General features: G+C 38.8%; 2 protein-coding genes and 1 non-coding gene across 3 annotated transcripts; 1 reads left to right on the top strand and 2 right to left on the bottom strand.

The window, feature by feature from the left end:
* Nucleotides 1-29989: 29989 nt before the first annotated feature.
* On the top strand, nucleotides 29990-30097 carry LOC130984740 (small nucleolar RNA R71). The gene has a single exon (XR_009088653.1). It is a non-coding gene; the product is annotated as a small nucleolar RNA R71 (small nucleolar RNA).
* A 15761-nt stretch (nucleotides 30098-45858) lies between these two features.
* On the bottom strand, nucleotides 45859-46347 carry LOC130980774 (uncharacterized). The gene has a single exon (XM_057904420.1). It carries the CDS (start codon nucleotides 46345-46347, stop codon nucleotides 45859-45861), a length of 489 nt encoding a protein of 162 aa, XP_057760403.1.
* A 2364-nt stretch (nucleotides 46348-48711) lies between these two features.
* On the bottom strand, nucleotides 48712-49729 carry LOC130980773 (uncharacterized). The gene is made up of 2 exons (XM_057904419.1): nucleotides 49550-49729; nucleotides 48712-49494 (listed from the first exon to the last, which is right to left on the bottom strand). The coding sequence occupies exons 1-2, from the start codon at nucleotides 49727-49729 to the stop codon at nucleotides 48712-48714; spliced, it is 963 nt and encodes a 320-aa protein (XP_057760402.1).
* Between the last annotated feature and the right edge of the window lie 22360 nt (nucleotides 49730-72089).

Here is a 72089-nt window from a genome sequence, read left to right as displayed (position 1 = left end):
ATGAGTGCTTTGGCTATGGCTAGGAATGGTCTTCCCAGAATGATGGGGTAAATAGGATTCTCATCCATTTCCAGAACAACAAAATCTATGAGAAGATAGTAGCTCCCAACCTTCACCAGCACATTTTCAACCACTCCTATTGCTTGTTTTTGAGTTTTGTCAGCCAATCTGATAATTACATCAGTAGGAGTTAGTTCATTGGTTTAGAGCTTCTTCATAAGGGAGAGAGGCATTAAGATGATGCTTGCTCCCAAGTCACAAAGCCCTTTGTTAATCATTGTTTCTCCTATGGCACAAGAAATGTGGAAACTCCCTGGATCCTCCTTCTTTGTGGGTGGCCCTGGTTGAATGAGAGCACTGCAATCCCTGTTCATCTTTATTGTTTGTCCGCCCTTCAATGGACATTTTCTGGCTAGTAGCTCCTTTATATACTTGATGTAGAAAGGCATTTGCTGGAGGGCTTTAATGAATGGTATATTTACATCAAGAGATGAAAACATATCAATGAACCTTGAATACATTCTCCCTGCTACACCACCTTTAAGCCTGTGGGAAAAAGGTGCATATGGGTTCAATACCTCCTTCTTCTTTAGCTCTTCCTTGGATGTAGGTTGAGTTGTATAGCTTCCTTCCTCCTGGCTTTCCTTTTGATTATTTTGGAGGTGTTCTACTCCATTCATACTCCCCTCATCACTTGTGGTTATCATTTTGCATTCTTCCCATCTCACTTTCTTTGTTTCTCTTCTTGGATTCTTCTCTGTATCACTGGGGAATCCATCAGTGGGTTTGGGAATTTGTTGAGATAGATACCCTACTTGGGACTCCAATCTCTTGATGTTTTCTCCTTGGTTCTTGATATTGGCTCGCACTTCTTCCTTAAATACTTTGTTGTCTTTGACTTCTCTGCATAAGTTTTCAAGTAGAGCCTCAATCTTTGAGAGCCTATCATCTATTAATGATGGTGGGTTGAGATTAGGTGGTTGAGAAGATTGGTTAGATGGATGTTGGTAAGATCTCTGTGAGGTGTGTTGATGAGTTGCATTGTTGTTGGAGTTGAGGTTGTGGCGTCTCTGATTTTGCCCTTGGTCTTGTTGGTTTCCCCATCCAAAGTTAGGGTGATTTCTCCATCCAGAGTTGTAAGTTTTGGAGTATGGATCATGGACTTGTCTAGGTGAGTTTCCAACATAGTTGGCTTGCTCCTAGTCACCTTCTTCTCCTATGTTTACTCCTTCTTGAGCTGACGATGAGGTGATGACTGCTGCAACTTGGTTCTCCTCCACCTTCTTGGTAAGATCTACTAGCTGCTTGGTGATCATCTTATTTTGAGCTAACAATGCATCCATGTGGTTCAGCTCCATTACTCCTCTAGTGTTACTTCTTTCGGAGGCATAGAAGTTGTCATTTTCAGCAACTGTTTCAATGACATCTATGGCTTCTTCAATGGTTTTCTTCTTGTTTAGAGAGCCTCCTGATGAATGATCCACATCCTTCTTTAACTCATAGGAAAGACCTTCATAGAAGATGTGAAGTTGAACCCATTCATTGAACATCTCTGGTGGGCATCTTCTTGTTAGGTCTTTGAACCTCTCCCATGCTTCATAAAGAGTCTCACCATCTTGTTGCCTGAAAATTTGCACCTCAGCTCTCAGCCTGTTGATCCTTTGAGGAGGGTAAAATCTTGTCAAAAACTTGTTCACCACATCTTCCCAATTTGTTAAGCTATCCTTTAGGAAGGATTCAAGCCATTTGGATGCCTTGTCCCTGAGTGAAAAGGGGAACAAGAGCAACCTATAGACATCTGGATGGACTCCATTGGACGTCACAGTGTCACAAATTCTCAGGAAGGTGGTTAGATGTTGATTAGGGTCTTCTTGAGCACTTCCTCCGAATGAACAATTGTTCTGAACAAGAGTGATGAGCTGGGGTTTTAGTTCGAAATTGTTCGCATGTATAGTGGGCTTCTGAATGCTACTTCCACAGTTTCCTAGATTAGGATTGATATAGGAGCCTAGAACTCTCCTTTCTTGCCCAGCACGGTTTGCATGGCCTTCTCTAGCATGGTTGTGAGCTTCTTTTTCATGATTGTTCTCCAAATTCTCTTCTATGTTAGGTTCAAAGTACTCTTCCTCTTCTTCCTCAGCACCAATAATTCTTTTCCCTCTTGCTTCTCTTCTTAGTCTCCAAAGGGTCCTTTCAGGTTCTGAATCGAAGGATGTTGAAACTCCTTCTCTTCTCCCTATCATACAACAGATAGATTGCCCAACAGGAGATAAAATGAGGAAACTATTCTTGTTAGAGTAATTGTTAGTGTGAGTAATGCAATTTATCAAACAGTTAGTGGGTTAGTGAGCAGAATTGTAATTATCAAAGAAAGAAAGAACGAAAAATAAAGAAGGTGAAGGGAGTGAGGAAGAAATTAAAACAAACTAAAAGAAATTGACTGAATCAAATAAACAAAAAGAAAAATGCTCAATCTAGTGATCTTCAAACTTAATTATTGTTGATTCAAAATCAATCCTCGGCAACGGCGCCATAAACTTGATGCATGAAAACTTGTCTCTCAATAAATTTTCCTTCGGCAAGTATACCGAATTGTCGTTAAGTAAAACTCATAATAGAGTGAGGTCGAATCCTACAAGGATTGATTGGTCAAGCAACTTTAGTTAGAAGAATATGCTAGTTGAGCTAAACAGAAATTAGATTGAGAACTTGCAGAAATTTAAATGACTAGAAAGTAAATAACAGAAATTAAAGTGCAGAATCTTAAATGGGGATTTGGGGTAATGAACATGAAAATAAATGGCAGAAAGTAAAGAGAATGGGTAAGATCAGAAATGGGGTAATCATTGGGTTCAGGAGATGTTTCATTCTCGGGATCAGGTTCATTCTCATCTCTTCCTCAATCAATGCATTCATTGATCTCCTTGGCAATCTTAAGTGATTGGATCCTAATTCCTTGGCAATTCAATCTCTCTAAGCTTGAACAATTGTCCAATTCCTTGATTTAATTGCTCATGGGAAGAGATAAAGTGTGGCCACTGATTATACCACATGCATTTCCAAATCAAAGTGTTGGGAGGGTTACATGTTACTATATCCGCCCAAACCCCAATTTGGTCCAACATGAGAAAGCATTTCTAGCATGATCTCATCATCCCTTTTCCAATGCTCAAAGGAGATCAAATTATGGAGAGTTTCTTTTCCAAGACAACTAACCAATTGAATTAAGATCGAAAGCTTTCTAGTAAGATCAAGAGAAAAGAAAGAAGAAGAAAAATGAAAACTATAATTGATCCATTAAATTACAACAGAGATCCCTAACCCAATGAAAGGGGTTTAGTTGTTCATAGCTCTAGAAATGAAAAATGGCAGAAAAGAAAAATCCATGCTAAAAGTGCAGAAAAGTAAATCTATAGAGAGTAGTTCCCAAAAGTGCCAAGCTTCTCTATAGTTCAAAACTACTGATGTGGGCTCTGGATCTTGAGTTGAAGCAGTTCTCATCTTTAGTGGGCCCAGCTTGCAGAGAAATATGAATTAGGCTTGGGTATTTAGTGAGATTAACGTTGAGTGCCATTGTGGGTTCGAGAACGTTAGTGGCATTCACTTTTTCCACTAACGTTCCACCCTTATGTACCAACGTTAACTCCAACATTAGTGGTCTTAACGTGACCACTAACGTTGCCTTCTCAATTTTTGGCCAACGTTATTGGGACTCACTTTTCCCAATAACGTTGGCTTATACCGCTTCGCGAACGTTATTGGGAATCACTTTTCCCATTAACGTTGCTTGGTGCCTTTTGTTCCTACGTTAGAGTTCACGTTAGTGTAGCTAACGTGACTCTTAACGTGGGTGTCTCTCACCTTCGAGAGCGTTAGTGACACTCACCTTTGTCACTAACGCTCCAAATGCCCAAATTCTCTACGTTAGAACTCACGTTAACTAAGTTAACGTGGCTCTTAACGTAGTAGTGATGCCATCTTCCAACATTAGTGACAGAAGTGAGTGTCACTAACGTTGGCTCTTTGATCTCAATTCCACGTTAACTTTCACGTTAATGGTCTTAACGTGAAAGTTAACGTAGGCAATGCTAGTTGGTCCAACGTTAGTGAAAAAAGTGAGTGTCACTAACGTTGGCTTTTGTTTTCCTCTTCTACGTTAGAGTTCACGTTAACTAAGTTAACGTGACTCTTAACGTGGATCATTGCCAAGTTCTCCAACGTTAGTGGTGTTCACTTTTACCACTAACATTGGAGGAAAACGTTATTGGTGTTCATGTTTTCTCTTAACGTTGGAGTTCCCTTTTGCTTCTACGTTAACTACCACGTTAACTTAGTTAACGTGGCATGTAACGTGAGCTATGGATGGCTTCGCAGGCGTTATTGGTGATCACTTTTCTCATTAACGTTGTAAGCTTTTTACCATTCCACGTTAGTGTTCACGTTAACTAGGTTAACGTGAATACTAACGTGGTTCTTCCTTGCTTCCTTTGCCCTGAAATCAAGCAATTAAAGTGCATCAAAGCTCTAGGCAAAGTCATGAGATTATGCATCATCAATTTATCATGAAATGCTAGCAAAATTCTCATGAAATCATGCAAAGTTCACACTAGTTGCTTGAATCAAGGTGTGAGTGTATTTTCATCCAAAACTTGTCTTATTCACTAAGAAAATGCATGAAACTACCCTAAAACAGTAAAGAAAAGGTCAGTGAAACTGGCCTAGATGCCCTGGCATCATGCAGTCATCTTAAAGAGCTTACTAGAGAATTTTAAGTATCCTAGGAGCTTTATGATACCATGCACATTGGAGGGTACTTGTACCAAGACGGCTTTATGTGATCTTGGGGCAGGTATCAACCTAATCCCTGCATCCACTATCAGAAAGCTTGGCTTAACTGAAGAGGTCAAACCAACCCGAATTTGTCTTCAACTTGCTGATGGCTCCATTAAATATCCATCAGGTGTAATTGACGACGTGATTGTCATAGTTGGGCCATTTGCCTTTTCCATTGACTTTGTAGTGCTGAAAATGGAGGAGCACAAGAGTGCAACCCTCATTCTAGGAAGACCTTTCCTAGCAACTGGACAAACTCTCATTGACATCCAAAACGGGAAAGTGACCCTGAGAGTCAATGAGGATGAGTTTAGGCTGAATGTTGTTGAAGCAATGAAGCATCCAGACACATCAAAGGACTGCATGAGAGTTGATATTATTGACTCCCTGGTAAAGGAGATCAGTATGGCTGAGAGTCTCGAATCAGAGCTAGAGGACATCTTTAAAGATGTTCAGCCTGATCTAGAGGTACCAGAGGAAATAAAAGAACTTCTGAAAACTCCTCAGGAAGAGGAGAAACCTCCTAAACCCGAGCTCAAACCATTACCACCATCCCTGAAATATGCGTTTCTAGGAGAAGGTAACACTTATCCTGTAATCATAAGCTTTGCTTTAGAGCCGCAGGAAGAGAAAGCACTAATTTAGGTGCTAAGGACACACAAGACATCTCTTGGGTGGTCCATTAGTGATCTTAAGGGCATTAGCCCAGCCAGATGCAAGCACAAGATCCTACTGTAGGATAATGCCAAGCCAGTGGTTTAACCACAAAGGTGGCTGAATCCAGCCATGAAGGAGGTGGTGCAGAAAGAGGTCACTAAACTACTAGAGGCTGGGATTATTTATCCTATTTCTGATAGCCCCTGGATGAGCCCTGTCCAAGTGTACCCAAAAACGGAGGCATGACAGTGGTTCATAAATAAAAGAATGAACTGGTTCCTACAAGAACAGTTATAGGGTGGCGTATGTGTATTGACTATAGAAGACTCAATACAGCCACCAGAAAGGATCATTTTCCTTTACCATTCATAGACTAGATGTTAGAAAGACTAGCAGGTCATGACTATTACTGCTTTTTGGACGGCTATTCAGGTTATAACCAAATTGCAGTAGATCATCAGGATCAAGAGAAAACAGCATTCACATGTTCATCTGGAGTATTTGCCTACAGAAGGATGCCTTTTGGTCTGTGCAATACACCAACAACCTTTCAGAGATGCATGCTCTCTATCTTCTCTGATATGGAAGAAAATTTCTGGAAGTCTTCATCGATGACTTTTCAGTATTTGGAGACTTATTCAGCTCCTGTCTTGATCATCTAGCACTTGTTCAGAAAAGGTGCCAAGAGACTAACCTGGTTTTAAACTGGAAAAAATGTCACTTTGTGGTGACTGAAGAAATTGTCATTGGGCATAAAATTTCGAACAAAGGAATAGAGGTGGATCAAGCTAAGGTAGAAATAATTGAGAAATTACCACCACCCACCAATGTTAAGGCAATCAGAAGTTTTCTGGGACATGCAGGATTCTACAGGAGGTTTATAAAGGATTTTTCAAAAATCGCAAAACCTCTAAGTAACCTGCTAGCTGCTGATACACCATTTGTCTTTGACACATAGTGTTTGCAGGCCTTTGAGACTCTGAAGGCTAAGCTGGTCACAGTGCCTGTCATTTCTGCACCAGAATGGACATTACCATTTGAACTAATGTTTGATGCCAGTGACCATGCTATTGGTGCAGTATTGGGACAGAGGCATGACAAGCTTCTGCACGTCAATTACTATGCTAGCTGTGTTCTAAATGACGCGCAGAAAAATTACACAACCACAGAAAAGGAATTGCTTGCAGTGGTTTATGCCATTGACAAGTTCAGATCCTATTTGGTAGGATCAAAAGTGATTGTGTACACTGACCATGCTACTCTTAAATATCTACTTACAAAGCAGGATTCAAAACCCAGGCTCATAAGATGGGTGTTGCTTTTGCAAGAGTTTGATATAGAAATAAGAGATAGAAAAGGGATAGAGAACGAAGTATCAGATCACCTGTACCGAATAGAACCAGTAGAACGGGCGTCCTACCCCTCTACTGAGATCTCTGAAACTTTCTCGGATGAGCAACTCTTTGCCATTCAGGAAGTACCGTGGTTTGCAGACATTGCAAACTATAAAGCTGTAAGATTCATACCCAAAGAGTACAACAGGCAGCAAATGAAAAAACTGACCTCTGATGTAAAGTACTATTTGTGGGATGAGCCATATCTCTTTAAGAGATGTGCAGACGGAATAATCTGTAGATTTATGCCTAGAGAAGAAGCACAAAAGATCCTATGATTGTCATGGATCTCAATATTGAGGACATTTCAGAAGTGAGCGAACAGCCACAAAAGTCCTCCAATGTGGCTTCGACTGGCTTAACCCCTATAGAGACTCCCGAGAGTTTGTACGTATCTGTGACAGTTGCCAGAGAGCTGGTAATCTACCTCAAGGTTACTGATGAGCGGATATTTTATACGCTTTTTGAGGGTAATCTCATGTAGTTTTTAGTATGTTTTAGTTAGTTTTTAGGCAAAAATCATATTTCTAGACTTTACTATGAGTTTGTGTGTTTTTTTGTGATTTCAGGTATTTTCTGGTTGAAATTGAGGGAGCTGAGCAAGAATCTGATTCAGGCTGAAAAAGGACTGCTGATGTTGTTAAATTCTGACCTCCCTGCACTCGGAATGGATTTTTTTGAGCTACAAGTGTTTAATTGGCACGCTCTCAATTGGGTTGGAAAGTAGACATCCAGGGCTTTCCCGCAATATATAATAGTCCATACTTTGCTCGAAGATAAATGACGTAAACTGGCATTTAACGCCAGTTCCATGTTGCATTCAGGCGTTGAACGCCAGAAACAGGTTGCAAGTTGGAGTTAAACGCCAGAAATAGGTTACAACCTGATGTTTAACTCTAGAAATAGCTCAGGCACGTGAGAAGCTCAAGTCTCAGCCCTAACACACACCAAGTGGGCCCAAAAGTGGATTTCTGCACTATCTATCTTAGTTTACTCATTTTCTGTAAACCTAGGTTACTAGTTTAGTATTTAAACAACTTTAAGAGACTTATTTTGTATCTCATGACATTTTTAGACCTGAACTTTGTACTCTTTGACGGCATGAGTCTCTAAACTCCATTGTTGGGGGTGAGGAGCTCTGCAGCGTCTCGATGAATTAATGCAATTATTTCTGTTTTCTATTCAAACACGCTTGTTTCTATCTAAGATGTTCATTCGCACCTCACTATGAAGAAGGTGATGATCCGTGACACTCATCACCATCCTCAACCTATGAATGTGTGCCTGACAACCACCTCCATTCTATAATAGATTGAATGAGTATCTCTTAGATTCCTTAATCAGAATCTTTGTGGTATAAGCTAGAACCCATTGGCAGCATCCTTGAGAATCCAGAAAGTCTAAACCTTGTCTGTGGTATTCCAAGTATGATTCAAGGATTGGATGACAGTGACAAGCTTCAAACTCCAAGTGTTGGGCGTAGTTACAGATGCAAAAGGATCAATGGATCCTATTCCGACATGATCAAGAACCAATAGATGATTAGCCGTGCTGTGACAGAGTATTTGGACCATTTTCACTGAGAGGATGGGAAGTAGCCATTGACAACGGTGATGCCCTACATACAGCTTACAATGGAAGGAGCCTTGCATGTTTGAAAGTGAAGAAGCATTATGTTACAGGAATTCAGAAGACAAAGCATCTACAAAACTCCAACATATTCTCCATTACTGCACAATAAGTATTAATTAATCCATGCTCTCTTATTTATTTGCAAGTCAATTGATAACTATAATTGGTATCCTGACTAAGATTAATAAGATAACCATAGTTTTCTTCAAGCCAACAATCTCCGTGGGCTTCGACCCTTACTCACGTAAGGTATTACTTGGACAACCCAGTGCACTTGCTGGTTAGTTGCGCGGATTGCAAAAGTGTGATTGCAATTTCATGCACCATGTTTTTGGCGCAGTTGCCGGGGATTGTTTGAGTTTGAACAACTAAAGGTGAATCTTGTTGCTTAGATTAAGAAAAATTTGTCTTTTTGGTTTAGAGTCACTAGAATTGCATCTTTTATTATTCCTTTTAAAAAATTTTTCAAAAAAAAAAGTTATTTTTCTTTATTAATTTTTAGTTTTTCTTTTAAGTTTGGTGTCAATTGCATGTTTTTAAAAATTTATGCATTTTTCGAAAATTCATGCATGTGTTCTTCATGATCTTCAAATTGTTCTTGTCAATTTTTCTTGTTTGATCTTTGGTCTGTCTTGTTTTGTGTCATTTCTTGTTTTTCTTGTACTTTTTCAAACTTTTAGTTTTCAAAAAAAATTTTATTTATCACGTTAAATTTATAGCTCAGTTGGCTAGAGCGTTGGCTTATGTTCTTGGAAATTGGGTATCTTCTTTTTAAAACTTTTTCAAAAATAATTTTTCTTTGATTAAATCTTGTGCCTAACTTTAAGTTTGGTGTTCTCTTGTTAATTTTCTTTAATTTTCGAAATTTTATTTTGGTTTTCCAAAAATTTTAAGTTTGGTGTTCTTTCTTTTGTTCTTATTGTTCTTGTGAGTCTTCAAGGTGTTCTTGAGTGTTCTTTGTGTTTTGATCTTAAAATTTTTAAGTTTGGTGTCCCTTGGTGTTTTCCCTCCAAAATTTTCGAAAAACAAGGAGTATTAGATCTAAAAATTTTAAGTCTTGTGTCTTTTGTGTGTTTTTCTCTTTCATCACAAAATTCAAAATAAAAAAAATTATCTTTTCCTTTAATTTCTCATAATTTTCGAATTACTTGGGTTGACTTGGACAAAATTTTTCAAATCATATCTTTTTAAAAAATATCCTAACCACTTTCTCTCTCCTCACGTTTACGAAAATCTTCATAAAATATTTTCAAATTTTTTATTTTTTTATTATTTTTTATTTTTCGTCTATTATTTTGGTTTTTATTTTATTCTATTTTATTATTTCAAAAATAATTTTTTTATAATAAAATAAATAAAATAAATCCACATCATCTCCCTTTCTCCATCATGGACCTAAGTGGAAATGAACATCCCAGAAGGACTCTGGGGTCATATGCTAACCCCACTACTGCTTCATACGGGAGTAGTATCTTTATACCCTCCATCGGAGTCAATAGCTTTGAGTTGAACCCTCAGCTCATTATCATGGTGCAGCAAAGAAGAACCTACAGAGTTTCTAGCACAATTTTTATAAATTGCTGACACAGTACATGATAAAGAAGTAGATCAGGATGTCTACAGATTGTTACTATTTTCATTTGCTGTAAAAGACCAAGCTAAAAGGTGGTTAAATAACCAACATAAGGACAACATAAAGACATGGAAACAGTTATTAGAAAAATTCCTGAATCACTATTTTCCTCCAAAACGGATGACACAGCTAAGGCTGAGCATTCAGGGCTTTAAACAAGGAGATAATGAATATCTTTATGATGCCTGGGAGAGATACAGAGAGATGCTAAGAAAATGCCCCTCTAAAATGTTTTCAGAGTGGGTGCAGTTAGACATCTTCTATTTTGGGCTTACAGAGAAAGCTCAGATTTCTCTAGACCACTCAGCTGGTAGATCTATACACATGAGAAAGACAATTGAAGAAGCTCAAGAGCTCATTGATACAGTTGCCAAAAATCAGCATCTGTACCTAAGCAGTGAACCTTCCATGAAAGAAGAGGCTAAAATAGTAACTGCTGAACTCAATCCTGCAGATCAAGCTACTGAATTCAATCAGCAATTAGATTTTCTAACAAAACAGTTAGCCGAATTCAAGGAGATATTGCAAGAAACAAGAATGGCTAATATGAATATGGAAGTCCAGTTGAAGCAAACAGAACAACAGTTATCAAAACAAATAACAGAAGAGTGCCAAGCAGTTCAATTAAGAAGTGGGAAAACATTAAATACCTCACTTCAAGGCTGCAGGAAGCCAAGAAATGAACAAACTGCTACCCAAAATCCCTCTGAGGACAGTCAGAGCCCAGAGAGGAATAATTCTGGCGCTCAAACGCCAGAAAAAGGGTAGAAAGCTGGCATTGAATGCCCAACCCATGCTCAGTCCTGGCGTTCAACGCCAGAAACAGGCAAGGAATTGGAGTTGAACGCCCAAAGGAAGCACAGTTCTGGCGTTCAGATGCCAGAAATAGGTAAGGAATTGGCGTCTAACGCCACTCCAGCTTCCACCCCTGGCATTCAAACGCCAGTGGGAGATCAGACACATACAAGTGCTGATAGCAACCCCTCTAAAAAGGCTTCTCAACCCACATCTGTAGGTAATAAACCTGCAGCAACTAAGGTTGAGGAATACAAAGCAAAAATGCCTTATCCTCAAAAACTCCACCAAGCGGAACAGGATAAGCAATTTGCCCGCTTTGCAGACTATCTCAGGACTCTTGAAATAAAGATTCCATTTGCATAGGCACTTGAGCGAATACCCTCTTATGCTAAGTTCATGAAAGAGATCTTAAGTCATAAGAAGGATTGGAGAGAAACTGAAAAAGTTTACCTCACTGAAGAATGCAGTGCAGTCATTCTGAAAAGCTTACCAGAAAAGCTTAAAGATCTCGGAAGCTTTATGATACCTTGCATATTAGATGGTACTTGTACCAAGCAAGCTCTATGTGATCTCGGGGCAAGTATCAACCTAATACCTGCATCCATTATCAGAAAGCTTGGTTTGACTGAAGAAGTCAAACCAACTCGGATATGTCTCTAACTCGCTGATGGCTCCATTAAATACCCATCAGGCGTGATTGAAGACATAATTGTCAAGGTTGGGCCATTTGCCTTTCCCACTGACTTTGTGGTGCTGGAAATGAAGGAGCACAAGAGTGCAACTCTCATTCTATGAAGACCTTTCCTAGCAACTGGACGAACCCTCATTGACGTCCAAAAAGGGGAAGTGACCCTGAGAGTCAATGAGGACGAGTTTAAGTTGAATGTTGTCAAAGCTATGCAGCATCCAGACACCCCAAATGACTGCATGAGCATTGATATTATTAACTCTTTGGTAAAAGAGGTCAATATGACTGAGAGTCTCGAATCAGAGCTAGAGGATATCTTTAAAGATGCTCAGCCTGATCTGGAGGAACCAAAGAGAATAATAGAACCTCTGAAAATCCCTCAGGAAGAGGACAAACCTCCTAAACCCGAGCTCAAACCATTACCACCATCCCTGAAATATGTATTTCTGGGAGAAGGTGATACCTTTCCTGTAATCATAAGTTCTACCTTAGAACCACAGGAAGAGGAAGCACTAATTCAAGTGCTAAGGACACACAAGACAGCTCTTGGGTGGTCCATCAGTGATCTTAAGGACATTAGCCCAGCCAGATACATGAACAAGATCCTATTGGAGGGTGACGCTAAGCTAGTGGTTCAACCACAGAGGCGGCTGAATCCAGCCATGAAGAAGGTGGTATAGAAGGAGGTCACTAAATTACTAGAGGCTGGGATTATTTATCTCATTTCTGATAGCCCCTGGGTAATCCCTGTCCAAGTCTTCCCTAAGAAAGGTGGCATGACAGTGGTTCATAATAAAAAAAAATGAACTGGTTCCAACAAGAACAGTTACAGGGTGGCGTATGTGTATTGATTATAGAAGGCTCAATACAGCTACCAGAAAGGATCATTTTCCTTTACCATTCATAGACCAGATGCTAGAAAGACTAACAGGTCATGAATACTACTGCTTCCTGGATGGATATTCAGGTTATAATCAAATTGTAGTAGATCCCAAAGATCAAGAGAAAACAGCATTCACATGTCCATCCGGAGTATTTGCATACAGAAGGAGGTCATTTGATCTGTGCAATGCACCTGCAACATTTCAAAGGTGCATGCTCTCTATTTTCTCTGATATGGTGGAAAAATTTTTGGAAGTCTTCATGGATGACTTTTCAGTATTTGGAGACTCATTCAGCTCCTGCCTTGACCATCTAGCACTTGTTTTAAAGAGGTGCCAAGAGACCAACCTGGTTTTAAACTGGGAGAAATGTCACTTTATGGTGACTGAAGGAATTGTCCTTGGGCACAAAATTTCGAACAAGGGAATAGAGGTGGATCAAGCTAAGGTAGAGGTAATTGAAAAATTACCACCACCTGCCAATGTTAAGGCAATCAGAAGCTTTCTAGGGCATGCAGGATTCTATAGGAGGTTTATAAAAGATTTTTCAAAAATCGCCAAACCTCTGAGTAATCTGCTAGCTGTTGTCACGCTATTTATCTTTGATAAGGAGTGTCTGTAGGCGTTTGACACTCTGAAAGCTAAGCTGGTCACAGCACCAATCATCTCTGCACCAGACTGGACATTACCATTTGAACTGATGTGTGATGCCAGTGACCATGCCATTGGTGCAGTGTTGGGACAAAGGCATGACAAGCTTCTGCACGTCATTTACTATGCCAGTCGTGTTTTAAATAACGCACAGAAGAACTACACAACCACAGAAAAAGAGTTACTTGTAGTGGTTTACGCCATTGACAAGTTCAGATCTTATTTAGTAGGATCAAAAGTGATTGTGTACACTGACCATGCTGCTCTTAAATATCTACTCACAAAGCAGGATTCAAAACCCAGACTCATCAAATGGATGTTGCTTTTGCAAGAGTTTGATATAGAAATAAGAGACAGAAAAGGGAAAGAGAACCAAGTTGCAGATCACCTGTCTCGAATAGAACCAGTAGAATGTTCATCCCTCCCTCTTACTGAGATCTGTGAAAACTTTCCAGATGAGCAACTCTTTGCCATATAGGAAATGCCATGGTTTACAGACATTGTAAACTACAAGGCAGTAAGATTCATACCCAAAGAGTACAGTAGGCAGCAATCAAAGAAATTGATCACGGATGCAAAGTACTATCTTTGGGATGAACCATATCTCTTCAAGAGATGTGCAGACGGAGTAATCCGTAGATGTGTGCCTAAAGAAGAAGCACAGAAGATCCTCTGGCACTGCCATGGTTCACAGTATGGAAGACATTTTGGAAGAGAGTGAACAGCCACAAGAGTCCTCCAATGTGGCTTCTACTGGCCTACTCTCTATAAAGACTCCCGAGTGTTTGTACTTAATTATGACAGTTGCCAAAGATCTGGCAATCTGCCTCACAGTTATGCCATGCCTCAACAAGAGATCTTAGAGATTGAGTTGTTTGATGTATGGGGTATTGACTTCATAGGGCCTTTCCCACCATCATACTCAAACACTTATATTCTGGTGGCAGTGGATTATGTATCCAAATAGGTTGAAGCTATTGCAACACCCACTAATGATACTAAGATAGTGTTAAAATTTCTCTAGAAACACATCTTCGGTAGATTTGGTATCCCTAGAGTACTAATCAGTGATGGGGGCACTCATTTCTGCAATAAACAGCTTTACTCTGCTTTGGTTCGGTATGGAGTTAGCCACAGGGTGGCCACTCCATATCATCCACAGAGAAATGGGCAAGTTGAAGTCTCTAATAGAGAACGTAAAAGAATCCTGGAACGGACTGTGATTAACCGTAGAAGGGATTGGGCAAGAAGCTTGGATGATGCTCTGTGGGCATACAGAACAGCATTCAAGACTCCTATAGGAACTTCTCCATACCAGCTTGTGTATGGAAAAGCCTGTCACTTGCCAGTGGAACTAGAACATAAGGCCTATTGGGCAACCAGATTCCTAAACCTTGATACCAAGTTAGCTGGAGAAAAATGATTGCTCCAGTTAAATGAGCTAGAGGAATTCAGACTCAATACTTTCGAAAATGCAAAAATTTACAAAGAGAAAGCAAAAAGATGGCATGATAAGAAACTGTCATCCAGAGTCTTTGAGCCAGGGCAGAAAGTTCTGCTATTTAATTCTAGGCTCAGATTATTCCCCAGGGAATTGAAATCCCGGTGGAGAGATCCATATGTCATTACAAGTGTGTCACCATATGGATACGTGGAGCTTCAGGATAATGATTCTAACAAAAAGTTCATTGTTAATGGACAGAGATTCAAACATTATCTTGAAAGCAATTTTGAGCAAGAATGCTCAAAACTGAGACTTGATTAAAGCTCAGTAATAGTCCAGCTAAAGACAATAAAGAAGCGCTTGCTGGGAGGCAACCCAGCCATTAACAAAGCTTAATTGTTAATTAATTCATTTTTACAGGTTTATGTCAATTATCTTCAAGGTAAAATAGCAATTGCTTGAGTTCACAGAGTTACAGAAGGATTCAGAAGATAAAACAGCAAAAAGGAAGCTCACTGGTGCGAAAAAGCCAGTAAGAGCTGTTTTGGGCGTTGAACGCCCAAAAGAAGCATCTGCTGAGCGTTCAATGCCAGTAAAGATAGCCATCTGGGCGTTAAACGCCAGAAAGAAGCATCTTCTGGGCATTAAACGCCAGAAAGAAGCATCCTCTGGGTGTTTAACGCCAGATTTACAGCGTCCTGGGCGTTCAGAAAAACGCCGAGTGACAAAGGCATTCCTGGCGTTTAACGCCAGCCAGAAGCAACAGCTGGGCGTTAAATGCCCAGGAGAAGCTACAAATGGGCGTTAAACGCCCAAAACATGTAGTGTTTGGGCGTTTAACGCCACGATTGTGGGGAGGAGGTGAATTCGTTTTCAACTCAATTTTCTTTCATTTTTCATGTTTCAATTCATAATTTCTTGCATAAACATGTTACAAACTCTAATCTTCCAACCATCAATTCCAAAAATTTTCAATCCTAATTTCTAAAATCCCTTTTTCAAAAGATATCAAATGTATCTTAATTCATAAACACAAATCCTTTTCAAATCCTCTCCAACTTCTTTTCAAATCTTTTTTTAAAAAAACTCAATTATCTTTTCAAATTCATCTCAAATCTTCTTTTTTAAAATTCAAATTTATCTTTTTCAAATATCTTTCATAACTTTTAAATTTAAATTAAATCTTTTTCCTATCAAACTTATCTTTTACAAATCATATATGCTATCTTATCTTTTTCAATATTTTCGAAAACCCACCTCCTACCCTTTAAATCCACATTCATCCTCCCTCCTCTCATCCACCATTCGAAATTAGCTCTGCTTCTATCCCTCTCTTTTCCTTTCTTTTGCTTGAGGACAAGCAACCCTCTATGTTTGGTGTGTTTATCTGTGATCACTAAGCCATACCCACTAAGATCATGGCTCCTAAGGGGAAGCAAACCACTCCAAGAGGAAAGAAAGAGAATATTCCAAAACCACTTTGGAATCAAGGGAAGTTCTTAACCAAAGAACATTCAGACCTTTACTACAAAATAATGGGTCTAAGATCAGTGATCCCGGAAGTCAAATTCAATCTGAAAGAAGATGAATATCCAGAGATCCAAGAGCAAATTCGAAAAAGGAGCTGGCAAATCCTAGCTAATCCTGAAACAAAGGTGGGAAGAAACATGGTTCAGGAATTCTACTCTAATCTGTGGCAAACAGACAGGCAGAGAATATTTGGAACTGCCCTCTGACCTTGGTCAAAGGAAAGATTGTTCACATCCACCCTGACAAAATCAGGGAGATTTTTAAGCTGCCTCAGCTAAAAGATGACCCAAACTCCTTTAATAGGAGAATAATGAGAACAAATAAGGGCTTGGATAAGATTCTAGAGGACATATGCCTCCCTGGAACCAAGTGGACAACCAGCACCAAGGGCGTCCCAAATCAACTCAAGAGAGAAGATCTCAAACCAGTCGCTAGAGGCTGGCTGGACTTCATTGGGTGTTCTATACTGCCCACTAGCAACCGCTCTGAAGTCACCATTAAAAGAGCAGTGATGATCCATTGCATTATGTTGGGAAGAGAAGTGGAAGTTCATCAGCTGATTTCATGTGAACTTTACATAATTGCAAACAAGAACTCCAAAGATGCCAAATTGGCTTATCCAAGCTTAATCTCTATGCTACGTAAAGATGCTGGGGTAAAGATGGGAGTAACTGAGTATATCTCAGTTGAGCGACCAATCACCAAAATATCAATGGAAAGACAACAAGAGCAGGACGACCCCATCAAGAGGAGAGCACAGGAATTCCTCACGGAGATCCTTCAAATTGAACACTGGGAGCATCTTAAAGCATCTGATGCCAAGTTGCACGAAGCTATGGACCAAATAAATGAAGAATAGAATAATCAAAATAGCATGCTGATGAGCGGATAATTTATACGCTTTTTGGCATTACTTTTAGTATGTTTTTAGTTTGTTTTAGTTAGTTCTTATTATATTTTTATTAGTTTTTAGTTAAAATTCACTTTTCTGGACTTTACTATGAGTTTGTGTATTTTTCTGTGATTTCAGGTATTTTCTGGCTGAAATTGAGGGATCTGAGCAAAAATCTGATTCAGAGGCTGAAAAGGACTGCAGATGTTGTTGGATTCTGACCTCCCTGCACTCGAAGTGAATTTTCTGGAGCTACAGAAGTCTAATTGGCGCGCTCTCAATTGCGTTGGAAAGTAGACATCCTGGGCTTTCCAGCAATGTATAATAGTTTATACTTTTTCGGAGATTTGATGGCCCAAACAGGCGTTCCAAATCAGCTCAAAACTGCTTGGCGTTAAACGCCGGAACTGGCACAAGAATGGGAGTTAAACGCCCAAACTGGCACAAAAGCTGGCGTTTAACTCCAAGAAAAGTCTCTACACATGAAAGCTTCAATGCTCAGCCCAAGCACACACCAAGTGGGCCCGGAAGTGGATTTTTATGTCATTTACTCATTTCTGTAAAACCTAGATTACTAGTTCTCTACAAATAGGACCTTTTACTATTGTATTTTCATCTGGGTAGCTATCTTTGAGTAGTCTTATGCTATCTTAGATCATTGGGAGGCTGGCCATTCGGCCATGCCTGAACCTTGTTCTTATGTATTTTCAATGGTGGAGTTTCTACACACCATAGATTAAGGTGTGGAGCTCTACTGTACCTCGAGTATTAATGCAATTACTATTGTTCTTCTATTCAATTCAGCTTATTCTTATTCCAAGATATTTATTCGCACTCAAGAACTTGATGAATGAGATGATTATGTGACGCTCATCATCATTCTCACTTATGAACGCGTGCCTGACAACCACTCCCGTTCTACAAGCAAACAAGGCTTGGATGTTTATCTCTTGGATTCCTTAATCGGAATCTTCGTGGTATAAGCTAGAATTGATGGCAGAATTCAAAAGAATCCGGAAGGTCTAAACCTTGTCTGTGGTATTCTGAGTAGGATTCAATGATTGAATGACTGTGACGAGCTTCAAACTCTTGAAGGCTGGGCATTAGTGACAAACGCAAAAGAATCACTGGATTCTATTCCAACCTGATTGAGAACCGACAGATGATTAGCCGTACTGTGACAGAGCGCGTTGAACATTTTCACTGAGAGGACGGGACTGTAGCCACTGACAACGGTGATGCCCAACATACAGCTTGCCATGGAAATGAGTAAGAAGGATTGGATGAAGACAATAGGAAAGCAGAGAGACGGAAGGGACAAAGTATCTCCATATGCTTATCTGAAATTCTCACCAATGAATTACATAAGTATCTCTATCTTTATTTTATGCTTTATTCATAAATCACCCATAACCATTTGAATCTGCCTGACTGAGATTTGCAAGATGTCCATAGCTTGCTTCATACCAACAATCTCCGTGGGATCGACCCTTACTCGCGTAAGGTTTATTACTTGGACGACCCAGTGTACTTGCTGGTTAGTTGTGCGAAGTTGTGATAAAGAGTTGAGATTGCAATTAAGCGTACCATGTTGATGGCGCCATTGATGATCACAATTTCGTGCACCACATGCTTTGCAAACTACTTGAGGAACAAGAAGAGCAAAGGCGTGACTTGAAGGAACTGAAGCGTCAAAAGCTATCTCTTGAAGGACCAAGCACCCCACAGACTAGAGGAACATCTATTTTCCAAAATAAAGGTTGTTGAGTCATAATCTTAGCTTTAACTCTGTGATAGTTATTCTTATAGGAATTTACCTTAGAAGTTATATATGAGTAGTAAGTAGTATATCTATTTTGATTTTATCTCCAAGTAAGCTATAATTTATTTTTCTCATCATCATCAAACATGAATAAAATAGTAAAATTTTTAGAATAAAGAGGCAATAATTTTTCGAGTTCTTAATAAGGAAAATTCTAATTATTTATATGTGGTGTCAATATTTTTTGTCTTCTGAATGAATGGTTGAACAGTGCATATTTTTTATATTGAATTTTATGAATGTTAAAATTGTTGGCTCCTGAAAGAATGATGAACAAGAGAAATATTATTGCTGATATGAAAATCATGAAATTGATTCTTGAAGCAAGAAAAAATAGTTAAAAAAAAAAGCAAAAGAGGTAGAAAAAGCCAATAGCCTTTTAAACCAAAAGGCAAGGGTGAAAAGGATCCAAGGCTTTGAGCATCAATGGATAGGAGGGCCCAAGGAAATAAATCCAGGCCTAAGCGGTTAAAATCAAGCTGTCCCTAACCATGTGCTTGTGGCATGCAGGTCCAAGTGAAAAGCTTGAGACTAAGTGGTTAAAGTCGTGATCCAAAGCAAAAGAGTGTGCTTAAGAACTCTGGACACTTCTAATTGTGGACTTTAGCAATGCTAAGTCACAATCTGAAAAGGTTCACCCATTTATGTGTCTGTGGCATTTATGTATCCGGTAGTAATACTGGAAAACAAAGTGCTTAGGGCCATGGCCAAGACTCATAAAAGTAGCTGTGTTCAAGAATCAACATACTTAACTAGGAGAATCAATAATAACTATCTGAATTCTGAGTTCCTATGGATGCCAATCATTCTGAATTTCGAAGGATAAATTGAGATGCCAAAACTGTTCAGAAGCAAAAAGCTACTAGTCCCGCTCATCTAGTTAGAATCTGAGCTTCACTTAAAACTCTGAGATACTATTGCTTCTTAATTTCTTTTTATCCTATTTTATTTATCTAGTTGCTTGAGGACAAACAACAGTTTAAGTTTGGTGTTGTGATGAGCGGATATTTTATACGCTTTTGGGGGTAATCTCATGTAGTTCTTAGTATGTTTTAGTTAGTTTTTAGTATATTTTTATTAATTTTTAGGCAAAAATCATATTTCTGGATTTTACTATGAGTTTTTGTGTTTTTCTGTGATTTCAGGTATTTTCTAGCTGAAATTGAGGGAGATGAGCAAAAATCTGATTCAAGCTGAAAAAGGTCACTCAAAATGCAATTTTTGGAGCAACAGAAGTCCAATTGGCACGCTCTCAATTGGGTTGGAAAGTAGACATCCAGCAATATATAATAGTCCATACTTTTCTCAAAGGTAAACGACGTAAACTGGCATTTAACGCCAGTTTCATGTTGCATTTTGGCGTTGAACGCCAGAAACTGGTTGCAAGTTGGAGTTAAACACCAGAAACAGGTTACAACCTGACGTTTAACTCCAGAAACAGCCCAGGCACGTGAGAAGCTCAAGTCTTAGCCCCAGCACACACCAAGTGGGCCCCAGAAGTGGATTTCTGCACTATCTATCATAGTTTACTCATTTTCTGTAAACCTAGGTTACTAGTTTAGTATTTAAACAACTTTTAGAGACTTATTTTGTATCTCATGACATTTTTAGATCTGAACTTTGTACTCTTTGACGGTATGAGTCTCTAAACTCCATTGTTGGGGGTGAGGAGCTCTGCAGCGTCTCGATGAATTAATGCAATTATTTCTGTTTTCTATTCAAATACGCTTGTTTCTATCTAAGATGTTCATTCGCACTTCACTATGAAGAAGGTGATGATCCGTGACACTCATCACCATCCTCAACCTATGAACGCGTAACTGACAACAACCTCTGTTCTACATTAGATTGAATGAGTATCTCTTAGATTCCTTAATCAGAATCTTCGTGGTATAAGCTAGAACCCATTGGCAGCATCCTTGAGAATCCGAAAAGTATAAACCTTGTCTATGGTATTCCAAGTAGGATTCAAGGATTGGATGACTGTGACGAGCTTCAAACTCGTGAATGTTGGGCGTAGTGACAGACGCAAAAGGATCAATGGATCCTATTCCGACATGATCGAGAACAAACAGATGATTAGCCGTGCTGTGACAGAGCATTTGGACCATTTTCATTGAGAGGATGGGAAGTAGCCATTGACAACGGTGATGCCCTACATACAGCTTGCCATGGAAGGAGCCTTGCATGTTTGAAAGTGAAGAAGCATTATGTTACAGGAATTCAGAAGACAAAGCATCTCCAAAACTCCAACATATTCTCCATTACTGCATAATAAGTATTAATTAATCCATGCTCTCTTATTTATTTGCAAGTCAATTGATAACTATAATTGGTATCCTAACTAAGATTAATAAGATAACCATAGTTTGCTTCAAGCCAACAATCTCCGTGGGATTTGACCCTTACTCACGTAAGGTATTACTTGGACGACCGAGTGCACTTGCTGGTTAGTTGTGCAGATTGCAAAATTGTGATTACAATTTCATGCACCAGTTACGCCATGCCTCAATAAGGGATCTTAGAGATTGAATTGTTTGACGTATGAGGTATTGACTTCATGGGGCCTTTCCACCATCATACTCAAACACTTATATTCTGGTGGCTGTAGACTATGTATCTAAATGGATAGAGGCAATTGCAACACCCACTAATGATACTAAGACAGTGCTTAAGTTCCTCCAGAAACATATCTTTAGTAGATTTGGTATCCCTAGAGCACTAATCAGTGATGGAGGCACTCATTTCTGCAATAAACAGCTTTACTCTGCTAGGGTCAGATACGGAATTAGCCACTAGGTGGCAACTCCATATCATCCACAGACAAATGGGCAAGGTGAAGTCTCTAATAGATAACTAAAAAGAATCTTGGAACAGGCTGTCATTGCCCGTTGAAAGGATTAGGCAAGGAGCTTGGATGATGCTCTCTGGGCATACAGAATAGCATTCAAGACCCCTATAGGAACTTCTCCATACCAGCTTGTGTATGGGAAGACCTGTCACCTGCCCGTGGAACTGGAGCATAAAGCCTACTGGGCATACAGATTCCTGAACCTTGATGCCAAATTAGCTGGAGAGAAAAGATTGCTCCAACTGTCATCCAGAGCCTTTGAGCCAGGGCATAAAGTTCTACTATTTAATTCTAGGCTCAGATTATTCCCCGGGAAACTGAAATCTCGGTGGAGAGGACCATATGTGATTACAAGTGTGTCACCATATGGATATGTAGAGCTTCAGGATATCGATTTTGACAAAAAGTTCATTGTTAATAGACAAAGAGTCAAACATTATCTTGAAAGCAATGTTGAGCATGAATGCTTAAAACTGAGACTAGATTAAAGCTCAGTAAGGTCCAGCTAAAGACAATAAAGAAGCGCTTGCTGGGAGGCAACCCAGCCATTAGTAGGCATTTATCTATTATTTAAATAATAATTATAGGAGTTTGATATAAATTATCTTCAAGATTAATTACCAATTGCAGGAGTTCACAGAGTTACAGAAGGATTCAGAGCAGAAAGCATAGAAAAGGAGCTCACTGGCACAAAAACGCCAATAAGAGGCACTTTTGGGAATTAAACGCCAGAATGGTGGCACCATTCTGGGCGTTTAACGCCAGTAAAGATACTTTTCTGGGTGTTAAATGCAAAAATGGGTACCATTCTGGGCATTTAACACCAGAATTACAGCATCCTGGGTGTTTAGAAAAACGCCCAGTGATAAAGGCTTTCTGGCATTTAACGCCAGCCAGAGTACCTGGCTGGGCGTTAAACGCCCAAAACAAGCACCAATTGGGCGTTAAACGCTAGAATAGATGCCATTCTGGGCGTTTAACGCCAGAAATGTGGAGGGGAGGAAGTTTTGTTTCCAACTCAATTTTTTTTCAAATTTTCATGTTTTCAACCATACTTTCTTGCATGAACATGTTACAAATTCTCATTTTTCAATTTCAATTTCAAAAAAATCTTAATCCAAAAAAATCTTTCTTCAACTTCTTTTCAAATCTTTTTCAAAATTCATATATCTTTTTAATTTCTTTTCAAATCTTTTTCAAAACTTTCTCATATCTTTTCAATTTTAAAATTACATCTTTTGCATATCATACTTATCTTTTCTAAATCATATTTTCTATGATATCTTTTTTTCAAAAATTTTCCCACCCCTCCCTTTTAAATTCACATTTGGCCTCCCCCTCTCCTCCACCACTCGAATTTGACTCTCATCCTATTCCTCTTCTTTCCATTCTTTTGCTTGAGGACAAGCAAACCTCTAAGTTTGGTGTGTTTTTCGTGATCACTGGGCTAAGATTCACCAAGATCATGGCTCCTAAGGGAAAACAAACCACTCCAAGAGGCAAAAAATAGAACATTCCAAAACCATTTTGGAATCAAGAGAGGTTCTTAACCAAAGAACATGCAGACCATTACCACAAAATAATGGGTCTAAGGTCAATGATTTCGGAAGTTAAATTCGATCTGAAAGAAGATGAATATCTGGAGATCCAAGAGCAGATTTGAAACAGGGGCTGGGAAATCCTAGCCAATCCTGAGACAAAGGTGGGTAGAAACATGTTTCAAGAATTCTACTTAAATCTGTGGCAAACAGATAAGCAGAGAATGACTGGAACCACCTTCTATACCTTTCGAACTATGGTCAGAGGGAAGATTATTTACTTCGACCTGGACAGAATAAGAGAGGTTTTCAAGCTACCTCAACTACAAGTTGATCCAGAAACCTTTAACAGGAGAATGGTGAGATTATATAAGCGCTTGGACCAAGTTCTAGAGGACATATGCCTCCCTAGAACTAAGTGGATAACCAACACAAAGGGTGTCCCAAATTCACTCAAGAGAAAAGATCTCAAACCAGTTCCTAGAGGTTGGCTGGACTTCATTGGGCGTTCTATACTGCCCACCAGCAACCGCTCTGAAGTTATGTCAAAAGATCAGTGATGATCCATTGCATTATGCTGGGAAACGAAGTGGAGATTCGTCATCTGATTTCTTGTGAGCTTTACACAATGGCAAACAAGAACTCCACTGATGCTAAATTGGCTTACCCAAGCTTAATCTCTCTATAATGTAAAGATGATGGGGTAAAGATGGGAGTGGATGAATATATCTCAGTTGAGCACCCAATCACCAAAAAGTTAATGGAGAGACAACAAGTGCAAGGTAACTCCATCAAAAGGAGGGCGCAGGAGTTCCTCCCAGAAATCCCTCAGATTGACTACTGGACCTGCCTAGAAGCATTTGTCACCAAGCTGCAAGAAGCTATGGATCAACTTAAGGAAGAACAGCAAAATCAAAATAGCATGCTTTGCAAACTGCTTAAGGAACAAGAAAAGCAAGGGCGTGAGCTACAGGAGCTGAAGTGCCAGAAGCTCTCCCTTGAGGGACCAGACACCCCACAGATTGAAGGAGCATCTATCTCCCAAAATAAAGGTTGTTGAGTCCTAATCTTAAATCTGTGATAAGTTTTATTATTAGAAACCTATCTTAAGAATTACATAAGTATTAGTAATTAGGGTCTTTATTTTTTTCCTATTTTTATTATCTCCAAGTAAGCTATAATTTGTTCCTCTCATCATCACTAAACATGAATAAAATAGTACATTCTCTTTAGAGTAAGGAGGCAATTATTTCAAGTTTTCAATAAGGAAAATTCTAATTATTTTTATGTGATGGCAACACTTTTTGTTTTCTGAATGAATGCTTGAACATTACATATTTTGATAGTGAAGGTTATGGATGTTAAAATTGTTGGCTCTTGAAAGAATGATGAACAAAGAGAAATGTTATTGATAATTTGAATATTCATGGAATTGATTCTTGAAGCAAGAAAAGACAGTGAAAAAAAAATGGCGAAAAAGAGAAAGAAAGAAAAAGAAGAAGCAAGCAGAAAAAGCCAATAGTCCTTTAAACCAAAAGGCAAGGGTAAAAAGGATCCAAGGCTTTGAGCATTAATGGATAGGAGGGCCCAAAGGAATAAAATCCTGGCCTAAGCGGCTAAATCAAGCTGTCCCTAACCATGTGCTTGTGGCATGAAGGTCCAAGTGAAAAGCTTGAGACTGAGTGGTTAAAGTTGTGATCCAAAACAAAAAGAGTGTGCTTAAGAACTCTGGACACCTCTAACTGGGGACTTTAGCAAAGCTGAGTCACAATCTGAAAAGGTTTACCCAGTTATGTGTCTATGGCATTTATGTATCCGGTGGTAATACTGGAAGACAAAGTGCTTAGGGCCACGACCAAGACTCATAAATAGCTATGCTCAAGAATCAACATATTGAACTAGGAGAATCAATAACACTATCTGAAATTCTGAGTTTCTATGGATGCCAATCATTCTGAGCTTCAAAGGATGAATTGAGATGCCAAAACTGTTCAGGAGCAAAAAGCTACTAGCCCCGCTCATCTAATTAGAATCTGAGCTTCACTTAAAACTTTGAGATGTATTACCTCTTGATCTTCTATTTATCCTATTTTTATTTATCTAGTTGCTTGAGGACAAGCAACAGTTTAAGTTTGGTGTTGTGATGAGCGGATATTTTATACGCTTTTTGGGGGTATTTTCATATAGTTTTTAGTAGGATCTAGCTACTTTTTAGTATATTTTTATTAGTTTTTATGCAAAATCTACATTTCTGGACTTTATATGAGTTTGTGTGTTTTTCTATGATTTCAGGTATTTTCTGGCTGAAATTGAGGGACCTGAGCAAAAATCTGATTCAGAGGCTGAAAAAGGACTGCAGATGTTGTTGGATTCTGACCTCCCTGCACTCAAAATGGATTTTCTGAAGCTACAGAAGCCCAATTGGCGCGCTATTAATTGCGTTGGAAAGTAGATATCCTGGGCTTTCCAGCAATATTTAATAGTCCATACTTTGCCCGAGTTGTGATGACGCAAACTGGCATTTAACGCCAACTTTCTAGCCTATTCTGGCGTTAATCGCCAGAAACAGGATACAACCTGGAGTTAAACGCCCAAACTGGCACAAAAGCTGGAGTTAAACGCCAGGAATAGCCTCTACACGTGAAAACTTCATTGCTCAGCCCAAACACACACCAAGTGGGCCCCGAAAGTGGATTTCTGCACTATCTATCTTAGCCTACTCATTCTTTGTAAACCTAAGTTACTAGTTGAGTATAAAAACTACTTTTAGAGATTCATTCAGTACCTCATGACATTTTACACCTAAATTTCTATCTTTGACGGCATGAGTCTCTAAACCCCATGGTTGGGGGTGAGGAGCTCTGCTGTGTCTCGATGAATTAACTCAATTACTTTTATTTTCTATTCAGTCACGCTTGTTTCTATTCTAAGATATTCATTCACACTTCAACATGATGAATGTGATTATCCATGACACTCATCACCATTCTCAACCTATGAACACGTACCTGACAACTACTTCCGTTCTACCTTAGATTGAATATATATCTCTTGGGTTCCTGGTTCACGAGTTTGATTGCCTCTCCTGACAACAGAGCATTCAAATCCGTGAGATCAGAGTCTTTGTGGTATAAGCTAGAATCAATTGGCAGCATCCCTGAGATCCAGAAAGTCTAAACCTTGTCTGTGGTATTCTGAATAGGATCTGAAAAGGGATGACTTTGACGAGCTTCAAACTCATGAATGCTGGGCGCAGTAACAGTGTTCAAAAGGATCAATGGATCCTATTCCAACATTAGTAAGAACCAACAGATGATTAGCCATGTTCATGGACCCTTTTCACTGAGAGGACGGCTGGTAGCCATTGACAATGGTGATCCACCAACATACAGCTTGCCATGGAAGGAGACCTGCGTGCGTGAAGAAGAAGACAGTAGGAAAGCAGAAATTCAGAAGACAGAGCATCTCCAAAACCTCAACCTGTTTTCCATTACTGCATAACAAGTATCATTTAATTCATGCTCTTTTACTTTTCGCAATTAAAACTAAGAACCACTATTGATATCCTGACTAAGAATAATAAGATAACCATAACTTGCTTCAAGCCGGCAATCTCCGTGGGATCGACCCTTACTCACATAAGGTATTACTTGGATGACCCAGTGCACTTGCTGGTTAGTTGTGCGGAATTGCAAAAATTGTGATTGTAATTTTCGTGCACCAATAACCTTATGCCAGTTCAACGCATTCATATTGATGAAGAACGAATATACATCTTAGAATCAATCAAACAAGGATCGAAGAGAAACATTAATACTTTTATTAATTCATAGGACTTAGCAGGGCTCCTCCCCTCAACCAAGGAGGTTTAGAAGCTCATACTAAAAGTAAAATACAATGATGAAAATGAAAATAGGGCTGAAGATCCTTAACAAAGAGTGATCTTCTACTTTAAATGCTAAATTAATGACTAGTAAGGGTAAAGCAGTCTATTTAGTCCTAAAATCCACATATGGGCTCACTTGATAAGTGTTTGGACTGAGCTAAGATGAAATCCACGTGCTTAGGCTTTGATGAGCGGCTTGTTCTTCCTCTTGAAGGTCTTATGGAGTGCTTGAGCTCCTCAATGTCTCTTCCTTGTCTTTGTTGCTCATCTCTCATGATTCTTTGATCTTCTCTAATTTCATGGAGGAGGATGGCATGTTCTTGGTGCTCCACCCTTAGTTGTCCCATGTTGGAACTTAATTCTCCTAGGGAGGTGTTCAGTTGCTCCCAATAGTCTTGTGGAGGAAAGTGCATCCCTTGAGGTATCTCAGGGATCTCATGATGAGAGGGGTCTCTTGTTTGCTCCATCTTCTTCTTAGTGATGGGCTTGAGGTCATGCCTTCTCAGTTGAACCGGCTTTGGATGCCATAAATGGTTATGGAAAAACAAAAAGCAATGCTTTTACCACACCAAACTTAAAAGGTTTGCTCGTCCTCGAGCAAAAGAAGAAAGAAGAGAGTAGAAGAAGAAGAAATGGAGGAGAGGGAGAGTGGTAGAGGTGATTGGTGAATGGGTGAAGAAGAAGAAAGGGTGGTGGGGTTGGTGGGGATCCTGTGGGGTCCACAGATCCTGTGGTGTCAAGGAAAAGTCATCCCTGCACCAAATGTTGCTCAAAATCACGTTTTGAGCTATTTTTGGCGTTAAACGCCGGGCTGGTGCCCATTCCTGGCGTTTAACGCCAGGTTCTTGCCCTTTCCTGGCGTTTAACGCCAGTCTGGTGCCCCTTTCTGGCGTTAAACGCCCAGAATGGTGCCAGACTGGGCGTTAAACGCCCAACTGCTACCCTCACTGGCGTTTAAACGCCAGTGAGTTCTTCCTCCAGGGTGTGCTGTTTTTCTTCCTGTTTTTCATTCTGTTTTTGCTTTTTCAATGGATTTTGTGACTTCTTATGATCATCAACCTACAAAAAAAATAAAATAACAAAGGAAAATATATAAAATATAACATTGGGTTGCCTCCCAACAAGCGCTTCTTTAATGTCAGTAGCTTGACAGAGGGCTCTCATGGAGCCTCACAGATACTCAGAGCAATGTTGGAACCTCCCAACACCAAACTTAGAGTTTGAATGTGGGGGTTCAACACCAAACTTAGAGTTTGGTTGTGGCCTCCCAACACCAAACTTAGAGTTTGACTGTGGGGGCTCTGTTTGTCTCTGATTTGAGAGAAGCTCTTCATGCTTCTTCTCCATGATGACAGAGGGGTATCCTTGAGCCTTAAACACAAGGGATTCTTCATTCACTTGAATGATCAGTTCACCTCCATCAACATCAATCACAGCCTTTGCTGTGGCTAGGAAGGGTCTGCCAAGGATGATAGATTCATCCATGCACTTCCCAGTCTCTAGGACTATGAAATCAGTAGGGATGTAATGGTCTTCAATCTTAACCAAAACATTCTCTACAAGTCCATGAGCTTGTTTTCTTGAGTTGTCTGCCATCTCTAGTGAGATTCTTGCAGCTTGTACCTCAAAGATCCCTAGCTTCTCCATTACAGAGAGAGGCATGAGGTTTACACTTGACCCTAAGTCACACAGAGCCTTCTTGAAGGTCATGGTGCCTATGGTACAAGGTATGGAAAACTTCCCAGGATCTTGTCTCTTTTGAGGTAATTTCTGCCTAGACAAGTCATCCAGTTCTTTGGTGAGCAAAGGAGGTTCATCCTCCCAAGTCTCATTTCCAAATAACTTGTCATTTAGCTTCATGATTGCTCCAAGGTACTTAGCAACTTGCTCTTCAGTGACATACTCATCCTCTTCAGAGGAAGAATACTCATCAGAGCTCATGAAAGGCAGAAGTAAGTCCAATGGAATCTCTATGGTCTCATTTTGAGTCCCAGATTCCTATGGTTCCTCATTGGGGAACTCATTGGAGGCTAGTGCACGCCTATTGAGGTCTTCCTCAGTGGCGTTCACTTCCTCCCCTTCCTCTCCAGATTCGGTCATGGTTATGGCTTTGCACTCTCCTTTTGGATTTTCTTCTGTATTGCTTGGAAGAGTACTTGGAGGGAGTTCAGTAATTTTCTTACTCAGCTGTCCCACTTGTCCTTCCAAATTCCTAATGGAAGACCTTGTCTCAGTCATGAAACTTTGAGTGGTTTTGATTAGATCAGAGACCATGGTTGCTAAGTCAGATTGGTTCTGCTTAGAATTCTCTGTCTGTTGCTGAGAAGATGATGGAAAAGGCTTGCCATTGCTAAACCTGTTTCTTCCACCATTATTGTTATTGAAACCTTGTTGAGGTCTCTCTTGATTCTTCCATGAGAAATTTGAATGATTTCTCCATGAAGAATTATAGGTGTTTCCATAGGGTTCTCCTATGTAATTCACCTCTTCCATTGAAGGGTTCTCAGGATCATAAGCTTCTTCCTTAGATGAAGCCTCCTTAGTACTGCTTGGTGCATTTTGCATTCCAGACAGACTTTGAGAAATCAAATTGACTTGTTGAGTCAATATTTTATTCTGAGCCAATATGGCATTCAGAGTGTCAATCTCAAGAACTCCTTTCTTCTGACTTGTCCCATTGTTCACAGGATTCCTTTCAGAAGTGTACATGAATTGGTTATTTGCAACCATTTCAATTAGTTCCTGAGCCTCTGTAGGCGTCTTCTTCAGATGAAGAGATCCTCCAGCAGAGCTATCCAAAGACATCTTGGATAGTTCAGAGAGACCATCATAGAAAATACCTATGATGCTCCATTCAGAAAGCATGTCAGAAGGACATTTTCTGATTAATTGTTTGTATCTTTCCCAAGCTTCATAGAGGGATTCTCCATCCTTCTGTCTGAAGGTTTGGACTTCCACTCTAAGCTTACTCCATCCTTGGGGTGGAAAGAACTTTGCCAAGAAGGCATTGACTAGCTTTTCCCAAGAGTCCATGCTTTCTTTAGGTTGAGAGTCCAACCATATCCTAGCTCTGTCTCTTACAGCAAAAGGGAATAGCATCAGTCTATAGACCTCAGGGTCAACCCCATTAGTCTTGACTGTGTCACAGATTTGCAAGAACTCAGCTAAAAACTGATGAGGATCTTCCATTGGAAGTCCATGGAACTTGCAATTCTGTTGCATTTAGAGAAACCAATTGAGGCTTAAGCTCAAAGTTGTTTGCTCCAATGGCAGGGATAGAGATGCTTCTCCCATAAAAATCAGGAGTAGGTGCAGTAAAGTCACCCAGCACCTTCCTTGCATTGTTTGCATTATTGTTATTTTCGGCTGCCATGTCTTCTTCTTCTTTGAAGAATTCGGTCAGGTCCTCAATAGAGAGTTGTGCCTTAGCTTCTCTTAGCTTTCGCTTCAAGGTCCTTTCAGGTTCAGGGTCAGCTTCAACAAGAATGCCTTTGTCTTTGTTCCTGCTCATATGAAAGAGAAGAAAACAAGAAAATATGGAATCCTCTATGTCACAGTATAGAGATTCCTTGAGGTGTCAGAGGAAGAAAAATGGAAGACAGAAGTAGAAAATTCGAACTTATCAAAGAAGATGGAGTTCGAATTTTGCATTAAGGAATAGAGTTAGTCCAAAAATAGAAGGATGTGAGAAGAAGGGAAGTAATTTTCGAAAATTAAGTAAAAGATTTTGAAAATATTTTTGAAAAACACAAATTGATTTTCGAAAATAAGAGTGAGAAAGAGATCAAGTGATTTTTGAAAAAGATTTTGAAATTAGAAGTTAAAAAGATTTGATTGAAAACTATTTTGAAAAAGATGTCATTAAAAAGATATGATTGATTTTAAAAAGATGTGATTTAAAAGATATGATTTGAAAAACATTTTAAAAAAAAAGATATGATTTGAAAACAATTTTAAAAAGATTTGATTTGAAAAACATTTTAAAAAGATTTGATTTTAAAAATTAATGACTTGCCTAACATGAAAAGATATGATTCAAACATAAAACCTTCCTTAACAGAAAAGGCAAAAAATGTTCAATCAAATCATTAATTGTTAGTAAGTATCTTTGAAAAAGGAAAGAAATTGATTTTGAAAACATTTGATTGAAAAGATATGATTTGAAAAAGATTTGATTTTGAAAAACTTTGAAAACTTGAAAAAAAAATTGATTTTGAAAACAAAATCTTCCCCCTTTGCCATCCTGGCGTTAAATGCCCAGAATGGTGCACATTCTGGCGTTTAACGCCCAAACTACTACCCTTTTGGGCGTTAAACGCCCAGCCAGGCACCCTGGCTGGCGTTTAAACGCCAGTCTGTCTTCTTCACTGGGCATTTTTGAATGCCCAGCTTTTTCTATGTGATTCCTCTGCAGTATGTTCTGAATCTTCAATTCTCTGTATTATTGACTTGAAAAGACACAAATTAAAAATATTTTTGGATTTTTAATAATAAGGAATAATCAAAATGCAACTAAAATCAAATAATAATGCATGCAAGACACCAAACTTAGCAGTTTGTATACCATTGACACTAATAAAATGAGAATGCATATAACAAAACACTCAAGTCAATAGAATTCAAAGATCAAAACAAGGAAATCATCAAGAACAACTTGAAGATCAATGAGGACACATGCTTGAATGCAATAAGAACAGAAACATGCAATTGATACTAAACTTAAGATGAGAATCTAGACTCAAACAAAAAATATTTTTGGATTTTATGATTTTGTAAAATTTTTTTGTGCTTTTTCGAAAATTAAGTGAAAAGGAAAATAAAGGTATCAAAATTCTTAATGAGAATTCCAGGAATCATGCAATGTTAGTCTAAAGCTTTAGTCTAAAGGAATTAGACATGGCCGGCTAAGCTTCAGCAGGACATTGCATTCAAGAGCTAAATTGATGAGAATCAATCAGCTTTGGTGGTGATAAGAACATCACCTTTGAAACACTAGAATTCATTCTTAAGAACTCTGAAGAAAAATACCTAATCTAAGCAACAAGATGAACCGTCAGTTGTCCATACACAAGAACAATCCCCGGCAACGGCGCCAAAAACTTGGTGCACGAAATTGTGATCAATACTTTTCACATCTCAAATAATCCCTAGTAATGGCTCCAAAGACTTGGTGCTCAATACCATGGCATAAACACAACTTCGCACAACTAACCAGCAAGTGCACTGGGTCGTCCAAGTAATAAACCTTACGCGAGTAAGGGTCGATCCCACGGAGATTGGTGGTATGAAGCAAGCTATGGTCACCTTGTAAATCTCAGTCAGGCAGACTCAAATGTATAATGGTGATGAACGAAAATAACATAAAAGATAAAGATAGAGATACTTATGCATATCATTGGTGTAAGAGCTTCAGACAAGCGTATGAAGATGCCTTCCCTTCCGTCTCTCTGCTTTCCTAATGCCTTCATCCAATCCTTTCTTACTCCTTTCCATGGCAAGCTCGTGTAGGGTTTCACTGTTGTCAGCAGCTACCTCCCATCCGCGCAGTGAAAGCTAATGCACGCACTCTGTCACAGTGCTGCCAATCACCGGTTTGGTTCCCTCCCCTACCGGAATAGAATCACTCTTTTGCGTCTGTCACTAACGCCCAGTAGGTTACAGGTTTGAAGCACGTCACAGTCATTCAATCATTGAATCCTACTCAGAATACCACAGACAAGGTTAGACCTTCCGGATTCTCTTGAATACTGCCATCAGGTCCTGCCTATACCACGAAGACTCTGATCTCACGGAATGGCTGGCTCGTTTGTCAGGCGAGCACTCGGTTGTCAGGCGATCAACCATGCATCGTGCAATCAGGAATCCAAGAGACATTCACTAAGCCTCAGATGCTTGTAGAACAAGAATGGTTGTCAGTCACCTTGTTCATGGGTGAGAATGGTGATGGGCGTCAATCATCACCTTCATCATGTTGAAGAACAAGTGATATCTTGGATAAAGAACAAGCGGAATTGAATGGAAGAACAATAGTAATTGCATTAATACTCGAGGTACAGCAGAGCTCCACACCTTAATCTATGGTGTGTAGAAACTCCACCGTTGAAAATACATAAGAACAAAAGTGATCATTGGTTTCGGCCCCAGAGAGGGAACCAGAAGAACCAAGATCTGATCTAAGAACTAGATGTCCGAAGATGAAAATACAATAGTAAAAGGTCCTACTTATAGAAAACTAGTACATAGATGAGTAAATGACATAAAAATCCACTTCCGGGGCCCACTTGGTGTGTGTTTGGGCTGAGCAATGAAGAAATTTCGTGTAGAGACTCTCCTTGGAGTTAAACGCCAGCTTTAGTGCCAGTTTGGGCGTTTAACTCCCAATTAGGTGCCAGTTCCGGCGTTTAACGCTAGAATTTCTTGAGGTGACTTTAAACGCCTGTTTGGGCCATCAAATCTTGGGCAAAGTATGGACTATTATATATTGCTGGAAAGCCCAGGATGTCTACTTTCCAATGCCGTTGAGAGCGCGCCAATTGGGCTTCTGTAGCTCCAGAAAATCCACTTCGAGTGCAGGGAGGTCAGAATCCAACAGCATCTGCAGTCCTTTTGAGTCTCTGGATCAGATTTTTGCTCAGGTCCCTCAATTTCAGCCAGAAAATACCTGAAATCACAGAAAAACACACAAACTCATAGTAAAGTCCAGAAAAGTGAATTTTAACTAAAAACTAATAAAAATATACTAAAAACTAACTAGATCATACTAAAAATATACTAAAAACAATGCCAAAAAGTGTACAAATTATCCGCTCATCAGGCTTCTATGGGAGTTGAACTCCAGTCCTGGCACGGTTTTGGGCGGACTCCAGCCTGGAATCCCTTTCTGGTGCTGGACGCCAGAACTGGTCAGATAGTTGGCGTTGAACGCCAGTTTTAGGCCTTCTAATCCGAAGCAAAGTATGGACTATTATGTATTGCTAGAAAGCTCTAAAGGTAAGCTTTTCATAGCCATTGAGAGTGCTCCATTTGGACGTCTACTGCTCCGAAAAAGCTCTTCTGAATGCAGGTAGGTCAGATTTAGACAACATCTGCAGTGCTTTCTCTGTCTCTGAATCAGACTTTTGCTCTAGCTCTTCAATTTTAGTCAGAAAATACCTAAAATTGCCCAAAAACTCAGTAGAATCCAAAAATATGAATTTAATACTAAAACCTATAAAAACTCAATAAAAACTAAACAAAAACTACTAAAAACTATATGAAAATGATGTCAAAAAGCGTATAAAATATCCGCTCATCAATAACCGTTAGCTTGTCAATCACAAACAATCCCCAGAAACGGTGTCAAAAACTTGGTGCGCGAATTTGTGACTCGTACAACTGAACCAGCAAGTGCGCCAGGTCGTCCAAGTAATACCTCAAGTGAGTGAGGGTCAAATCCCACGAGGATTGCTGGATTGAGCAAGCTGTGGTTGGCTTGCAGATCTTAGTCAGGTGAATAGAAAGATAGTTGTTGTTTGTTGTAGGCGCATAAACAAGAAATAACAAAAGCAATAAGGAATTGACGTAGAGATAGTAATGAGAAATCAGTTAAGGCCTCGGAGATGCTTATTCTTCTGAATGAACACGTCATACTAATGGTCCATGAAACTAGCTCCGCAGAATTTGCACAGATAGATCGGCAAGTATACCGGATCATCCAAGTAATACCTCAGGTGAGTGAGGGTCTATCCCACGAAGATTGATAGTTTGACCAAGCAGTGGATACTTTGCAGATCTTTGTTAGGCGGATAGAAATTATAGTTTGTCACAAAAAGCATATAAAATAGATAAATAGAACTTTACTAGATAGATAAGAATTCAATGGTATGAGAACGGATGAGGCTTCGGAGATGCTTTGTCTTTCCGGATTAACTTTTCTTACTGTCTTCTTCAATAACCTTCTGATTCCTTCAATGGCAGCTGTAAGTGATTAACTCATGTCCTCTCATCGAGATAACCTCCTCTACTATAGCAATCCACCATGTTGAAGTGACTCATGTCCTCTCATCAAGCCACCTCTAGGTTTCTCACTATAGCAGAAGATAAAGCTCTAAGCAATCCACTCTCCTTCACGATCCTACTCAAGGTGCCACAGACAAGGCAGATCTTCCGAATCAAAAAGTGCTACTTCTCTGACTCTAGCCTTAATGCCATAGAGACCTCACGCACCCATAGTCAATGGGATTTCATGTCACATATCCAAATTTGCTCAGATACTCTATTGAAATGCGCAATGCAATCTCTAGCTTTAGTTCAATACTATCCGGGTCAGGAATCGCACGAAACCCATGTAGAACAAAGGTGATTGTCACGGGTCACCCTCAACTCATAAGATGGAGAACGAGCTTGCATAAGAGAATAAAATTAGACATATTTAATTAGAACAGTAATATTATTGATCCATGAAACTCAGCAGAGCTCCTAACCTTAACCTTAGGAGGTTAGTGACTCATACTGTACAGAAAATAACAATGAAAGGTTTGAATGGGAAAAATATCTCTAACAATGGTGATCTTTGTTCTATATATACTAATCTAGTAACTAAGGATTGTAGAAAATAAGATAAACTAGTCTTGTAGTGCAAAAATCCACTTCTGGGGCCCACTTGGTGAGTGTTTGGGCTAAGCTTGAGTGTCTCCCACGAGCTAGTACCCCTTAGGGGCGTTGAACACCACCCCTGGGCTCCCTTTCGGACATTGGACGCCAGCTGCTCCCTTGTAGGCACTGGACACCAGGAATAGGGCTGGTGGCTGGTGTTAACCGCCAGTTTTGGGCCTTTATTTCCAAAGCAAAGTATGGACTATTATCTATATCTGAAAAGCCCTGGATGTTAGCTATCTATAGTCATTGAGAACGCTCTATTTGGACCTCTGTAGCTCTAAAAAAACCTCTTCGAGTGCATAGAGGTCAGATCCTAATAGCATCTGTGATGAGTGGATTTTTGACAGTTTCGAATTTCACAAATGAAATCTTGTTGTAAAGTATAGTCTCTAAACCAACAATAATCCCTTCATAAAAAAATTTGTTTGTCACAAGTACAAACCCCTAAAATCTATAAACCGAAGTATTTAAACCTCGGGTCGTCTCTCAAAGGACTTGCAGGGTAGTGTTCTTGTTATTGGTTATGAACTTGTTTATTTTGGGGTTTTAGATGAGAAATATGAATAGTAAAGGGTAATGAAATTTTATTAACAAAATGGTCTTGGCAAGGTTTGGTTGCCAAGGGTCTTCATCATTATCACTAGCCACAAGTATGGTAGTTGCAAGGATTAATCCCACTTAGTCATCCTTAATTCAATTAACAAAGGAAAGTCAAGTGAGTTATATCAATCCTAGTCCATAAATCCTAGCTTTTCACTAATTGGATTAATGAAGGCTAGAGTCAATGCCTATCAACTATCAATCAATTGGACACTAGTAACTCAAGAAATCCTAAGTTACCTTCTCGAGCCAAGAACATAAAATTCTATTCTAACATTCTCCCAAGCATTTAATCAAACACTTGGAAGGTACAAAGGAAAGAATAGTAAATCACGACGAGAATGAATTCTAACAACAATTGAATGCAAAGAATTAACAACAACAATCAAGGAAATCACAATTATCATGAATTACCTCAATATTGCATTATTGAAAGAAAATAAAGGAACAACAATCTATCCAAAACAAAATATGGAATTACAATTATTAAAGCACATAACCAGAAAGAAGAAGAGGACAAGAGTAAGAATTGATAAAGGAGAAGTGAATTAAAGCATGAATTAAACCTAGATCTAAGAGGAGAGATTAACCTAAACCTAATCCTAATTCTAGAGAGAAGTGAGAACTTCTCTCTCTAGAAAACTAACTCTAAACTAAAACTAACTCCTAGTTAATCAATCTATCTCTCTATCTATGCCCTTTCCCTTTCATCTTGGTCCTTTTAATCCTTTCTACTAGAATTATGGCACCAAAATGGGTTCAGAAACTCTCCAAAATCGCTAGGCACGTGTTGCTTTAATGAGATCACCTGTGGACTGCGACGCATGCACGCACGATACGTGTGCGCGTCCTCAGCCGATCCCGCAATGTGCGTGCGAGCGCCTTGTGCGCGTGCGCGTGCTTGGTCGAATTCTTTTCTTTGGCTTTTTATGCTTCTCTCCATTTGTATGCTTCCTTCCTTGCTCCTTTGATCCATGCCAAGCCTATTTCAATCCTGGAATTACTAGCAAACACATCAAGTCATCTTATGGAATTAAGGAGGAATTAGAATTCATCAAAATAAGGCTTAAAAAGCATGTTTTTACACTTAAGCACAAATACGGGAGAGATTACAAAATCATGCTAATTCCTTGGCTAAATGTGACAAAAGGTTGATGAAATGCTCTAAATTCAATACAAGATAAACCCTAAAAATGGGGTTTATCAATCTGCAGTCCTTTCTCTGTCTCTGAATCAGACTTTTGTTCAAGCTCCTCAATTTCAGCTAGAAATTACCTGAAATCACCATAAAACACACGAACTCAAAGTAGAATCCAAAAATGTGAATTTTAAACTAAAATCTATGAAAACTTAATAAAACTTAAACAAAACACAATGAAAACTTTATGAAATTGATGCCAAATAGTGTATAAAATATCCGCTCATCAACTAACTACTCCAACGATGAATAATTCCTTCAATGGAAAGGTTGTAAGTGATTAAGCCATGGGTCATGGTCATTAATCTCCTCTGATCCAAACCAAACACCCGAATAGGCTAGATCAATCTGGGAGAGGGTGAAGCTCACATCAATCTCTGATGATCCTACTCAAAACACCATAGACAAGGTCGGATCTTCCGGATTAGAGAATGAAGCTCTATGATTCTAGCCCTTAGAACCACAGGAACCTCAATTACCCCTGACTAACGAGATTTCTTGTCACATATCCCAAATAGCCGAAGAGTGACAGGACTCATATAGAACAGGGAGTCTTACTTTTGTTCCACCCCAAATTCATAAAGATGAAGAGTGATAATGCATCATAGAATAGAATCAAACATATATTAAAGTAGAAAAGTAATTCTATTAATTCATAGGAATTAGTAGAACTGACGTACGAAAAATCACCGATCAAGAGTTTATAAAGAAAATAGCGTTGTGAGTATAGCTCTTAACCAATGAAGATACCGCGTATCAATTTAAAAGAGTTGTCACAAAATTTAGAAATAAAATACTGGGAGTATGAATCCCAGGTCATCTCCCAACGAGCTGACAAAAGAGTGCTATTTTATTGATCAGAGGCTTTCCAAGGATTTTTAAGAGTTGAAGAACAGAGAGTAAGTGGTTGAGAATTTATATAATCAAATAAAAAGCCTTGACCGGGGGTAGATTAATTGGAAGTTCTATCCTTGTTGGAATTTCTCAAGTGTAGCTTCAAGAGGTTGTTATTTTCACTTAGTTAACCCTTACTAAACAAAGGATAGTCAAGTGATTGAGCTAATTCTTATTTGCAAGTCCTAATCCTCTCGCTTGGGAAGAATTAATGTTAGTAAATAGAGAATTATCTAATAACTTCCAAATTAACTAATCGCTTGAGCATTCCAACTCAAAGGGCCACCTCTTAATCACCCCCCAAGTCAAATGGGAGTTCAACTCCATCGACAAGAATATAACTTTCACAGAATTAAGAGAGGAATAAAAGTGAGACATGATGAACAATAACTGAAAATCAATTAAAAGTAAAAATAGTTCTTTGCATTAACAAATTCCAAAAACAATCCAATTGTAACTCTGAATAAGGATTAAGGATATGGAAGAGTAAGGGACAAAGGAAACAAACGGGAATAAATGAAACTTCAACGGAGGTAGCAACTCTTCTCAATATCCAAGTCAATAGCAAAAGCAGTAAAATTCTAAGAACTTTGAATGTGAAGAAAACCTAGAGGAAGCAGGAGAAATCTCTCTCCAGATTCCAAACTAAAACTAAAACTATGCATAATGAGAATGTCGCCTGAGTCTCTACTGTTCTCTGGCTCTAGTCTGTGTTTCTGGGCTGAGAATTGGGTCTAAAACGGGCCCAAAATTGCCCCCAGTGATTTTCTGCAACTGCTGTACGTCGCACATGTCACGCATGCGCGTCGTTTGTGAAAACTCCTTGTCACGCGTACGCGTCAGTTAAGCGTACTGATAAGCGTGTGCTTAAGAACTCTGTAAACCTCTAACTGGGGACTCTAGCAAATTTGAGTCACAATCTGAAAAGGTTCACCCAGTTATGTGTCTGTGGCATTCATGTATCTGGTGGTAATACTGAAAAACAAAGTTCTTAGGGTTACGGCCAAGACTCATAAAGTAGCTGTGTTCAAGAATCAACATATTGAACTAGGAGAATCAATAACATTATCTAAATTCTGAGTTCCTATAGATGCCAATCATTCTGAATTTTAAAGGATAAAATGAGATGCCAAAACTGTTCAGAAGAAAAAAGTTACTAGCCCCGCTCATCTAATTGGGACTAAGTTTCATTGATATTGTGAGATTCATTGTATATTCTCTTCTTTTTATTCTATTTTGTTTTCAGTTGCTTGGGGACAAGCAACAATTTAAGTTTGGTGTTGTGATGGGCAGATAATTTATACGCTTTTTGGCTTTGTTTTTAGGTAGTTTTTAGTATGATTTAGTTAGTTTTTCGTATATAATTATTAGTTTTTATGCTAAAATCACATTTTTGGACTTTACTATGAGTTTGTGTGTTTTTCTGTGATTTCAGGTATTTTCTGGCTGAAATTGAGGGACCTGAGCAAAAATCTTATTCAGAGGCTGAAAAAGTACTGAAGATGCTGTTGGATTCTGACCTCCCTGCACTCGAAGTGGATTTTCTAGAGCAAAAAATACCCAATTGGGGCACTCTCAATTGCGTTGGAAAGTAGACATCTTGGGATCTCCAGCAATGTATAATAGTCCATACCTTTCCCGAGATTTGATGGCCCAAATTGGCGTCAAAACGCCGGTCAGAGACCCTTTTCTGGCGTTAAACGCCAGAATTGGCATAAAAGCTGGAGTTAAACGCCCAAACTGGCACCAGAGCTGGCGTTTAACTCCAGGAAAAGCCTATGCATGTGAAAGCTTCAATGCTCAGCCCAAGCATACACCAAGTGGGCCCCAGAAGTGAATTTCTGCATCATTTACTTATTTCTGTAAACCCTAGGTTACTAGTTCACTGTAAATAGGACCTTTTACTATTGTATTTTCATCTTTTGATCATCTTTGATCTTGGGATCAGTTCTTTGAACCCCTTTTTTGATTGTTTCAAGTTATTTGGGAGGCATGGCCATTTGGCCATGTCTAAACCTTTTTCTTATATATTTTCAACAATGGAGTTTCTACACATCATAGATTAAGGTGTGGAGCTCTGCTGTTCCTCATGAATTAATGCAATTACTATTGTTTTCAATTCAATTCAAGCTTATTCTTGTTCTAAGATATCCATTCGCACTTCAACATGATGAATGTGATGATCAAGTGACACTCATCACCATTCTCACTTATGAACGCGTGCCTAACAACCACTTCCGTTCTACCTGAAAACAAGCTTGAATGCATATCTCTTGGCCTCCTGGTTCACGACCCATGGTTGTCTCTCCTAACAACAGAGCCTTTCATTCCGTGAGATCAGAGTCTTCGTGGTATAAGCTAGAATCAATTGGCAATATTCTTAAGATCCGGAAAGTCTAAACCTTGTCTGTGGTATTTCGGGTAGGATCTAGGATGGGATGACAGTGACGAGCTTCAAACTCGCGAGTGCTGGGCACTGTGACAGTGCACAAAAGGATCAATGGATCATATTCTGACACGAACAAAAACCGACATATGATTAGCCCTACGTAACCCGTAGCCGGACCATTTTCACTGAGAGGATGGAGGTAGCCATTGACAACGGTGATCCCCCAACATACAGCTTGCCATGGAAGGGAGTACGCAAGATTGGATGAGGACAATAGGAAAGTAGAGGTTCAGAGGGAACGAAGCATCTTCATACACTTATCTGAAATTATCACCAATGAATTACATAAGTATCTCTATCTTATTTTATGTTTTATTCATCTTTTAATTCTCAAAACCCCATAACCATTTGAATCTACCTGACTGAGATTTACAAGGTGACCATAGCTTTCTTCAAGCTGGCAATCTCCGTGGGATCGACCCTTACTCACGTAAGGTATTACTTGGACGACCCAGTGCACTTGCTAGTCAGCTGCACGAAATTTTGAAGAAAGTGTGTGAATCACAATTTCGTGTACCACGTACGCGTCGCTCGTCCTCTGCGCTAATCACTCGTGTGCGTCAAGTGTGCGTCCGCGTCATGTCTCACTGGTCAGCTCCATCGTTTCTTTGTGTTCCTTCTATTTTTGCAAGCTTCCTTTCCATTCTCCAAGCCATTTCTACCTTGTAAAGCCTGAAAATACTTAACACATAGATCACGGCATCGAATGGTATAGAGATGGATAAAAATCTACAATTTAAAGGCTCTGGAAGCAAGTTTTTATTCACAGTATTAAATCAGGAAGGCAAACGTATAACATGCTAATTACATGAGCAGGTGTAGGAGAAAGGTGATAACAACCACTCAATTCAACACAAGATAAACCATAAAATAGTGGTTTATCAACCTCTCCACACTTACACATTAGCATGTCCTCATGCTAAGCTCTAAGAGATCAAAAAGAATAAATAGGGACATTATGACTCATGCAATGCAATGCAACCTATACATATGAATGCAACTATATGATGAAATGTCTATACCTACTTGGTTAAGAAAATAAACAAGTTCTTCAAGACAAACAGAAATCAAATTCCACTGATCCCAACCACACAATAAAAGAATAGTAAACTTGTAAGGAGATAGCTCATGAAAGCCGGGAACATATAGTCAAGCTTGAACCCTCACTAGGAGCGTATATGCACTCTAGTCACTCAGGTGTATAGGGTAATCCACTCTAGTCTCCTCCATTCATGCTTTCTAGAACGTTGTTCTTTATCTAACCAATCAACAAATATCTAATGGACACATGCAAACATCATGAGGTCTTTCTTAAGGTTGTAATGGAGCTTAGGTAAGGGTGATGTTACATGTATGGCCAAGTGAGCTGAAAATTGAATCCTTGATTATCCTAAGTTCTCACCTAACACACACACACGTTTCCTATGCTTCTAAAATCATGCCTAAATACCCATTATCTCACTTTGTATGTTGCACCTACTCATGCATTTAAATGTTCTTTTTATTTCACCTCATATGCATTGATTCTTTTTATTAAACTTATCATTTGGGGTGCTTTCATTACCCTATACAAATTTTTTTTGAAAGCATCATAGCATCAATGCATTTGGTTTTCATAATTTCACATGAGTAGTATTCAGACCTTAGATATTTATCAATTAACATACATTCTTATTAACCCGAGTTCCTATAGTTTTCCCACATTTAGTTTACACACAATCTCTATCTTATGCTAACCAAATATTCAATTTGGGGTAATTAATTTGTTTTTCTGTTTAAGGCTAGTGATGTGGTAAAATATAGAACAAATGAGAATTAATAGGCTCAAAGTGGCAAACAAGGAATAATTAGAATGGCAGGCCATTTAGGATAGTGAGCTAATAAAAAATGATGGCCTCAATCATACATATGCATGAATACATTAAATAATGGACATATAGAATGGAGCAAATCATAGATTGTAATCATAGAGGAGAGAAAACACACAAGAATAAAGATCATGGTCAAATAATGTAACCATACAATTAGGCTCAAAATCTCACTGGGTTGTGTGTTCTAGCTCTAAAACCATGTTCCAAATTACAATCTTCAAACAAGTTTAACATAGAATTTTGGTTTGAAATAGTGAAATTTTTCAAAAATAGGGTCTTTGAAAAGAACTTATTATTTTTCAACCAAGCAGAGTATACATGCAACTAATTATTACTATGCAATCTATTCTATCTAAACAAAAAGAAAATTTATCTACTGGTGCTAAGAGAAAGAGAAGTTACCTCTGGAAGTCAGGTACTGACCGACCTCCCCACACTTAAAGCTTGGCACCGTCCTCGGTGCCATCAGTCAGGAACAAAGGGGGACTGGTAACAGCATTTCCATAGTAGGGTGCGTCTAGACTCCCAGTGCTGGTAGTTAAAATGGAGTCCGGAGAGTCTGGTTCTTCTGTGGGTGGGTGGTTGCCAACAATCAGCTCCTTGAGGTATGTAAACTGGCGCTTGAGACGGTGCTCCATGCGATCCAACCTTTGTAGTATCTGAAGGAGCAGCTGATTTGTTGAAGGTGCTTGTGATGTGGAAGAAGAAGGGATATCTCTGGCCGGGTCTTCAGTCCGGCTAGTAGTGGCTACTGCAGGTCTGATGTATTTTCCACTCAGAACATATTGATCATCCCGAGGAAGCATAGCCTTGGTGTCTCCAGCTCTATAGGGGACTCCGGCTGCCTAGACCAAATCTGAAACCAAGGCGGGAAAAGGTAAGTTGCCCACAATCTGTACATGTCCCATGGCTTGCCGGATGTCTCTTGGTAAGTTAAGAGGCTGGTCCGTAAGGATACACCAGATGAGAACAACCATGTCTGCAGTGAAGGAGGACTTGTGAGTGCTCGGGAAGACGTAGTGGGATATAATTTGTCCCCACACACGAGCCTCCAAAGTAAGTGCGGAAGCTAATATGCTCTTAAGACAGGATCGATGGTAACCATAGATCCATGAGCTGCCAGGTAGTGCTATAGTTCTGATAACGTCATCCCAGTCAAATTGGTATCGCTAACGCCTGAGAGAGGCTTCTTGAAATGCATCCAATCCTTCTAGAGAGGGGGGAAGATTTAAAGTTTGCTGAATGACCTCCTCAAATATGGGGATCTGCTTCTGACGGACATAGACAGACTACAAGTTTGGCATGTAAAAATTGGAGTAGAATTCAACTATCCATGAGAGATTGACCTGCCGTGGCTGTATTCGTAAAAAACCATTGTCTTCTATCAATGTGAGGCTCTACCAAGTCAACAATATTGGTAGGGAAGATGAGAAGGTCTGGTTGTTGTAGTTCCTCGCCGCCTGAATGGGGAACATCTGTTCACAGTAGCAGTTAGTGAACCGCGTAGTGTCCCTTGCTAGAAAGGCTTTTTCAGATTCATTGACCTTGATGATCTTCTTGACTCGCTTTGTTGATGGTTTGATAGCTGTTGAAGATGGTTCCGTAGCTACCGCTCTTTTAGTTCCTCTCTTTGCCGGTGGTTTGGGGGCAGCTTTCTCTTTACCTTTCTTGGTGGCCATCCTGAAAGAGAAAAAGAAAGGTACATGTAAGTCCAAGGGTTAGAACAAGGAAGAGGACCGTACAAGTAATGATCTTGCCAAGGTAAAGAAGGATGTCGTTAACACATGGTTGCGACTTCATGTAACTAGGACATCAATGGAAATATAGCAAGAAAGATTAAGGCAATTAAATGCAAGATGTTTATTGGTATGCCGGTAAGGGCATGAGTAGCATAGATCAATCATTAATTACGAAAAATGTATTATCACTTGTAACAAATTAACAATCACGTTTGTATTGACAATTATATTAAATTAATAAAATATGGAAAGGGTTTTGTGAAAAACAGGCATTAGAGTAGAAAGATAGAACAATTAAAATTGCACAATGCCATATGGGCTTTTCACAAACACTTAGTGTGCATGTTTAATATGATAGGGAAAGAATTAATTGGAACATGCAAGCATTCCAAAAATAATTAATATGAATTGTCAAACAACTCCATAATAATAATCATAAGCAATTATAGAAGAAATCACCCATTAAGATATCTAACACCAAGTAAAATAATGCAAAAGTAAATAATTAAGGGGAGGAAGGGAGAGAAAATAGAAAGAAAGAACCTTGAGAAGAAGGTGATAAAAAGAGGGATGATGGAGAATGTGAGATCGAGAAAATATAAGAGAAGGGGGAGAAAAAGAAGATAGAGTAAGGGAAGAAGAAGAAGAAGAATGGAGAGAAAAGAAAGAAAGAAGAAGAAAGAAATTAGGATCAGAAAAGGAAAAGATCTGAAAAGTGGCGGCGCAGGGATCAGGTTCTACGCTGATGACGCGTACGCGTGGGTTGCGTAGAAAGGGAGGTGACGCATAAGTGTCGGTCATGCGGACACGTGACCGTATTTGTGCTACTAGCGCGAGGGCAATGTGGCTCTCGCACAACTCTCTGTTCAAATTGGGATGTGTGCCAAAATGCCATATGACGCGTGCGCGTCAAGCACACGCATGCGTGGAAGCATATAGTTTGAAGATGATGCGCACGCATCAGGGACGCGTACGCGTGATGCAATTTGTGCCTTGGGTACAATGCCAGCACCAAGCCAGCCCAACTTTCGGCCAAAACACCTTTTACATCGATTTTGCTGGGTCACGCATACGCGTCAATGACGCGTACGCGTGAAGTGCCAAAATCCCAAGTGACACGTACGCGTGATGATGCTTGTGTGATTGGCACACTTTCTACACTGCTCCCACGCAACTTTCTGCCTTTTTTTTTATGCAGACGCAAATGCAGACTATATGCAGAAATAATGAGAAGAGTCACTAAAAATAGAAACTGAGAAGAGAGGAACGATCATACCATGGTGGGTTGTCTCCCACCCCGCACTTTGCTTTAACGTCCTTAAGTTGGACGGTCCACAAGCTTAATCTGCTTCTGTTGGCGGGTCCTCCAAGAGGAAAACCTCTAGCTCTTTATTGTCCTTCATCTTCTCACCATGATACAGCTTTAAGCGATGTCCATTGACTTTGATGAGATTGGAACTTGAAGGATGGCTCAGGTGGAAGACTCTATATGGCTCTGCCTTCTCTACTCTGTAGGGTCCTTCCCACCTTGATCTCAGCTTGCCTGGCATGAGCCTCAACCTTGAGTTGTAAAGGAGAACTAATTCCCTAGGTCTGAACTCTCTCCTTTTAATGTGCTTATCATGCACAGCCTTCATCTTTTCTTTGTATAGCTTGGAGTTATCGTATGCTTCTAAGCGAAGGTTCTCTAACTCTTGCAGTTGCATTTTCATTTCAGCTTCGGCCTTCTCAAATCCCATGTTGATTTCCCTCACTGCCCAGAATGCCTTGTGTTCCACCTCCACAGGAAGGTGGCAAGCTTTTCCGTATACTAGGCGGAAGGGGCTCATCCCGATTGGTGTCTTGTATGCTATCCGATATGCCCAAAGCGCATCTTGTAGCCTGGTGCTCCAGTCCTTCCGATGAGGCTTGACTATCTTCTCCAACATACGCTTTTATCTCTCTGTTTGACACCTCAGCTTGTCCATTAGGCTGGGGGTGGTAGGTTGTTTCTACCTTGTGGACGATCCCATGCTTTTTCAGTAGTCCTGCTAATCTCCTATTACAAAAGTGAATGCCTTGATCACTCAAGATTGCTCGTGGTGATCTAAAGCGACAGATAATATGGTTTCTAACAAAGGAGACAACAGTATTAGCATCATCAGTATGGGTAGGAATAGCTTCCACCCATTTAGAAACATAATCTACAGTCAACAGTATATAAAGATAACCACTAGAGTTTGGAAATGGACCCATGAAGTCAATGCCCCAAACATAAAAAATTTCACAGAATAGCATAATTTGTTGGGGCATCTCATCCCTCCTGGATATATTCCCAAACCTTTGGGATGGGAAACAAGATTTACGAAAGGCAGTAGCATCTTTAAAAAGAGTTGGCCACCAGAATCCACAGTCTAAAATTTTTTTATCTGTTCTTTGAGGGCCAAAATGTCCACCACTTTCAGAGGAGTGGCATGCCTCTAAAATGGAGTAGAATTCTGATTGAGGCACACACCTAATTATCTGATCAGCACCATACCTCCACAAATATGGGTCATCCCATATATAATATTTGGACTCGCTTTTTAGCTTGTCCTTCTGATGCTTATTAAAATTGAGAGGGAAGGTATGACTAACTAGATAATTAGATACAGGTGCATACCAAGAAACTACTTCAGATACTGCATGCAAGCTATCAAATGGAAAAGCATCATTGATAGGAGTGGGTCATCCTTATTGTGCTCAAGGCGACTCAAGTGGTTCACAACTAAATTTTGAGAACCACTCCTATCCTTAATTTCTAAATCAAATTCTTGTAGTAGCAGTATCCAACGGATTAGCCTTGGTTTGGACTCTTTTTTAGCTAATAAATATTTTAGAGCTGCATGGTCTGAGTACACTACCACCTTAGTACCAAGTAAGTAGGCTTGAAATTTATCCAGAGCAAAAACAATGGCTAGAAGCTCTTTTTTAGTGGTAGTGTAATTGGACTGAGCATCGTCTAATGTCTTTGAAGCATATGCAATTACAAAAAGGATCCTTACCTGCGCGCTGGGCCAGCAGTGCTCCTACAGCATGGTTGGAGGCATCACACATAATCTCAAAGGGCTGGCTCCAGTATGGTCCTCTCACAATTGGAGCTTGAGTCAAGGCGATCTTCAGCTTATCAAATGCTTCCATGCAGTCCTCACTCAGCTCGAACTCAACATCCTTCTGCAGCAATCTAGATAAAGGTAAAGCTACCTTACTGAAGTCCTTGATGAATCCATGGTAAAAACCTGCATGGCTAAGGAACGAATGGACTTTCCTCACAGAGGAGGGGTAAGGTAAACTAGAAATGACATCTACCTTTGCTGGATCTACAGAAATACCAGTGTTAGAGACAACGTATCCTAGAACAATACCTTGTTGGACCATAAAATGGCACTTTTCAAAATTCAAAACAAGGTTTGAACTAACACACCTGTCTAATACGCTAGCTAAACTATCCAAGCAAAGGCTAAAAGAATCACCATACACACTAAAGTCATCCACGAAAACTTCCATACAGTCTTCAAGAAGATCTGAGAAAATACTCATCATGCATCTTTGGAACGTTGCCGGTGCATTACATAAGCCAAAAGGCATCCTCTTATACGCATACGTTCCAAAGGGGCATGTAAAAGTAGTTTTCTCCTGATCTTCAAGAACTATATGTATCTAAAAATAGCCAGTGTAACATCTAGAAAACAGTAGTGTGATTTACCTGACAGGCGATCAAGCATCTGATCGATAAATGGTAAGGGGTAGTGATCCTTACGAGTGGCCTGGTTGAGACGCCTGTAATCAATGCATACCCTCCAGGCGTTCTGCACCCTAATCGCAATGAGCTCTCCATGGTCATTCTTTACTGTTGTGACTCCAGATTTCTTTGGAACCACTTGTATTGGGCTGACCCATTTGCTGTCTGAGATTGCGTAAATGATGTCTGCCTCCAGTAGTCTAGTCACTTCCTTCTTGACAACCTCTAAGATGGTGGGATTCAGTCTTCTTTGGGGTTGACAGACAGGTCTTGCTCTCTCTTCTAAAAATATTCTGTGCTCACAAATTTGAGGGTTGATGCCTACTATATCCGCCAAACGCCACCCAATTGCTTTCTTGTGTCTTCTTAGCACACTAAGTAGTTGTTCCTCTTGTTGGAAAGTGAATTCCCTTGCAATGATAACTGGGAGCTTCTAGTTATCCTCAAGGTAAGCATACTTGAGGTGGGGTGGAAGGGGTTGTAACTCCAATCTCTGCTCATGGTTACGCACTTGATCATCTGGAACTAGTGACGGTTGTAATGTGTCTCTGTCTAGTACAAGGGATGTCCCCACACTTGCACCTTGCTCCATGTGCCTCTCCTCTACTTCCTCCTGGTGAACTGCAGCTACAATCTCATCAATAATGTCGTACTGAAAGATGGAATGGTCTTCCAGATGATGCTTCATAGCCTCATTCAGATTGAAGCTCACTGCTCGGTCGTCTATCTCAAAAGAATAAGTTCCTGAGAATGCATCCAACTTGAACTTTGAGGTCTTCAAGAATGGTCTTCCGAGCAAGATGGATGACGGTATTCTTGAGTCATTTTGGGGCATCTCCAAGATGTAGAAGTCAATGGAAAATGTGAGCCCTTTGATGTTCACCAGCACGTCCTCAGCAATTCCAACCACTGTAATAATGCTTTTATCTGCTAATACAAAATGAGCTGCCGATCTTTTCAAGGGAGGGAGCCTCAAAGTATCATATATAGACAAAGGCATAATACTTATGCACGCTCCTAAATCACACATGCATTCATAAAATATTACACCCGCAATGGTACAGTTAACCATGCATGGACCTGGGTCACTGCATTTTTCAGGTATATCCCCCATTAAGGCAGATATAGAACTACCTAAAGGAATAATTTCTAATTCATTAATCTTATCCTTATGCATGCACAAATCCTTTAGAAACTTCGCATATTTAGGTACTTGCTGAATAACATCAAAAAGGGAGAACAGTTACCTCAACCTTTTTGAAGATTTCTACCATTTTTGGGTCAAGTTCCATCTGCTTTCTGGGCCTCCGTGCAAGGTGTGGAAATGGGATAGGGATGGCGTCTCTGGTAGTTTTAGCTTCTTTTGGTGTGCCATTCTCTGGTTGAGTTGCTTCTTCCTCAACCATGTCATGTACCTCATCTTCCTCTTCAACATCCTTCATTTCAACCATGTCTTCAGCTGGGGCGTATTCTTATGGTCTCGGCTCCTCATGATTTCGCTCTTGCATTGTGGTTCCAGACCTTAAAGTGATGGCATTGATGCCTCCCTTGGGGTTGGGTAAAGGTTGAGAAGGAATTCCACTGGAGCTTGAAGGCTGGTTGTTGGAGTTGTTCAGTGATCCAATCTGTGAGACGAGAGCTTGTAAAGTAGAATTCATACCGTTTAAGGTAGAAGTAAGGTTGTTCTCCATGGTCTTCTGTCTTTGATCAATAGAGTGTTGCAACTCATCATTAGAAGAGGAAGGGGGGTAAGTAATCTGAGGGGTCTGCTACTGGTTGTTCTGAGGCACTTGGGATTGCCTTTGGTGAGGTGCTCTGTAAGGCTGTTTTGGTTCTGCTGTCTATTATTGTTGTTATTCCACCTCTGATTTCCATTCTTGTCTCTGCCTCCTCTGTTGTAGTTGTCCCTCTATCCCTGGTTAGGATTATCTCTCCAATCCTGGTTGGAGTTGTCCTGCCAACTTTGATTGTAGTTTTCACCTTGGTTGTAGTTGCCACCTTGTTGATAGTATCCTTTATTTGGGTGATCATAGAAATTATGAATAGCTACCAAGGTGTTGTCCTCATGTTGGAGCTGTGGACACTCATCAGTGTAATGACTATAATCAGCATGTATTCTACATACTCTCTGAGGGACCAGTTGATGACTCTGTTGTGGTGGGGGAGGCTGAGGTTGTTGTTGATTCAGGTGTATCTGCTTCAGTAAGTTGGTCATCTCACATAGACTTTGTGTGAGAGCAGTAGTCTCGTTGCTAGAGGAGACCTTTGCCACAGTCTTGGGATGGTTGTTTCTGTGCTTGTGATTCTGAGCGGACTCAGCCAGGTTGGCGATCAGTTGCCATGCTTCATGTGTGGTCTTATACTTTTTCAGAGAACCATTACTTGCACCATCCAATGTAGTCTTGTCCTGAGGCTTCATGCCCTGTGTGAAGTAGTTGATCAACACCAACTTGTCAATCATGTGGCGGGGGCATGCGTCTAGGAGATTATTGAAGCGCTCCCAATACTCATAAAGAGTCTTAGATTCGCCTTGAATAATCATTGAAATTTCTTTCCTCAGTCTATCAGTAACTTCAGTTGGAAAGTATTTTTCTAAGAATTCTCCTCTAAGCGTATCCCTGTTTGTAACAATTGCTTCAGGTTGAGTATAGTACCACTCCCTCGCCTTTCCCTCAAGAGAAAACGGGAAGGCGGCTAGCAGGATAGAAGTCTCAGTTGCACTATTACGCCTAACAGTAGAACAGGCTGTCTGAAAATATCTGAGGTGCTTGAGAGGCTCTTGAGCAGGTAAGCCATGAAACTTCGGCAGTAGATTGATAAGTGTAGCCTTCAGTTCAATATCTGCACCCAGATTTGGATGACGCGCTTGGAAAGGTCGTAGTGTAAAGTCCGGATCTTCTGCTTCCTAGAGAGTAATCCTCCTGGGAGCCGCCATGTTCTCTGCGCGTAAATCAACAAAATCAGAAGGAAAGGAGCTTGTTTCTTCCTTAAATGACATTTCAGATTCGTCCTCAAATAGGACTAACCGACGCCGATCTTGCCTTATACGTGAAATAGTTCTTTCAATTTCAGGATCAAATACGGGTAGGCTCGGATCAGGTAGTGAACTCGTCATTCAATGAAAGAAACATACAGCACATGGTAATAAAATAGAAAAAATGCAAATAAATAAATTCCAACCAATAAAATAGCACACTGTTGCAACTCCCCGGCAACGGCGCCAAAAATTGACGTATGAAAAATCACCGATCAATAGTTTATAAAGAAAATAGCGTTGCGAGTATAGCTCTTAACCAATGAAGATACCGCGTATCAATTTAAAAGAGTTGTCACAAAATTTAGAAATAAAATACTGGGAGTATGAATCCCAGGTCGTCTCCCAACGAGCTGACAAAAGAGTGCTATTTTATTGATCAGAGGTTTTCCAAGGATTTTTAAGAGTTGAAGAACAGAGAGATAAGTGGTTGAAAATTTATATAATCAAATAAAAAGCCTTGACCGGGGGTAGATTAATTGGAAGTTCTATCCTTGTTGAAATTTCTCAAGTGTAGCTTCAAGAGGTTGTTATTTTCACTTAGTTAACCCTTACTAAATAAAGGAAAGTCAAGTGATTGAGCTAATTCTTATTTTCAAGTCCTAATCCTCTCTCTTGGGAAGAATTAGCATTAGTAAATAGAAAATTATCCAATAACTTCCAAATTAACTAATCGCTTGAGCATTCCAACTCAAAGGGTCTCCTCTTAATCACCCCCCAAGTCAAGTGGGAGTTCTACTTCATCGACATGAATATAACTTTCACAAAATTAAGAAAGGAATAAAAGTGAGACATGATGAACAATAACTAAAAATCAATTAAAAGTAAAAATAGTTCTTTGCATTAATAAGTTCCGAAAACAATCCAATTGTAACTCTGAATAAGGATTAAGGATATGGAAGAGTAAGGGACAAAGGAAACAAACTGGAATAAATGAAACTTCAATGGAGGTAGCAACCCTTCTCAATATCCAAGTCAATAGCAAAAGAAGTAAAATTTTAAGAACTATAAATGTGAAGAAAACCTAGAGGATGCAGTGGAAATCTCTCTCTAGATTCCAAACTAAAACTAAAACTATGTAGAATGATAATATCGCCTGAGTCTCTACTGTTTCCTGGCTCTAGTCTGTGTTTCTGGGCCGAAAACTGGGTCTAAAACTGGCCCGAAATCGTCCCCAGCGATTTTCTGCAACTGCTGTACGTCGCGCATGTCTGACGCGTACGCATCGCTCGTCCTCTACGCTAATCACGCTTGCGCGTCATGTGTGCGTGCGCGTCATGTCTCACTGGTCAGCTCCATCATTTCTTTGTGTTCCTTCCATTTTTGCAAGCTTTCTTTCCATTCTCCAAGCCTTTTCTGCCCTGTAAAGCCTGAAAACACTTAACACCGAGATCACGGCATCAAATCGTATAGAGATGGATAAAAATCTACAATTTAAAGGCTCTGGAAGCACGTTTTTAATCATAGTATTAAATCAGGAAGGCAAACGTATAACATGCTAATTACATGAGGTGTAGGAGAAAGGTGATAAAAACCACTCAATTCAACACAAGATAAACCATAAAATAATGGTTTATCAAGAACACCTAAGCTTAACATAGGAGGTTTAGTTTCTCAAACTGTACAGAAAATAATGTGTAAGGTTCGAATGTGGTGGTGAAGATCCTCAACAATGGTGATCTTCCTTCTACATATACTAACACTAAACCTAAAAAAGATATTAATAATAATTAGAAATTATAAAAATAAACTAAACTAGACTAAAGGTACGAAATTCCACTTTTGGGCCCACTTGGTGAGTGTTTGGGTTGAGCTTGGCATCCAACTTGGAAGGATGGGCATTGAACGCCCACTAGAGGGTAGATATGCTGCTTCCTTGCTCCCCTTGGGGTGTTGAACGCCAGGTTTGGGCGTTCAACGTTGGCTTGAGTCCTCCTTGGGTGTTCAATGCCAGAAAGGGGGTAGTTTGGGCGTTCAACGCCTGTTTTGGGCAGTCCAATCCAAAGAAAAGTATAGACCATTATATATTGCTAGAAATCCCTGGAAGTTAGATTTCCAACATTGTTGAGAGCGTTTAACCCTATAATAGTTGCTACATCAAAAAGAATCGGGCCCACCATCCCACATGGCAAGTGGAAGTTGTTAGTCGACAGACTCCAGAAGTACAAGATAGCTCCGATCATCTAGTGGTGAGTGGTAAGTTGGTATTTAGATAATCGAAGCAAGTCATATATAACACGCCAAACCCAAAAGTCTTTCTTTTCTGGTTCAATCCTTTTGAACAAGGCTATGTAGTTCACACTCTTCGACAAAGTCTTAGGGTTATTCCAAAATGGTCTTGTATGGTCATTGAAGGGAGCCATGTACATGTCTTATTTTATTACCTGATCTTAACTAGGGAGAGAAAGGAAAAACGGGAAGACTCGGTCGATTCCTGAGGAAGGAAAAGGATTTTTTTGGCATTGGCAGCATTAATAGGGTCTTCAATCATAATATCTTGATCTTGAGCTATAATCCGACGGTTCATACATGGGGTTTCCTCCATGGTCTCTTTTCCTTTTGCGGAAGGGGAAGGTTTGCTGCTAGTGGCCACGGCGATTCTGGAAAATGCACAATGACGAGACAAGTAAAATAAGAATTCTCCTTTATAAAATGGATATATCAGAATTAATAGTTCCAAATATATATGGCTAATATATGAAACATACCTTGAAAAGAGAAGTAGATAGGGATGAACTTTATGAATAATGAGAGGTCTATAAAGAAGTTGTGCTTTGCTTTTAGATGCAGAACTTCACAGATGAAATAATTTTGCGCCTAGTAAGAAGAAGATGGACTTAAGTCTCATGAACAGTAAAGGAATGTGAAGAAGATGCTTCTTACCTTCGGGGGTAGAATTTGGAAAGTGAAATACTCTTTTGTGAAAAGAAATTTCTGGAAAAAATTCTAACAAGTTAATACAGTGGTATTTATAAGCGAAATTGAAGAAGTTTTTAAGTTGAAGAGAGTTGAAACTCCTAAAATTAATGGAGAAGTATGCATGATGGGACGGCATTTAATGAAAATGAAGTGGAGTGGTTTCCAAAATTTGGTGTTAGTGAGGGATCCCAAATGTTTTGGGTTTAAATTTCGTTTTTCTTAAATGCTTTAAATAAAAGAGAAAAGGAGTTTCATTGAATCGACACATTCTTTGTTTCAAGAAAAGAATCGTCAATTCTAGGGGACAATCTGTTGGCTAAAAATAATTTAAAAATTTGATGATAAAAAAAGTGAAGACATTTGTCTAGATTATGTCGAAAAGGTGTTCAAGGTGATCGAAGAGAAATCATTGATGAGCAAGCTAGGTTGATCGAAGATGCATATCGACAATGAGCATCTGTGATTGAAGCAATGGGGAGACCAATAATAAGGCAGTTGAAAATGGTTATCACACTATTATTGTGGCGGGAACTGTTATGTTTGGTTCCTTTGTATGTGGAGCACGTGAAGGAATTTTGATTGGTTGAAAATGGCTATAAATAGACATAGCTTAGAAGCATAAGGGTTGGAATTTGTTTTCAGAAAATACTCTTGCACACTCACATCTTCAGCGACTTTTTGAGTTTGCAAAGAGCTTTCTTTTCTGTAGGATTCCTTCCATATCTTTGACATTTCTTTTGATATTCTTGTAATCTTTTCCCTTTTGCAAATTTACCTTTCTATGAAGTTTTTCTTTTCTTTCTTTTCCAGTTTTAAGCATTTTATCTCCTACATCTTAAATTTTTCCTTTGTCATTCTAATCAAGTAATAGAATCTTTGGTGCACATTCAAAAACTGGAACTCATAAGAGGAGTAAGTTTCACTCCCAAAATACTAGATATCGAACCAACCCATATTTGCTAAAATTATGCATACACCGATATACAATATTGGATTAAAAAAAATGAACACAGAAAATTTTTAATCCTTTGGAGATAGATATTAGTAAGTAGTACCATCCACATGTGTTATAGTTTCACTTAATTTATTCAAAGCTTCACATGCAAATATTTGGAAATTATAATTTACTCCATGACGAAACTAAAATAAAAAACATTTTACTCTTTGAGTTTAAATAATGAATTAATCCTTCTCCAAATAATTAGTTGTAACTATATGGGAACGAATAGTTGTAGCTATTGATTATGGCTTAGGATGAAAAAAATGTATGAAAATGAGAGAACAAGATTGAATTGTATTGATTGATAATTGGGTTAGATACACAAAACTATTACACTATTTATATAAACTAAAATCTCATGCTAACTATCATATTAAGTCCAACACATTGGTTAGCTTGTGACTGAAGTAATTGAATCTAGTAACATAATAGATTATAGTTTTACATTCTATTTGACAGTTATACTTCTTTCTTATTGTCTACACCCCCAACCCTCTAGTCTGAGCTTTGCTTTGAATTTTTAAAAGTAGATGATGAAAGTTTTGTCAATACATCAGCAATCTATAAATGTGAATTAAAGGAACATGGACCGCAAATATCTAATTCTTATTTACGCAATCTCAAAAAAATGAAGATCTACTTCAAAATGCTTTTATCTACTGTGAAGGATTGAGTTAGCTACAAGTAGCATAACACTCAAATTGTCACAAAAAATTATAAGAGGGATGGTGAAAGGAATTCTTCGTTCAAATAATAAGTTATTCATCTAAATAGTTTCAACAGAATACATCAGCCAAACATCGAAGTTCTACCGCTATTGAAGAGAGACTCACAGGAATCTGCTTCTTCTCAGCCCAAAGAATTAGATTGCTCCAAAAGTAAAGATGATAATTAATCATAACATAGGTTAGGAATTATTTTCTTTGTTAGCCGATTGACTTATTTTAGGTTGGATTTTGTTTTTAGAATGCCAAAATATAGGTTAGAAATTCTTTTTTTTTTCAAGCTTACGTTGCCTTAAAAAAATTCATATCATGCGTACACACGATTCCTTTTCAGAAGCAAAAGGTTTTTATGCGAGAATCATGTGAGTACTGGGTGTACGCACAGAATCAAACCCAAAAGAATATGTTTTTGTGCGAGAATCGTGCGAATATCGTGCGTACGAACGATACCTTTCCAGAAGAAAAAGTTTTTTGTGCGAGAATCATGCAAGTACTGCACGCATGCATAATTTCAAATGTTTCGAGCCCTTGTTTTTAAAGTCATGCGTACGCATAGATGATGCATACGCATGACTCCCCCTCTTTTGCATAAAATAAGAGTGCGAGCCCAAATCACTCGTAAACTTCTTCTCTTCTCCTTTTCCCACCTCCACAACCTCTCAACCTTCTCTCTCTCTCACTTTCGGTGAGCCACTGCCACCGGTGCCACCTCCTGATTGGCCATTGTAGCTACTCTGTTCAGTCCACATAACCCTATTTCTGCTCTGTTTAGTTTGCTCTGCTCCCAGGTTTTTACTTCATTTTTCCTTTATAATTTCTATATTAGTTAGTTAATTTGGTTTTGTTGGTTAATTTTGATTGATTAGTTAGTTAGATTAATTAGTTAGTAGATTTAGTTAGTTAGGCTAGAATAATTTAGTTTGTAGTGGATTATTAGGTTCTGGATTTTTGCTGAAAGTGTTTGGAATTGTCTTAATTTGCTAAATTATGTTGAACTGCTAAATTTGTTGATCCCTGCCACTAGAATTGGTTGATTTGTTGTGTATTGTTCTTTCTTGATATGTATGTCAATTTGGTTGAGGTATTGTGATGAAAGTATTTGGCACTATGTTGGAATTTCTGTGAAACTGTACTAAGCTCAATTGTTTAATTGTCTAGCTGCACGAATTACTATTTACTGCTGTTATGCTGAGATACCCTGCTGCTTTTGTTTCATTGGGCTTCACTTTGTAAATTGGTGTTGCAAGGTCCTTATTGATGATATTCTTTATTGATGTGACCTTGCATACCAAATGGTTGTCAAATTGCCTCAAAAGGTTTTAACTGAAAAATTTTTGGTCAATTTCTTGCTTCAATGCTTGTTTTCCTAGTGTTTTACCTAATTGCATTGAAGTGACTATTTTCAATCTCTAAGTGACCAAAACTTATGCATTTTGCATATTTGAGGTCTTTTGCCTATAATTGCAATATTGATACACTCTTAACCTATGCAACCTGTAACACCCTAATTTTTAGCACCTCATGATCGTACTAAAAACTCAGGCGTTACTAACCTCTAAACCTTTTTACTATATACTATCTTTATTTAATATTGAGCCTTTGTGAATACGAACTGAAACTTTAGTTAAGAAAATGAAAGGAAACTTTATTTTAAATCACTTAATCACAAAAGTATATACATTCACATAGCTTTATATACATAGACTTATTCAAAGAACCTCAATTACAAGTCCTACCCCTCTAAAAACCAAAAGAATAAACGATGAGGAAAAAATAAATTCTAACAACTCAAGTCGTAAACATAATCATCTATGCTCCTGTAGCTCTGCACTAAATCTTCACACCTGTAGCTGAAAGGGGTGGAAATAGGGAGTAAAAACTAGGAGTTCTTAATAAGGTTGGGGTGTATAGTTATGTTCATTTTATTATTTGTTACACAAGAATTCTACAACAGAATACTTAGATCTTCAACAAATGGCCAATAGCAACAAGCCTCATAATACAAACAACTTTAACAAACTAGACATACAAAAAAATTACAAGTCAAGAAGCACACGCACACACACAATCACAGAAACACATATCACAGAGAAGTATGCGCAAATAAGTATGATGCATGTCTATACAATGTAGGCCATGAGCTCATGTGTCGATTGCCTACCCGCTCCCGACATTACCCAGAACAAGTCCCGTCCCGTATATGGCTTTCCAAATACATACAATGTGCATATAAGTCTTACGGCCAAGCCGCATACAGTGTGACTATTTCAATATGCTTACATTTGGAAAACAGTTCTCAGTGTGTGGACATCCCCACTATACATTTGGCAATAAGGCCCAAGCAAGGTCACATCTGCTCTCCTGTGGCAGACAGTCATTTAAAGCTTTTTCTTTATCTTTTCCCTCTGCTCTCTTGTGGCAGAGAACCTTTCAATTAATACATTCTTTTTTTTCTGTGCTCTGCTCTCCTGTGTTAGAGATTCGTTATATTCTTTCAATCTTTATTCTCTGCTCTCATGTGGCAGAGATTCCTTTAATTAATACATTCTTTTCTCTTATGTTCTCTGCTCTCAACTGGCAGAGGTTCATTAGTTTCTTTCGTTCTTTTAATTCTTTTATTCTCTGTTATTTATTGAATTATATTCCAACTTAACTCAGCAACCTTTGTCTGAGTTTAGCTTCCAGTGTCATAACCTCTGTAAGCAACCTCTATCTTATAGGTGCGACTCTCTTAAGCCGATGTATGCAAACATAACTTCTGTAAGCAACCTCGCTCTTACAGATGAGGCTCTCTCTAGCCAATGTAAGTATTGATAACCTTTGTAAGTAACCTCTCTGCCTTACAGGTGCGGCCTTCTCCTGGAGTGGCCGATGTATCTCTAGAAACCAAATCTCAGTGGACTCACCACCATATCCCTGCTCGTTTCAGCAGGTAAACAATCATCTCAGCTCATTCTCAGTGCCAAACAATATCTCTTCTTATCTCCTTTTCTTCTCATTCTTTCTTTCTTTTCTTTCTTATTATTCCATGATATAAATTATCTTTGCATTATTCTCTCGCCTTTTCCTAAGTGTCTTATGGAAAGAAAATCAAAGATTCTTATTTTAGATTTGTCTTTCTAAAACTTTTAGGACAATTCCCTGCTTACCCTTTTAGTATATCATAAATAAAATAATATCTTTTTAAATAAAATACTAATATATTATATTGATACAAGTAATTATAGTATTAATAATAAAAGAGTATTAACATTATTATTTTTATATCAAAACCTGCTTAAGCTTTTAGGAATTATATTCCAACTTCAAGCTTTTAAATATTTTATTTTTTAATCTAACATTTTATAAAATTACTAATTTTAATTTCAAATTTAGAAAAGTCACTAATTTAATTTCATATTTCTATAAATAACCCTAAACTCTTATAAAATATCCCATTTACTCCGAAACCTTTACTTTGTACTCAAAATACCCCCAAAACCTATATAATTACTATCTTTTAACCCCAATCTTTTATCAAACTATATTTTCATATTCAAAAATAATATTTGTGTTAGGGACAAACACTCTTTCAAAACCAAAATCTTTTCTTATGATCTTTCAAAATATATACTTGATTTTAAATCCGTTTTTCGAGCTTTTCGGTTATCGATTTTTTGCAACTTTTAATTTAATCTCTCAGTCATCAAATCTCGCTAATTTTTCATCAATTTTATCAAGTTTTTCTCACTTGAAGACAGACCCAAACATCATCAAAACCCTCTCGAAATATCACAAAAATTCAACATAAACACAAGTCAATCTCATACAAACATCATCAAACAAACAATCACTCATAATAAACACATTTAATCGGCACAAGTTTACCAAACCCTACCTCCGTATGAAATTAAAATAACGGAAACTCCGGAGAAGCTTTTTTGATTGTGCTGTTGAAGAAGAAGAAAACGTCAGAAATCGTCTGTGCCTCTGGTGCACGGAATTGTGATCATCAACAATGGCTCTAATAGTTTGGTAGCTCTCACACATGAATTACACTTAGTCACAACTCCGCACAACTAACCAGCAAGTGCATTGGGTCGTCCAAGTAATACCTTACGTGAGTAAGGGTCGATCCCACGGAGATTGTTGGTATGAAGCAATCTATGGTCATCTTGTAGATCTCAGTCAGGCTGATTCAAATATGATTGGATTAGATATTCAAAAGATAAATAAAATAAATGAAAAATAAAGATAAAGTTACAAATGTACTCCAATGGTGGGAATTTCAGATAGGTGCATGGAGATGCTGTGTTCATTCTGAATCTCTGCTTTCCTACTGCTTTTATTCAATTTTATCACTCCCTTCTATGGCAAGCTGTATGTAGGGCATGACCGTTGTCAATGGCTACATCCCATCCTCTCAGTGAAAAAGGTCCAAATGCTCTGTCACAGCACGGCTAATCATCTGTTGGTTTTCAATCAGGCTGGAATAGAATCTCGTGATTCTTTTGCGTCTGTCACTAACGCCCAGCCTTCAGGAGTTTGAAGCTCATCACAGTCATTCAATCCCGGAATCCTACTCAGAATACCACAGACAAGGTTAGACTTTCCGGATTCCCATGAATGCCGCCATCAATTCTAGCTTATACCACGAAGATTCTTATTAAGGAATCCAAGAGTTATGCGCCCGGTCTAAGGTAGAACGGAAGTGGTTGTCAGTCACGCGCGTTCATAGGTGAGAATGATGATGAGTGTCACGAATCATCACATTCATCAAGTTGATGTGCAACGAATATCTTAGAACAAGAATAAATCGAATTCAATAGAAAATAGTAGTAATTGCATTGAAACTTGAGGTACAGCAGAGCTCCACACCCTTAATCTATAGTGTGTAGAAACTCCACCGTTGAAAATACATAAGTGAAAGGTTCAGGCATGACCGAATGGCCAGCCCCCATGATCTGAGAACTAAACGTCCCAAGATGTCTAATACAATAGAAAACTATCCTATTCATACTAGACTAGCTACTAGGGTTTACAGGAGTAAGTAATTGATGCATAAATTCACTTCCGGGGCCCACTTGGTGTATGTTTGGGCTGAGCTTGATCTATCCACGAGCTGAGGCTTCTCTTGGAGTTGAACGCCAAGTTGTAACGTGTTTTGGGCATTCAACTCCGGTTCGTGACGTGTTTCTGGCGTTTGACTCCAGACAGCAACATGGAACTGGCGTTGAGCGCCAGTTTACGTCGTCTAATCATGAATAAAGTGTGGACTATTATATATTTCTGGAAAGCTCTGGATGTCCACTTTCCAACGCCTTGAGTACGCGCCATTTGAAGTTCTGAAACTCCAGAAAATCTATTTCGAGTGCAGGGAGGTCAGATTCCAACAGCATCAGCAGTCCTTTGTCAGCCTCCTATCAGAGTTTTGCTCAGGTCCCTCAATTTCAGCCAGAAAATACCTGAAATCACAGAAAAACACACAAACTCATAGTAAAGTCCAGAAATGTGAATTTAGCATAAAAACTAATGAAAACATCCCTAAAAGTAACTTGATCATACTAAAAACTACCTAAAAACAATGCCAAAAAGCGTATAAATTATCCGCTCATTAGCCTCCTAGAACTCCAATTGGCCGAACTCAAGGAGAAAGGGAGTTATGTCACCATCAACTTCTACCGAACAAAAATGACGATAACGTGTAGAGGAGGAGGATACAAACACTTTTATCGAATTAGATTTTTTTATAGAAATTACGGATATCAAGAAATCAAAGCCGAAAGCTCCGAGGTTTCACGGTTCTCCTCACTCACACTCTCGGTCTCTCTTTCTTCTTTTCTTGGAAGTTTCTTTCGTTGATGAATATGAATGAGGATGATTAGATGAATATTAGTTAAGTGTCATGGGTTAATAAAATGAAAGTGGCATGTATATAAAAGCCACATTTAGTTTCCTTTTCCCTTTGTTCCTTGGCTTCGGCCAAATAAAAAAAAAAGAACTAATAATAATAATAATAATAATAATAATAATAATAATAATAATAATAATAATAATAATAATAATAATAATAATAATTTTTTTATCTTTTTTGAAATATCTCTTTATAATAGAAATTATTTAGAAATCCTAATGGATTTTAAATTCAAAATATCATAAAATTTAATTTACTTACTTTTAGAAAAATAATTTTTTTAAATGAAATTATCAACAAATATAATAAATCATGAATACTCATTATTTAATTTTCAAAAACTCGAATTGTTATATAACCCTTTTGAATTCACTTTCTTTATGCTTATTTGGTTTGGGTTACATTAGGCGTGAACTTTCCAATTTGTATATCAATCTTATGATTTTACTGTTGGAAAGCATATTGCTTTTTAAACTTGCTATGATCGCTTTGTTGAACATTATTTTTTCTTGTTTCTTACATTATTTGCCTGACTATGTATGTTACATATATTTTAAATCATTCATTTTGGCATAATGCATGATTTTTGAAGTTGAATTGTGAGCTTGCCTATTTTGTTATCTTTCTAAAAAAATTTTCAAGTTCTAAGGGCCATGTTTGCTATGTTACATGACAACTAACTCTTTTTTCACTAACCTCTTTTCTTTTCATAAGTACATAGCAACCATGTTTCCGTACTTTTTGGTTAAATAGGCAATGCGACTAACTTTGATTGGTGTTATTGATTGGAGTATGATTTTTCGTTGGCTTTGTTTCATAATTTCACTCACACATCCAATCAATTTTCCTTCCTCCTTCCACTTCACGAATACTTGGTTATTCACCTAAGTTTTTATGCTTCTTGTTGATTACTTGTTGCTTTAACTTGCATATTTATCTTTAAAGTATCTTAGAAACATTAAAATAAGTGAGTATATGCGTACTTTGTGTAGTTGTGACACAGTTTTTAAGTACTGGTGCGTGAGTTCTAAATCACGTGCAAACTTAAAATTCAAACAGTTGCTTTTATCATTGTCATGAACTGATTAACTAACTTCATTTTAGTGATTATTATCTCATTCTAACAATCTATGCTTCCTTGTCTTAAAATTTACTTGCCTTAATATATTTTGTTCTATATTTTTCAGGATGAATAATTATAAGTGACAAGGAAAGCAGAAGAAGGAACATGCCGCAATGGATAGTAAAAGGGAGAAAACTCCTCGTTAGCAGCAACATCACCACCATCATCACAGCTAATCCACCACATTGTCCAGAGGCTCTTTGAGGAGATTGCTCAGATGGAGCATCGCAACAAGCGACGCTATGAGTATTTGGAGAATCTCTCTGGCTATATAAGCCCTTTCGGAGGAGGAGCAGGATCCACCAACTGAAGGTGGAGACAATTATAACTCCAGTATTGTCTTGATTGCATAGAGGACTGATGAGCGGATATTTTATATGCTTTTTGACATCATTTTCATATAGTTTTTATTGAGTTTTTATAGGTTTTAGTGTTCAATTCACATTTTTAGATTCTACTATGTGTTTTTGTATTTTTGTACAATTTTAGGTATTTTCTAGCTGAAATTGAGGAGCTGGAGCAGAAATCTTATTCAGAGACAGAGAAAGCACAACAGATGTTGTCTGGATCTAACCTACCTGCATTCGGAAGAGCTTTTCTGGAACTCCAAAAATCCAAATGAAGTGCTCTTAATGTCTATGAAAAGCTGACTTCTGGAGCTTTCCAACAATATATAATAGTCCATACTTTGCTTCGGATTAGAAGGCCTAAAACTGGCGTTCAACGCCAGCTACCTGCCCCCTTCCAAGCGTCCAGCGCCCAAAAGCAAAGACCAGCATCCAAACGCCCAATAAGGACCCCCTAGCTAGTGTTCCACACCCAAGAAACCTCATAGCACGTGGATCTCATCAAAGCTCAGCCCAAACACTCACCAAGTGGGCCTCAGAAGTGGATTTTAGCACTAAAAAGACTATTTTACATTACTAGTCATCTGTTTAGTATTAAAATTGTATTGTTTACATAATTGATGAGTGGATAATTTATATGCTTTTGGCATTATTTTGAGATAGTTTTTAGTAGGATCTAGCTACTTTTTAGTATATTTTTATTAGTTTTTAATCAAAATTCACATTTCTGGACTTTACTATGAGTTTGTGTGTTTTTCTGTGATTTCAGGTATTTTCTGGCTGAAATTGAGGGACCTGAGCAAAAATCTGATTCAGAGGCTGAAAAAGGACTGCTGATGCTGTTGGATTCTGACCTCCCTGCACTCGAAATGGATTTTCTGGAGCTACAGAAACCCACATACTTTGCGTTGGAAAGTAGAAATCCAGGGCTTTCCAGCAATATATAATAGTCCATACTTTGCTCGAGTTTTGACGACGCAAACTGGCATTCAAACGCCAACTTCCTGCCCTATTTTGGTGTTAAACGCCAGAAACAGGTTACAAGCTAGAGTTAAACGCCCAAAACAGGCTACAAACTGGCGTTTAACTCCAAGAATAGTCTCTACATATGAAAGCTTCAATGCTCAGCCTAAACACACACCAAGTGGGCCCGGAAGTGGATTTCTGCATCATTTACTTATTTCTGTAACCCTAGTAACTAATTTAGTATAATAAAACTTTTTACTATTGTACTGGGATCTTTGGACTTTTAGAACATCTTTGGATATTTGGACGTGTAGTCCTTAGACCTAGGTCTTGGTTATTCTGGTTCCCTCTCTGGGGCCGAAGCCAATGAACACCATTATCACTTATGTATTTTCAACAGTGGAGTTTCTACATACCATAGATTAAGGTGTGGAGCTCTGCTGTTCCTTGAGTATTAATGCAAAGTACTATTGTTCTTCTATTCAATTCAAGCTTATTCTTATTCTAAGATATTCACTCGCACTTCAACCTGATGAATGTAATGATCCGTGACACTCATCACCGTTCTCACTTATGAACGCGTGCCTGACAAACACTTCTATTTTACCTGCGAAAGCTAGAGTGTGTATCTCTTGGATTTCTGGTCCACGACACATGGTTGCCTCTCCTGACAACAGAGCCTTCCATTCCGTGAGATCAGAGTCTTCGTGGTATAAGCTAGAACCAATTGGTAGCATTCTTGAGATCCGAAAAGTCTAAACCTTGTTTGTGGTATTCCAAGTAGGATATCGGATGGGATGACTGTAATGAGCTTCAAACTCATGACTGTTGGGCGTGGTGACAGACGCAAAAGGATCACTGGATCCTATTCCAACACAACCGACAGATGATTAGCCCTACATAACCTGTAGCCGGACTATTTTCACTGAGAGGACGGATGGTAGCCATTGACAACGGTGATCCCCCAACATACAGCTTGCCATAGAAAGGAGTATGAATGATTGAATGAAGGTAGTAGGGAAGCAGATATTCAAAAGGAATAATGCATCTCCATACGCTTATCTGAAATTCCCACCAATGAATTACATAAGTATCTCTATCTTTATTTTATTATTATTTATCTTTTAATTATCAAAACACTATAACCATTTGAATCCGCCTGACTGAGATTTACAAGATGACCATAGCTTGCTTCAAGCCGACAATCTTTGTGGGATCGACCCATACTCACCTAAGGTTTATTACTTGGACGACCCAGTGCACTTGCTGGTTAGTTGTGTGAAGTTGTGAAAAAGAGTTGAGATTACAATTGTGCGTACCAAGTTGTTGGCACCATTGAGATCACAATTTCGTGCACTAAGTTTTTGGCGCCGTTGCCGGGGATTGTTCGAGTTTGGACAACTGACGGTTCATCTTGTTGCTCAGATTAGGTAATTTTCTTTTTCTTTCAACCTTTATTTTATTTTCAAAAAGTTTTCAAAAATCTTTCAAAATTTTTTTCTTCTTTTTCGTCTTTCCAAAAATTAATTTTCGAATAATCCAAAAAAATTTTAATAAAATCATAAAATCAAAAATATTTTGTGTTTCTTGTTTGAGTCTAGAGTCAAGTTTTGAGTTTGCTGTCAATTGCATGTTATAATTTCTCTAAAAATTTTCGAAAATTCATGCATGTGTTCTTCATGATCTTCAAGTTGTTCTTGGTAAGTCATCTTGTTTGATCTTCATATTTTCTTGTTTTGTGTCTTTTATTGTTTTTCATATGCATTTTTGAATTCATAGTGTCTAAAAATGAAAAATCTCTAAGTTTGGTATCTTGCATGTTTTTCTTTTCTTGAAAAATTTTCAAAAATAAGTTCTTGATGTTCATCATCATCTTCAAAGTGTTCTTGGTGTTCATCTTGACATTCATAGTGTTCTTGCATGCATCATTTGTTTTAATCCAAAACTTTTATGTGTTGAGTCATTTTGTGGTTTTTCTCTTTCCTCATTAAATTCAAAAAAATAAAAAAATATCTTTTTTCTTATTTCACTCATAAATTTCAAAAACTTTGGATTGACTTAGTAAAAAATTTTTAAAATGAGTTGTTTCTTGTTAGTCAAGTCAAGATTTCAATTTCAAAAATTTATCTTTTCAAAATCTTTTTCAAAATCAAATCTTTTCTTTTTCCTTTATTATTTTCGAAAAATTCTTTAAAAGTAATTTTCAAAAATCTTTTTCTTAACTTTATATTTTATTTTCGCAATTAATACTCACAATTAATGTTTTGATTCAAAAATTTCAAGTTTGTTACTTTCTTGTTAAGAAAGATTCAAACTTTAAATTTTCAAATCATATCTTTTGATTTCTTGTGAGTCAAGACATTAATTCTGATTTTAAAAATTAAATCTTTTTTTCAAAATAAATTTCAATCATATCTTTTTAATCATATCTTTTCAAACATATCTTTTTTAAATCATATCTTTTTCAAACCTTGATTTCAAAAATCTTTTCTAACTTCTTATCTTTTCAAAATTGATTTCCAAATCTTTTTCAAATAACTAATTGACTTTTTGTTTGATTTTTTTAAATTCTTATCTTTTTCAAAACTACCTAACTAATTTTCTCTCTCAAATTTTCGAAAACTCCTCACCCTTTTTCAAAATTCTTTTAATTAACTAATTATTTCAAATTTAAATTTTAATTTTATTTCTTTTCTTAATTTTCGAATTCTAACTAAATTTTAAAATAAAAACAAAAATATTTTCCTTTTCCTTTTAATTATTTTCGAAAACTCCCCAATCTCTCCTTCTATTTATCTTATTTATTTACTAACACTTATCTCCCATTCATCAAAAATTCGAACCCTCTCCCTCTCTCTGAGTTCAAATTTTTCTCCTTCTTTCCTCATTCTTATTCTTCTTCTCTTCTACTCACATAAAGGAATCTCTATATGGTGACATAGAGGATTCCTCTTCCTTTTCTGTTCTCTTCTTTTTCATATGAGCAGGAGCAAGAACAAGAACATTCTTGTTGAAGCTGACCCTGAACCTGAAAGAACTCTAAAGAAGAAGCTAAGAGAAGCTAAAGCACAACAATCCAGAGAAAACCTTACAGAGAATCTCGAAAAAGAAGTAATGGCCGAACCCAACAACAATGCAAAGAAGATGCTTGGTGACTTTACTGGACCAAATTCTAACTTCCATGGAAGAAGCATCTCAATCCCTGCCATTGGAGCAAACAACTTTGAGCTAAAGCCTCAATTAGTTTCTTTGATGCAACAGAATTGCAAGTTTCATGGACTTCCATTAGAAGATCCTTTTCAATTCTTAACTGAATTCTTGCAGATCTGTGATACTGTTAAGACCAATGGAGTTTATCCTGAGGTCTACAAGCTTATGCTTTTCCCTTTTACTGTAAGAGACAGAGCTAGAATATGGTTGGACTCTTAACCTAGAGATAGCCTGAACTCTTGGGATAAGCTGGTCACGACTTTCTTAGCCAAATTCTTTCATCCTCAAAAGCTGAGCAAGCTTAGAGTGGATGTTCAAACCTTTAGGCAGAAAGAAGGTGAACCCCTCTATGAAGCTTGGCAAAGATACAAGCAACTGACTAAAAAGTGTCCTTCTAACATGCTCTCAGAATGGACCATCCTGGATATATTCTATGATGGTTTATCTGAATTGTCTAAGATGTCATTGGACCATTCTGTAGGTAGATCTATTCACCTGAAGAAAATACCTGCAGAAGCTCAGGAACTCGTTAAAATGGTTGCAAATAACCAGTTCATGTACACCTCTAAAAGGAATCTTGTGAGTAATTGGATGCCTCAGAGGAAGGGAGTTCTTGAAATTGATGCTCTAAATGCCATATTGGCTCAGAATAAAATATTGACTCAGCAAGTCAATATGATTTCTCAGAGTCTGAATGGTTTGCAAAATGCATCCAACAGTACTAAAGAAGCATCTTCTGAAGAAGAAGCTTATGATCTTGAGAACCCTACAATGACAGAGGTGAATTACATGGGTGAAGCCTATGGAAACACCTATAATCCCTCATGGACAAATCATCCAAATTTCTCATGGAAGGATCAACAAAAGCCTCAACATGGCTTTAACAATAATAATGGTGGAAGAAACAGGTTTAGCGATGGCAAGCCTTTTCCATCATCCTCTCAGCAACAGACAGAGAATTCTGAGCAGAGCCCCTCTAGCTTAGCAAACATAGTCTCTAATCTATCTAAGGCCACTCTAAGTTTCATGAATGAAACAAGGTCCTCCATTAGAAATTTGAAGGCACAAGTGGGCCAGCTGAGTAAAAGAGTCACTGAAACTCCTCCTAGTACTCTCCCAAGCAATACAGAAGAGAATCCAAAAAGAGAGTGCAAGGCCATAACCTTACTTGGTGTGGCCGAACCTAGAGAGGAAGAGGAGGACGTGAATCCCAGTGAGGAAGACCTCATGGGACGTCCTCTGGACAAAAAGGAGTTCCCACTTGAGGAACCTAAGGAATCTGAGGCTCATCTAGAGACCATAGAGTTTCCATTGAACCTACTTCTGCCATTCTTGAGCTTTGATGAGTATTCCTCCTCTAAAGAGGATGAAGATATTACTAAAGAGCAAGTTGCTAAGTACCTTGGAACAATCATGAAGCTGAATGCCAAGTTATTTGGTAATGAGACTTGGGTGGATGAACCCCCCTTGCTCACCAATGAACTGAATAACTTGATTAGGCAGACATTACCTCAAAAGAAAGAGGATCTTGGAAGGTTCTTAATACCTTATACCATAGGCACCATGACCTTTGAGAAGGCTCTGTGTGACCTGGGGTCAGGCATTAACCTCATGCCACTCTCTGTCATGGAGAAACTGGGAATCTTTGAGGTTCAAGCTGCAAGAATCTCACTAGAGATGGCAGACAAATCCATGAAAAAGGCTTATGGACTAGTAGAGGACATGCTAGTGAAGGTTGAAGGCCATTACATCCCTGCTGATTTCATAATCCTAGACACTGGGAAGGATGAGGATGAATCCATCATCCTTGGCAGACCCTTCCTAGCCACAGCAAAAAGTGTGATTGATGTTGACAGAGGAGAGTTGGACCTTCAATTGAATGAGGACTACCTTGTATTCAAGACTCAAGGTTCTCCTTCTGTACACATGGAGAGGAAGCATGAAAAGATTCTCTCAATACAGAGTCAAACAAAGCCCCCACATTCAAACTCTAAGTTTGGTATTGGGAGGCCACAACCAAACTCTAAGTTTGGTGTTGAGAGGCCACAACCATGCTCTGATTATCTGTGAGGCTCCAAGAGAGCCCACTGTCAAGCTATTGACATTAAAGAAGCGCTTATTGAGAGGCAACCCAATTTTTATTTATCTATGTTATTTCATGTTTTCTTTAGGTTGATGATTATGTAGAGTCACAAAACCAACTACAAAAATCAAAACAAATTCAAAAATTGCATTAAAAATAGCACACCCTAGAGGATAAGCTTACTAGAATTTAAGCGCCAGTAAAAGTAGCAGAATAAGCATTAAACGCCCAGTCTGGCACCATTTTGGGTGTTTAACGCTAGAAATGGGCACCAGATTGGTGTTTAATGCCAGAACAGAACACCAAGCTGGCGTTAAACGCCAGAAGCAAGCAACAGCCTGGCGTTAAACGCTAGGAAAGGTGATGAGCGGATAATTTGTACGCTTTTTGGCATTGTTTTTAGTATGTTTTTAGTATGATCTAGTTAGTTTTTAGTATATTTTTATTAGTTTTTAGCTAAAATTCACTTTTCTGGACTTTACTATGAGTTTGTGTGTTTTTCTGTGATTTCAGGTATTTTCTGGCTGAAATTGAGGGACCTGAGCAAAAATCTGATTCAGAGACTGAAAAGGACTACAGATGCTGTTGGATTCTGACCTCCCTGCACTCGAAGTGGATTTTCTGGAGCTACAGAAGTTCAATTGGTGCGCTCTCAACGGCGTTGGAAAGTAGATATTCTGGGCTTTCCAGCAATATATGATAGTCCATACTTTACCCAAGATTTGATGGCCCAAACCGGCGTTCAAAGTCACCCTCAGAATTCCCAGCGTTAAACGCCGGAACTGGCACCAAAATGGGAGTTAAACGCCCAAACTGGCACAAAAGCTGGCGTTTAACTCCAAGAAGAGTCTCTACACGAAAAATGCTTCAATGCTCAGCCCAAGCACACACCAAGTGGGCCCGGAAGTGGATTTTTATGTCATTTACTCATCTTTGTACACCTTAGGCTACTAGTTCTCTATATATAGGACCTTTTACTATTGTATTTTCATCTTCTGATCTTTGGAATCTTTTGATCTTTAGATCTTTTGATCACTTTGGGAGGCTGGCCATTCGGCCATGCCTAGACCTTGTTCTTATGTATTTTCAACGGTGAAGTTTCTACACACCATAGATTAAGGTGTGGAGCTCTGCTGTACCTCGAGTATTAATGCAATTACTATTGTTCTTCTATTCAATTTCGCTTGTTCTTTGTCCATGATATCACTTGTTCTTCAACTTGATGAATGTGATGATCCGTGACACTCATCATCATTCTCACCTATGAACGTGTGACTGACAACCACCTCCGTTCTACCTTAGATTGGGTGAATATCTCTTGGATTCCTGATACACGATGCATGGTTGATCGCCTAACAACCGAGCGCTCGCCTGACAAACGAGCCAGCCATTTCGTGAGATCAGAGTCTTCGTGGTATAGGCAAGAACTGATGGCAGCATTCAAGAGAATCCGGAAGGTCTAACCTTGTCTGTGGTATTCTGAGTAGGATTCAATGATTGAATGACTGTGACGTGCTTCAAACTCCTGAGGGCGGGGCGTTAGTGACAGACGCAAAAGAATCACTGGATTCTATTCCGGCCTGATTGAGAACCGACAGATGGATAGCCGTGCCGTGACAGGGTGTGTTGAACATTTCCACTGAGAGGATGGGAGGTAGCCACTGACAACGGTGAAACCCTTGCCATGGAAAGGAGTAAGAAGGATTAGATGAAGACAGTAGGAAAGCAGAGAGACGGAAGGGACAAAGCATCTCCATTCGCTTATCTGAAGTTCTTACCAATGAATTGCATAAGTATCTCTATCTTTATCTTTATGTTTTATTCATCATCTATACCCATTTGAGTCTGCCTGACTAAGATTTACAAGGTGACCATAGCTTGCTTCATACCAACAATCTCTGTGGGATCGACCCTTACTCGCGTAAGGTTTATTACTTGGACGACCCAGTACACTTGCTGGTTAGTTGTGCGAAGTTGTAGTGATCACGATTCCGCACACCAAAAGGTATAAAAGCTGGTGTTTAACGCCAAAAACAAGCAGCAGTCTGGCGTTAAATGCCATAATTGCACTCTAAGGGCATTTTGCACGCCTAAATGGAGTAGGGATGAGAAGTCCTTGACCCCTCAGGATCTGTGGACCCCACAGGATCTCCATCTACCCCACATCTCTCTCTCTCTCTCCCTCATACATCTCTATAACACTCTACCCAAAATACCATTCACCTATCAAATCCTATTCTCTTCCCTATATTTCCTTCACCAATCACCTCTATCCCTCTTCCCCAAAAACCCCACCTACCTCACTTTCAAATTCAAACATTTTCCCTCCCAAACCCACCCAATTCCATTCGGCCCTTCTCCCTCTCTTTCCCTATAAATACCCATCTTCACTCCTTCAGTTTCCCATATCACAAACCCTCTCCTACCCCTTTGGCCGAACATATCTCTCCCTCCATCTCCTCTATTTTCTTCTTCTTCCCCTTCTTTCTTTCTTATTTTGCTCGAGGACGA

Source organism: Arachis stenosperma, chromosome 5 (genome assembly GCF_014773155.1).
Source record: "Arachis stenosperma cultivar V10309 chromosome 5, arast.V10309.gnm1.PFL2, whole genome shotgun sequence".
NCBI lineage: Eukaryota > Viridiplantae > Streptophyta > Magnoliopsida > Fabales > Fabaceae > Arachis > Arachis stenosperma.
The sequence above is the reverse complement of the archived record's forward strand: the minus strand, read 5'-3'. Positions and strand labels throughout refer to the sequence as shown.

Coding starts and splice junctions, on each gene's coding strand:
- LOC130980773 (XM_057904419.1), bottom strand. CDS start 49,729: ATGGTTGAAATGAAGGATGTTGAAGAGGAAGATGAGGTACATGACATG. Junction 49,495..49,549: donor TGGAACTTGACCCAAAAATG/GTAGAAATCTTC, acceptor GATGTTATTCAG/CAAGTACCTAAATATGCGAA.
- LOC130980774 (XM_057904420.1), bottom strand. CDS start 46,347: ATGAGCCCCTTCCGCCTAGTATACGGAAAAGCTTGCCACCTTCCTGTG.